This window comes from Nesoenas mayeri, assembly GCF_963082525.1.
Source record: "Nesoenas mayeri genome assembly, chromosome: 15".
Lineage (NCBI taxonomy): Eukaryota > Metazoa > Chordata > Aves > Columbiformes > Columbidae > Nesoenas > Nesoenas mayeri.
In genome coordinates this window covers 14,827,938-14,900,026 of record NC_137559.1, presented here as the reverse complement: position 1 = coordinate 14,900,026, position 72,089 = coordinate 14,827,938, and positions in this window count along the sequence as shown.

Genomic DNA, 72,089 nt, shown 5'->3' with positions numbered 1-72,089 from the left:
GGAACACTAATAAACTCAACATTATTGTTTTCTCCTGCAACAGCACAAGCAGAACACGGATTTATTTCTGAGGTGAGAGGAGATGGTGAGGGGTGGTGCTGGGGGCTCTGGGCTCCCCAAAAGGCCAGTGTTGAACAGGTGGGCAAGAAAAGCCTGTCTGGCAAAGCCCGAATTGCCCACAACGCTCCTTTTAACTGGTACAAACCTCCAGTTTCTGTGTTAAATAACACGGAGTATCGGTGCAGAACACAGAGATGTGCTTGTGCTACTATTGCTCTGCCTCATTTACTTATTTGGGGCATACTTGATCATAATTAAATTATACTGACGTGACACTCAAACAATTTCTGTATGGATTTGCCCATAGGGCTGCCAGCAAACTATTTCCTTCTATTCAAACAAACAAGACAATTCAAGATTTTTCACCAGAGAGACGCATTTTAACTCTCTTTTAATGGCAGAATAATGAATATTTTATAGTGTCGGTTTCTGTTTTAAATGAGATATTTTTATGGATGTTGGGATTGTCCTATAATGGTTTCAGTTCAAAGCTGGTGGGATTGTAATTAGGTGTTCTTCTAAATATTTGTTACATTTTCTGATTGTTCTGATAGGTACAATTTTCTCATAGTTTAATATCCTCGAAGCTGAATATGTCAATCATTAAAATGACTCAGTGGTAAAGAAAACACATCTGTCTGGTCAAAAACACACGGTAGCAATTTGTGATTTTATTTTAAATTGCTTATCAAATGTGTAATTGCATCTTTGAACATACTTTTAAAATAAACGTAACAATGGAATCAGCAAACTTACACTTTGAATAGCATGTTCAATTTTTGTTTGTCGTCCTCATGAAACTTAGATTTATGCCACAAAGACAAATAAGAGAATTTTATGAGATTAAGGTACAGAAAAGATTTTGTATAAAACAAGAGCAGAGCAAACCATCTGGAGAGAAACATACGCTCTCTCCAAATCTCTTTAATTTGGGAAGTGATTGAGCTCTAGACACTGATCTTTTCTCTTAAGAATACCATGTTCTAATGGATTTGCAGGCAGTACACACAGACATATGTTTGTCAGGAATTCAGCAGAAAGTACATCGCTGGGTGCTGATGCACTGAGACAAGTGGCCAAATCCCCAGTTCTACTGAAAATCCACATATACCACCCAGCATAACAGAGCATTTCTACTTCTAGCCCGAAGGTTTCTGACAGCACTATCTGTTCAGAGAGGTGCCTGCGGACAGCCCATAATCAGACTCTTCGGGGAAAAATACATTATTTAGAGACACAGAAAAAGGTAGCGAGAGTTTCTTGAAGGAGGGTTTGATGATAGTGAAAGCCAAGAGCAAACGTGTGTGGCACATGAGTCCTCAGAAAGCTGCTTCTTGGCCCTAATATTCAGCATGCCCAGGTTCACTAGTCTTGGTACCTTTATCCCAGGGAATAACTCAGGGCCATGCTTTTCATCTTATTTGGGCACCAAATAACACAGGCCAGCAGCGAGACTTTGGAAATGCCTGGCCATGTACCTCAGGGGAGCTCCAGAGCTGATCCACATGTGAGTGTTCAGCTGAAACTCTCTTTACACCAGCAGCTTTAACTGATTCAGTGGTCCAAACTGCAAACACCCAACATACAATATCTACATTACCTGTTAGCTTAAGACCATCGCGGGGGGGATATATAGAGAGATGGAGATACATGATGGAGAGGAGGAGATAGATGGAGAGGAGGAGACGGAGAGGAGGAGACGGAGAGGAGGAGACGGAGAGGAGGAGACGGAGAGGAGGAGACGGAGAGGAGGAGATGGAGATGAAGGACTGTGGCTTAAGGTCTTAATTTTAGAAGAGCTCTTCGTTACTTTATCTGTGTGTCTCCAGGACAGTAATTGTCGAATTCCACATAATACTAATCCTTCTTCGGTAACTGCTGTAACTCAGAGCCCACAGAGCTCGTGTGTCCTCACCCGGGCTCTCCCCAGCACTACGACGGCACGAGTGTTGTTCCTGCTCACAACAGAACCAGGGCTGATTCTCTTCTGTGCCACGCTTTGCATCCTTCAGTTAAAACAATAATTTTTAATTGGAATGGGAGTGCACAACACACCTCCCAAAAAGCAGTTCTGCACTCCTGCAAGGAGCAGCAATGCCCAAGCTTTGACCAAACACACAGTAATTCCAGGCAGCCGGGCTGAAGACCGGTTAGGTCTCAGTACCAATATAACATGCAGAGATGATCCGAGAGCGAGCGCCAACACAAGTATTATCAGAGCTGTTTTCTTCCAGGACTACATTTCTCTGCTTCATACCAAAGCACCGATGCAGGGCTGCGAATCACACCCACGGCCATCGCTGTGCACCTGAAGGCAGCAGCAGAATCAATGGCCAAGTCCTTGGTTCATCCTCCCTCCCAAAAACTGACTGATTTTGACAGCAAAGCAAAGCTCGTGGTGACTCTCATTGCACGGGCAACACAGGAACAGAGCAGCCGTGTTAAACCCATCCCTGGAAATCACTACTCTGGGGGTTACGAGAAGATAATTAAAATAAAACAAGTTACTAAAAGATCCCATCAAGTTTGACCCTGAATAATTAGGTTTCTAATGCATAGGAAGGCCACTACTAACAAGCTACCCTGAAAGCCGAAATTCAGATGTTTTTCTTGCAGGCAGAATTGAAAGGGAACACTTTGCTTTTCCAGTCTTTAATTTCCAATACAGTATCCACAATGAGCTGCTAATAATCATACACTATATCATCAGGGCTTTGCACCTATTTACATATAAATAGTTCTGACCTGAGCTGGCTACCAACAACGGTTAATTTAATTTCTTGTCCTTTGGCAAGTGAATAGTCATTGGTTTTCTAGCACTTTTAACCTTGGCAAACCCTTGGGAAATAAAAATTAGATTGAAAGAAAATTACTAGTGGTGGAGAACAGTAAGAAAGTGACAGTAGTATATATAAACCTCAGGCAGCAGTGGAATAAAGTGTCATATTATTGTATGCTGTCTTCAGAAGTTCAATATTACTTTCTTGATTTACACTCCTGTAATTTTTTCCCAGTAATTCTTTTTGCTTTGGGGACTTTTGCACCTAACTTCATGTTTTTCAGCTGGGAAGAGGGACTAACTTATTTAGCATTAAAAAAAATAATCTACCAGAATTCATAAGAATAAGGCAGCGATGTGCAACCAACAGCTACCCAGGGTGGCAGTTATTGACCACTAATGACTGAATATTAGAGTAAGATTATCGGATCATCGCTCCCACAGCACCTGCATGACAGCACGTTTAAAGGACGGCATTTGGGTCCCTGGAGCCCAGTGAGGAAATATTAGAAGAAAATATGAGAAGAAACTTCTTCCCAATGAGGGTGACAGAGCCTGGACCGGGCTGCCCAGGGAGGTTGTGGAGTCTCCCCGTTGGTCATTTCTGAACCCCTCAATCTCTGTACTTTTAAAAAATGTTTGACATGTAACATCCCGTTATAATCTGCTCAGTAAAGTTCCGGCTAATTCCCAAATTACTTTTTCCGGATTGCTAACTGTGTGTCGTGTGGTACTTGTACCCAAAGAACGTGCTGACAGAAGCGCTCATCCCCATCCCAGGGACAACACTTGTCTTTCCATTGCTAGCTATAAAGATTAGAAAAACACATTTTGGCACAGTGTCTGGATCTCCAGAATATCTGAACTGCACAAACACAGCAGCAGGCTCAGGAGACGGGAAGCCCTGAAACGTTGAGAAAATGTAATAACATTTTTATGCCGGTACATTTTAACTAAAGTATTTTTATGCCAGAAGTGTGTTACCAGCAACGCTTTTTTTCATCCCACAGGAGATTTTTGTTTAAAAAAAGAAAATCAATAACCATTGTGCAAGAAAATAAAGTCCATTTTCAGCTTGGAAACTATTTCCTTTTCTGCACTTCTCTAAAACCGTATTTTGCTTCTCAATCACCTTCACAGAGTCATTTCCAAAAATACTCAGGTACTTGTTCACACGAACCAGTATCATGCGCCTTAACACAGTCCTTACTGGTTTGTCTCAGGTACCATCAGCTGAGTCACTGTGGGAAATGTAAATGCTGATTCATTTCACATCAGTCACGATTTAGCCTGAAATTTATAAGATTTTAGCAAGTTACTATTTTCTGCATTAGGTACTTTGGGTATTTGCTTCAGTAATACAGCATCGCTTCATCACTTCACTTCAAAGTGATTAAAACCCTCTACGTAGTAAGAATAAATGAATTTTACTAATGGGAGCTACGTCAGAGAGATCTCGGTCCAAGAGATAATTAGGAGAGGTGGGTATTTCACCGTGACTCCCATGACACCCAAACACATCTGAACAGCACATCTGTCCAGGCTCTGTCAGAACCCAAGGACCTTCTGCCATTCAACTGATTTTTGACTTAAAAACTTAATCTCCACAGTTTTTCAGAAAATAACCTATTTCAACAGAAGGAAAATGTTCTTTTGGAAAATCAAATCACATTATTACACCTGAAACTACAGGGTAGCGACCTGTTGTTGAAGTGAACCAATATGCTTAATTCAACATCGGCAAGTGCAAGAAGCATAAACCTATATGAACAACATGCAATATGCTACTGCGGACAACTGCATTTGCATACTGAGCTAACTTAAAAGACTAATTTCCTTTTTAAAAAATTGCTCAAATGGTAAATAGTGTTATTTCCAAATCTATTTTTAAAAGTGTGCTCTGTTAGGAAAAACAAACAAACACCCAAAACCCAACACATTGTTTTTCAGCCTTTTCAAACAATTTGGGCTGAACATAAGCATTCAAATTGACATTTCTCCCAGAACAGAAATCATAAATTCCGGTAAACTCTGGCAGATTTAGACGGGTCCATTTTTGAAAAGGAACTCTAGAGTCTGATCCTACTGAAAGTAGCTGAGAGAACATCCTGGAGTCCTGGGTCCCTTTTGAAAACGGAGAAAAACTCCTATCCAACGCACATGTTTTCTCTTTACTGTTACGGTGACCAATGTGTTCACTCATGCTATTTACTAGAACAAGCCGTTACATATAGTTTGACAACAGGGAAAGTGAACATATATTAATTTTCCATTTCTAAACCAACATAACAAGTTGGTTTTGATCACACCAGTTCATTAGAAGACAGCAGTCCTGTAACCAGTTTGGCCTTGATACAAAAGGTACGAACCACAGCTGCTTCCACATGGAAGAATTACTATAAATTAGTACACGAACAGAAAGAATGAAAGAGCAAACAGAGAGGATTACGAGTCTGTGGCTGTATTCTGATATACATTGGGTTATTAGGATTTGCATTCATTAGGAAAGTTAGACTGGCATTTGTATGTGATACCTTGTGCAGCTCATGAACACCCTGCAGTCAATAGGAGGGTGACTGAGCTGCCGTGCGCTGTGAGCAGCAGCAGGTTCTGCCCTGTGCCATGGCTGTCAGTCTGTCCGGCCAGCGCGTGATGCTCCGCCGAGCCCTGCGCAACCCACGGTCACTGTGCTTTGGACAGAGCAGCCCCTCTGATCACGGCAAGCTTCCACATTCAGGGTTAAACCCGAGTTTCAGCCAAAATCCAGTGTGAAGTACAATTCATACTGAGGTGTATGGATTGTCCAGCAGTAACAACAGGCAGGGCTGTACGCTGGAGATGGGATCTGCAGCCTGTTACAATTAGTTAAGTCAGTGACTCAATACATCAGAATCTATAAGAGTAAATAAGTGCCCTGCTCTTTATCCATTAATTCTTTTCCTAAATATTTGGATAGACCATGAAAGCTACTTAAATGGCCCCTGAAGTCTTTAGCTATAGGTATCTTTAAGCATGACTTGCCCACAACTTGACAGAACTGTTAGCATTGTCTTACGAACCCAGATATGTTAGTCTTCAAACTGAGCTCTGGTAATGATGATTTATAGCCTAGAAAACGTGGTCCCCCCACTGCAAGCTGCACGGGCAGCAGATGAGAGCTAGAAACTGGAACCACTGCTCGAACGGCTTGGCCGGGCACCCGGCACAGCGCTGAACTGGACTAACTGGGACGGTGTTGGGACCACTAGCATGTCAATAGTACAACACTGGGGGAAAGATAGTGAGGGGAAAGTGGAGAGCTGGGGCCGAGTTCTGGGGAAGGCTCAGCGCAGAGGATTAGAGTGCTAAATGCATTTGCATGACAGGTGAATAATGAGCTCTTATTGGCGAGATGCTCCTCATTAAACTTCAATATTTAAAAGGATTTGTGAAGCCTTATTACTACAGAATGCATTAATAAAGTCTACATGGGGCTGCACTCCACCAGCCCACCTCCTGGTGCTGATGTTTTCCTACTTCTCTTTCACAATAAGTAAAAAACCAAAGTAATACAACCCTGTATTTGCTTTCCAGAGTTGCAGGAGTAATTAACTCAGGGAGCGAGAGGCAAGAAGGAAGAGACCTCAGGCTTAAGCAATTTGATTGCAGAGAGAAGCAAAACTATTATCAGCATTAATACAGAGAGATCAGAAGCCTCAATATGAAGGTATTAAAAATGCACACAATATTGATCGACAGGTTTACCATAATTATGTAGTAGAAGCTGATTCATCCGACCGTGCTTTCAGATTTCTGGGCGATGTATCTCCCAACTCATGAAATATAGTCTGATGCTATGAATACTGACTGACAGCTTCATTTCAGTAATTTGCCACAGCAGACTGACATTTTATTAGAACTCAGTAGAAGGCACATTGAAATTAACGGGGGAGGCTCTCTTGCTTTCAGCAGGCTTTGGATAAACTAATAGGTTTTATCTCTTAGAAGATGGTGGGAGATCCTCTTAAAACCACAGTAGCTTTGAAATTTTCAGAAAATTAAAATGAGTGGGAGTTGTCCATCCCAGTCTCCTTTGCGTGTTCAAACACTCCTCCTCTTTATAATTACACAAAACACTCGTCAGGATGGAAAGCCATGAGAGAAGCATGCAAGATTCTTCATCTCTGCTCTGATCCATCTCCCTTCACATTAGTTTGCTCTCTCTTGTCCCATTCACTTTCCTTTTCTAATCTCCTCTCCCAACCACCCATTTTCTCCAGTCTCTCCTCCCCTCTTCGTCTCCCTACTACTGTTTCCACCAGTGGATCGAGGAGTTATTGCCCTGCCAACACGATATCATGTATCTCTAACTATCACTCCCAGTTCCTAGTCTCTCCTTCCCAGTCCGTTCAGTTCCTCCAACACATAGGCCTAGAGTGCCTCAAAAATGCTGTTACAGGGAAGGGACTCGGGGTCCCATAGTCCTGGGCAGTAACTTCAGCCATCCAAGCCCCTGTTTCAGAGCAAGGCAGCCAGAGAGCTCCAAGATATGTCAACTGAACTTCTCAAGAATGCCAAACAATACATTTCTCTCTCCAAATCCATTCCTGTGCCTTAACACCCATGACAAAATTTAAAATAAAATCAGCCTGTGTGGCTCAGTTTTGCAGTTCAGCCATCAGGAGAGAACTTGACAAGAGGAAGCACAGAGCAACATAAAGCATGGGCTGTATTCAAACCCAAATATCCACGTTAGTTTTCCATTCCCATTTGGTTCACATCCCTGTCTACAGATATTGCAATTTATTATGCTTTTTCTTTATAAAGCCATCAGCCAGACTCACCTTCTGTTCCCTCTGATAAGGCAGATGTGTGGTCCTGAGGGCAACAGCTTCTGCTCACGTTCACCAGCTCGCTGTGGCTCATGGCGATGCTGAAGTGCCACAGCTCCTTCCATTTCAAGCCATTTCAGGGCAGAACTTGGTTGCTGAACCAGATCCAAGGGGCACTGAAATCAAAAGAAATACTTTGATTAACCCCAGTAAGATCTGAATCAGTCCAGTAAACACAAGCTTCTGTAGAAGCTAATGTAGCATTGAGTCCCTTATCCAAAAGGCGACTGAAAGCACATTTGTTAGTAATCCTCCCTCCTCCTTAATCTCACCCCAAAGAGTTGCCAGTTTCACTTCACTCTCCCCTTGTAAAGTTAAAACTTCCAGAGGTTTTAAAGACACTGTTTGTCAAAGGATCACTGGAGAGACCAGTGGAAGTTAACAGAGCATTAATTAGACCAGGAGAGGATGAAATTCTATTAAAAATTGCCCACCTGTGAGGGTTAATTTAGCGGCTACTAGTTATTTTTCTCTGCTGGGATGGTAGATGGAAAACAAGCTGAGAAAATAAAAGATAGAAGAAAATAAGAGGGGGAAAACAGTATGACGCTTCTCAGGAGAAAATGTTAATTACACTTTTAAGCCCTTAGTCACCTAAGCTTCTATTTACAATAGAAATAGAAACAGTGCAAATTATCTCTCCCTTTTTTTAAAAACGGTGATTACAGTTCTATTAGCTACTATGCCTGTTCATTAACCAGGCACACTTCATCTAAAGAAACGACTGACCTCTTCTAAGATGCACCAAATTTCCATTCCTAAGCACGGAAACATCTTTGTCTTTAAAAAGGTCATTTGCTCTCTGAGTTTCTAGTCTGAATGTTCCGTGTGAGAAACCACAGGTTGCAAAGCTCCTGATTTCACAACTACATGTAGCTGAAATATTTAAATTCTTTGCTTTGAAATAATTACATTGTTAAATAACAGGCAAAGATAACTGCAAAATTACAGAATCACAGAATGGACGGGGTTGGAAAAGACCTCAGAGCTCACCCAGTCCAACCCTTGGTCCAACTCCAGTCCATTCACTAGATCATGGCACTAAGTGCCATGTCCAATCTCAGTTTGAAAACCTCCAGGGCCGGTGAGTCCAGCACCTCCCTGGGCAGCCATTCCAATGCCTGATCACTCTCTCTGCACAGAATTGCTTTCTAATCGCCAGCCTCAATTTCCCCTGGCAGAGTTGAAGCCCATGGCCCCTTGTCCTATTGCTGATGCCTGGGAGAAGAGCCCAATCCCCACCTGGCTAGAACTGCCCTTCAGGTAGTTCTAGAGAGTGCTGAGCTCAGCTCTGAGCCTCCTCTTCTCCAGACTAAACAAGCCCAGCTCCCTCAGCCTCTCCCCATAGGGCTTGTGCTCAAGTCCCTTCCCCAGTCTTGTTGCTCTTCTCTGGATTATTATGCAAGCCATCAAAAAATATCATTATACAAGCCATTAAAAAAATATATATCCTAGCACACTTCTATTCAAAAGGAAGTTTCAGATATTAAATTATGTATTTACTTAGTTTTTAAATAGGCAAGGAAAGTCAAAAGTATTTTATTGTAGGGTTATGTTCAAATTTGTGTGGGTTTGCAGGCAATTCTAACAAAAATGCTGAAACTAAAAACCCAGTAAAGACTGGAGGGCAGCGCATGGTTCTGTCAGCTCTCAGTCCAGCGTCTGGGTGTGCTGTGCATGGCCAAGTTTAGGATGAAATGATGCGGTAAAACAGGAGCTGTGGGCAGCACTGGTGAGCACATGAGGGGCTGTGACGCTGCAGCACCCAGAGCTGTGAAACCCTGAACCCCGTGACACCGCAGGTCCAACTTACTCCATGTCTTGCTCTCGTTTTGCAGTGCTCGATGCAAACTCATTGGGGGATTTTTCTTGCAATAGTCATAGACAAGGCAAGATGAAATTCCTCTCTAGCCATGAATGCATTCTAATTGCTTCACTGAAACTCCTCGCTGGAGGAAATGACTCCTGGCTTTGCACACTATCAAGTCTCTCGAGAACATTGACTCGTAAGCGGAACTTCTAGCTGAAATGAATGGCAAAACCCTGGTGTGAACCCTGGTTTTTAATATTCAATTTGCTTTTCATCCATTCTCCTCATGCTCCTTTCTCCCCATGCTTCACCTATTAAGCATCCCATCATTGCATCAGCCCTTTTGAAGTGCAAAAAGCAATTCATGCATATAAAATTAATAAATGCTGAAGTACGTCTGCATAAGAGCAGCTCATCACAGGACCGAAGAGCCCTGTGCTGAGGGCACAAGGAGAGCACTCCCACCATCCACCAAAACATCTGCCTTCACAGGACAGCAGGTTCACTTCATTATTATTGTGGGTTTAATTAACATCCCGAGACACAAACGCAGCTTTGTTTATGGCAACACTGCCACTGAACCTCCCCGAGGGAACTAAGGGAGGTCTCAGCATCATCTCTTTATCTGCCTCAATCAGCTGGTCTGGGCAGAGCTGCTGGACCTCGAAAAGCTAACACACATTTGATGACTCTGTACGATAGGCTGGGAAATGGATATTTCCGTGGCAATGAACAGAAGTCATTGCGTGTGTGCACTGAGCGAAAGCAAAGCCCCTTCGGCTGTAGGTTGCTGCAAGGATTTTGTGTGAAATATTAAACCAAAACCTTCAAGCCTGGAGTCCCCCCTGGGTCACCGCGGCCTCCAGCTGTCCTGCCAGCCCAGGCCTCTCCTTGGGGGGTAATGAGATACGGGCAAAATGGCATGGACCTGCCAATGGCTTCGCACTGCTCACATGGAAATGACCGAATTGCCCTGGGATGCCTGCTCTGATTAGGAACAGCACTTGCTTAATCGAGGTACTTCATTTGGCAGCAAGACCAACAGGATGTACGGAGTGGAAAAGGAAACCACCTCAGAATATGCTCTTGCAAAGAAGATTAGTGAATCTTAAAAGGATCACAGACGACACCCCCACATCCTTTCTGAATGCCTGCACAGTCTGATTCCAAGCTGGGTGCTGTTTCAGCTGAGAGCCATGACCTGGAGGTGCAGCAGACACCACTGAGAACAGGGGCCCATTTCTCAGGGACAGAAATTAACAGTTTGTGCCATCAACATCATTTGACATAAGTTGTGAAGCTACTTTCTGAGTCAAACTCTACATATTTAAAGGTTAGCAGAAAAATCTCTTCTTTGGCAAGATTATTGCACCTCTGCCTATGGTGGGATTTCTTGTATTGTGTTCTGAGGTGCCCGGTGCGGGGCCTCCCTGGGACAGGATGAGATGAGCAGAGTCCAGCTCCTGTTCTGAGTTTGGAGGCTGGTGCAAGCAAAGCCAGATACGGCAAGAAAGCTGCATCTGCTGAGAAGAGACAATTACTTTAAAATACCATGAAAAATAACTGAGAGGGTTTTGACAGTCTTTTTTTTTTTTTCAACTGTAATTATCTTCAAAGTAATTACCTCTGGAGGAATATAGCTCTGCTCTTCCACTGCATTAAACCAACTTTGTTTTTCCTTTTCAGAAGCAGCCCAAGTTAAGACTAGATCTTGATTGTAAAGAGCATATTGTGAAAGTGAGGGAAAAATGTGTAATTACTAAAAAGCTGCTTAAATTTTTGCTAAAAGCCAGGAAAAAAAAAGGAAAGACTGAGGATCAGCTATAGCTATGGTTTCTTTTTAACAGAAGAGTTTCTTTGGATAAAATTAGTGGCCCTGAAATAGAAAGGAACAATTTCTCCCCAAAGTGCTGTGGGGCATTGGAACAGGCTGCCCAGGGCAGTGCTGGAGTCACCATCCCTGGAGGGCTGGACAGACGGACATGAGGTTCTCAGGACATGGGGCAGTGCCAGGGGAAGCTGTGGTTGGACTCAATGATCTTGAGGGTCTTTTCAAACCAAAATGATTCTGTGATTCTAAATCACGGAAGGGTTTGGGTCCACTGGGCTTTGCTTTTAAAATCTTCTACCTATGCATATGTGCTCATTGGTCACCATTTGGTTCATCCAGCCTGAATGTGACTGCAGACTGTGACACCTCAAGTGCGGAACCACCTTTCAGCAACAGGTCCCTATCACCTGAACTACAGCGCTACCCCAAAGAGGGCCAGAACAGCAAGTCAGTAGTGTCCATATTTAGCATAGAACACTATCAGCTTGACAGGCATTATTTCAATGACTGGCAGCTCCATCAAGGAATTAAGGCCACCTATGAGTGGGGCAATGCGAGGGATGCTGAAAAACAACGGTCCATCCAGACGGAATGGGTTTCTTTGCAGAAATCCGTTTCTATCAAGAACTCAGGCACTCTAGGATTTTTCTGAACCACAGAAAATCAAAGTTTTTCACCAACTCCGATTCACAAAAAACACTAAGGCTAGCCATACAATGAGAAAATGTCCTGCTTTGTGTGCAGATGAAAGACGACCTGTATCTCCCGTCTAGACCATGAAAGCTCCAGATCGCACCACGTCTAATCTCTGCAGTTTAGCTGCACACAGGACCTCGGCCCTTCCACACCAAGCCCGGCTGCTTGCTTTCTGTTCCAGTCTCTGTGGAAATCAGGTACTGACCCCGGGAGGTTGCTGTTTGTCCCTAACCTGCTCATGGGTGCTGCTGTCAGGACGGTGACTCTGTGTGCTGAGCCGCTGCTGTTCCAGCCCCGCTGTCTCCCCTCATCTCACCGCTCTGCCGGCCCCTTGCTTCTCAGCCACAGGTGGTTTCCAGGCTGTTAATGGTGGAATTTGGTAATAAAGTACATGTTATTTGATTCTGAACAGGCAATTAGACTTCCTCATTTAGTTTTTAGGGCTTTAACTGCCTGACTTGACATTAATGTGAATTAACCAGCATCCCACCCTGCTAAACCACTACCATTAATGCCAGCGCAATGTGCACAATTATGATATATTATATCACCGGCAGCTCATTTCCATATAATTCACTTTTTTTTTCCCCAAATTGGTCTGATGGTAGGATCACACATTCCCTAATTAACACCTTCTTTCTGTGGTTACTAATGAGTCTGTTGATACCACTTCTTCAGGCTGCCTCTATTATAACAAAGTCTTGCAGGTATATCCAGCTCCAACTGTCCGCTTTAATTAAGAGACAGATGTCACCGCCTCTCATTTAACAGACACATAGTCCTCTGGATGGTACATGAGGAAGGGTTTGCTTTGTCTTTCGATTCTTGCTTCACTGTGCAGGGCAGGACTCGGGGAAACCGTTTGGATAAGGGATGGGCAAGGGGACTGACACCTGAAACTGCGGCATCTCAGAGAAGATTTTTAAAGAAAAATGGGGCTAAGGCAGAACACTGGATTGATGGAAGGAACAAGGTAAAAATGATTTACGGAGAAGATTTAAGAAAATCACAGAAGAAAACAACTCTCCCATTTAACAAGACTTGCCAGGTTCACCTGTGGCAGCTTCGCCACAACTTGGGAACAGTCAGTTGTGTTCATTGTGGATTTTGAGGACAACTGATCTGATCCAAAACCTAACAGGGAAGGGATCTCCTCCAGCTTTGCCAGGCTTTCACTAACTCTGATCATGGAACTGAGGACTTTCTACAGAGGACAGTCCATGCTGGTCGTAAAACGGCATTGGAGAAGGCAGAACACAGAATGGACACGCACTGTCTGCTACAGAGACCTTTTCAGTAACGCACCACAGTGTCTTTGCTCTCAAAAGGAATGTTCAGTCTTTCAGGAGACTAAAAATACTAAGCAGTATTTGACCATATCATTTTAACACTGAAAAAAGCTACTCAGGACAACAGCATTCATACAAAGCACCTGTTGTACTAATCTTAAAGGTCTTGTATCTTTTGATTGTGTTTGTTAACAAAAGGGGAACACGTATACAAGAACAGAATTTCCACTTCAGAAGAGGAGATTCATTGATCTATGCTAGCATACTTCTTTCGGTACTAGACAACACTGTTATAGGCATAAAGTTTTCTTATTTCATAAATGTAAAATAAGATCTTCACATTCCAAAGTCTATTTGAAATATTAAAGCTGAAAAATAGAAAACAATTTAAATAACAAATGCTCGTTTCATATTTGGTTTGCTTTTTCAAATGGAAAAAAACTCAGCCTTTGAACACAATGGTTTAAAACTGTGACTGATTCTGAGCCCAGTTCTAAGTTACCAGAAGGGATTAACAGAAGGTTTAAACCCAGACGTGTTGCTACTTGGAAATTCCGTCACTAAGCCTACACGACCATTTGCTGCTCAGGTTTGGGCTGCTCTCCTGTATTTCCTTTGCGGCTCTTCCAATCCTTTCCAGCATCTCTCCTGCCACAGTGTCTTGCTCAGACTCACAGGGACTCCCAGTTGCACTTCTCATGGTCACACATCTCCTGTTACCAGACATGCTTCTGCAAAGCAGAGCCATCGGTAAGAGTGCACAGATACTCTGATGGAAATAACCATTTGATGTAACGTGCAAGGGAAAATAAACCCATGCTGATCATGTGTCCAGTTCATCAGAGATGCAAATGATACCTATGAATCTTCTTATGATTTGATTTCAAACAGCTTGGAACCGAAACCATGAAAAAGACTTTCAAATAAGGGGCCCAGGGGAAGGTTAAGTCAACACGTTTACAAATCTGGCTCCCTGTGGTTTTCCTCTCCACAGTGTAACAGGCCTGAGGCTTCATCTCTTCAGCTGTGCATGATAAAATCCTTCAAGCTGGAGAATAAAGGTGTAGAAGGGAAGACAGGATAATACTGGGAAAATCATTAACGACAGGAAGTATCAAGAACATGAGAAACTGCTTACTCAAGCAAAGCAAATCAGAAGAGTGGGGAATCCATGCTCTAGAAAACCCTGAAGAAAGTGGGACACTCTATAAACAGCACTATTACTCATTCCTGTTGCAAACCACAAAGCTTTGTCTTTTGCAATATCTTTTCTAACCGCAGTGCAGGAATGCAACCCAGAGGTCCTGTAGAAAGGGACAGACAATGTGCCTTTCAGAGTCTGCCCCATCTCCAGGTTTAACATAGCACTGTTGCACTGCTCACGTCAAAAGCTAATGTCTTCAGCAAGAGAAATATTGGCAAGGGCAAAAATAAATTTGCATTGTTGCTGCTTTGAAATAATAGATCATTTTTTGGGTGAAAGGCTTTCACGCTAGGATGTAAGACACTGACACATTTTTCTTGAAGTGGACACATTAATATCTTGTTTGTTCAGTTTTGTTCAAACACTGTGAAGTATTTCTCCATTCCAGGCTCTCGGTATGACCCTGTCAGGAGAACACAGCCCAAGGTGCTGTTTCTGCACAGACACCTCTGACTGCCCCGCGATGATCCACAGGGACCCAGCACAGCAAAACACACACTGCCCTGCCCTGTGTCCCGTGAGTGTGTTTGGCACCCACAGAATCCCAGAGTGTCAGAGGTTGAAGGGACCTGGAAAGCTCATCCAGTGCAATCCCCTCATGGAGCAGGAACACCCAGATGAGGTTACACAGGAAGGTGTCCAGGCGGGTTGGAATGTCTGCACAGAAGGAGACTCCACAACCCCCTGGGCAGCCTGGGCCAGGCTCTGACACCCTCACCCCCAACAAGTTTCTTCTCATCTTTCAGTGGAACCTCCTATGTTCCAGTTTGCACCCATTGCCCCTTGTCCTGTCACTGGTTGTCACTAGCAGAGCCTGGCTCCATCCTCCTGACACTCCCCCTTTCCATATTGATCCCATGAATGAGTCCCCCCTCAGTGTCCTCTTGTCCAGCTCCAGAGCCCCAGCTCCCTCAGCCTTTCCTCACACGGGAGATGCTCCACTCCCTGCAGCATCTTGGTGGCTGCGCTGGACTCTCTGCAGCAGTTCCCTGTCCTGCTGGAGCTGAGGGGCCACAGCTGGACACAAGATTCCAGACACGATTTCAGTGATTTGTTTTTGTTTACTTGATTATTTATCTAAGTGAATTGGGGCTATTCATCCACAGCAGTCTGAAAAGTCACGCTTTACAGACATTTGGCCAGATGAGCTCTTTCCCAAGGAAATGCATGAGGAGCAGCTGAACACACAGCAGCACCCCCTGTTGTGCACCGACAGCCCATCCACCCAGCACAGCCAACTCCGCTCCTGGCTGACAACAGCATCTCCACAGTGCCGTCACATCTTCATTGGCAACGGCTGCACAACCTACGCCACACTATGGTACAATCACATCTTCGAATAAAGATGTTTTTGTTTGCAAAAGTATTCAAGAGTAAAATTGCTCTTCTAGTGATAGTGTAGTAACTGGCAAATATATTTATTCTCCAGTGAAGGGAGTTATTAAATCAAGAAGTCTCAATCCTCTCCACCCTGCCCTGGCAACAGAAATATTTTATATTAATAAGTATGCGAGATGGCTGCAAGTCGCATGAAAAACAGAGAACACATGAAAGATCGCGGGCAGCTTTTAAAGAAAAATCTACAACAGAAGATTGTTTGTGGATGTTCTAGATAGAAATCGGGGCTACAAGGAGGCATTCAGAAAGGTGCTGGCTTAAGGATGGCTAAACACCTAATTTCTGCCCAACCTGTGTCCCGTTAAGAGTATTAACTGCCTGCAAACAGGCCAAAGAATTCAGGACACACAGCAGGCAGGAGTGCAGGAGCATCCAGCCTCTATTGTCACTATATCTCTGCTGTCATACACTTAAAAACACCATAGCAAGGTTATAATTTTCTGTTACATTTCAGAGATCATTACATCAGTTTCTATGAGCCCTGCTAATTACACAGGCTTTCCCATCAAGGAAATAACTAGTTCCTTCGGGAGTCGGAAAAGAAAATCAATCAGGCCATTAGAAAAAAAAAATAATAGACTTTTCTCTCTGTATAATCTGAAACGACAGCAGCCAACTGTGTTTATTGATATGATATTTCCTCCTCAAGAATTATGACTAATGAGCTCAAGTGATCCAAGCCTACGTGGCAGAAAGAGACTCCAGAGAACAGAACCTTTCCTCTGACAATACAACAAATTTCAGGTAAACTGAGACATTTCCTCTTGGATGTCAGAGGGGGGAAAAGGGAGAGTTCAAGATTTAGTCCAAGCTTGAAAGAGATTCTGTAGACTCAGTTCTGCCTCTTCACAGGGCAGTTCACATGGGGAGAGCCGCTGCCCAGCCCAGGGCGCCCGGCCCAGCCTGGCATGTGTGTGACATCAACACACTCATCATTTTCCTACTTGATTTGGAAACTTGGGGCACACCAGGGGCTGCCGTCCGTGTCAGCATCCCCACTCCCATCGGCATCCCCACCAGATCCATGTTTTTGCGGTCAGACTATACCAAATGGCAGAGATTTATAATTACATTGTTTTGTTCTCCAAAGGAGGAGTCATCCTGATTTCCCCATTGGCTTTATTTCCTCTCTTCCCTTGCCCCTGCCAGAAAAAATATACATAAACAAGAAACTCAAAAAGCCATCCTGCACGTGATGACAGCCCGTACCACCTCAGCAGAGCAGGCGGCCCTTTGGCTACACACCTGGTGGAAGTGACTCCTGGCAAAGAGAAGAAAAAGCTTCACTTTCATAAAGAATCCAATGTTAAGGGGCAGATCATCACACCTGCACTGAAGACAGGGACTATAAACTGGAGAAGAAAAGATTTTGTGGCCTGAGGTCCTGTAGGTAGGATAAATCCTTCAAATTACACCAGATCCTGGTTAAACTTGTTATTTGCTGTTCAAAGTGTTCCGGCATTTTTCATACTTTGCTAAATTTATCACGCTAAATCCCTTCCCTAAGATCAAAGTATTTTGGGAAGCTGAAAGACTTAGAGGTGCTATGATCCATGGGGCTGCTCTGACGAAAACAGGCTTCAGAAATACGCCCTCCGAATTGTTCTGTAACTCAGCATGACCCGCTATCTCAATGGCATCAGCAGCACAAGACTGATCACCGGGAGCCACTGATTTAGGGGATCCACCCCTTACCTCGTGTGCATTTCTAAGTGTTGCTCAGAGGTCGCTCAGAACAATTCATTTTTAAAATACAGTCTTTTTTTTAATAGAGATTCTTTCATAGCACATCTCTCCTCCATGACCAGAGAGCAAAAACCACATTTCTCCATATATATATTTACCTTCATGGCAATACTTCGCATTTTAAATAATAAGGCTTGCTTTCCAGTGGAGGTCCAGTTCAAAAATCAATTAAATCAATTGGAAATGATGGAGGAGTTAATGCATTTTTTATTTTCCCCGGTTGTTGTGGAAACATTCAAAGGAATGCAATATCAGCTGAGGGGAGAGAACTGCAATCACCAATAGAAAAATCAGCCTGTCAAAGATACTTCTGCATCGATCCCCTCCCTAGGAGCCAGACACTCTGTTCCATACCAAACCCAAACCACTAATTCAGTTCGGCATTCCCTAGTTGTGTTATCGCTTTCCACCGGGGCGCATCGCTGGCATTTTTAAGAGATTTTAATTGTTTAGATTTTGCAGGACTTTCTACATTTCTGTGTGTATTTCAAACAGCGGAGACAGATTATACAGAACAAAGGGTTTGACTTTGTTACAAAAAGGGGCAAATTTCACGGTGGCTCATCCATTTCTCTAGTTTATTTGCTACAGACCTACTAAATATTTGTTTCCAAAGGATTCTGCAGATGTGTCTTGACACGTCTCGCTCTCTGAGGACCTGAACAGCCCAGAGTCATTCTGACCAGAACTCCTGAACTGCACCAGTACGCTGGTCCAACAGCACTGCTGCCTATGTTGCACAGTTCAACTCTTCATCAAAATGCAATAAATATTTCATATAAAAAGCTAAAAATCCACAAGCAATGATGACCAAAAAAACAACCATCCACCAATTTCCCGTAAGGATGAATGAGAACCAGCTTCGCAGAGCAGCACCTCTATAAATACTGAAGACAAACTCCTGGGTGAGAGTCTAATGACTAAGACACCAGGACTAAATTCTCCCTGGCCAAGCTGTGTTTAACGTACCATAAAGGACTAGGAAACAGAGGCAGCTCTCCATGACCTTCGTTTTAGAGCTGATCAGCTCAGACCCTCCATGTTGTTCTCAGCTGCTTTAGACCAAGAAGAGCCTGTGTGGGGCAAATCAGTTCAGAAGCTCATGACAAATGGGCCAGGGAAAGTCTGCCCCCTCACACAGGCAAATTCAGTCCCGTGTTCCACCACAGATCTCTCGAGACTAGGGGTGCAGAAAAGTCAAGATGTTGGTTTGTATAAAACTAAATCTCATTCGGTCATATTTGCCATTCCTAAGGTCTCTGATGTTACTAAATTTAGTTGGTCAGCAGAAAATTATTTTTCATAAATAAGGTTTATCCACTCAACTATTTACCTCCTAAGACACCAATCACCTTTGTCAATAACCCCCCAGCTGATAACCCACGCACAGGATCAAACTCGTGTTAGGGTTAAACTCAGGAGACACGTGCACCCACACATGAACAAGAAATGCTGGCTTCGGCTATGTTCTGATCCTCCTCTTGCTAAAAACAACAGCATTGACACCAAGATGTTGCAGACAACGCTGCAGCACAGAACAGCAGAAGGGACATGAAGTGTCCCAAAATGTCCTTCTGCCCCGACACAGCATCAAGCCCAGCTACGCAACCGCTGATCCGCTATAAAAGACACTCACTGACTGAAACTGTAGATATATCGGGGCGTATTTTCAGCTGATGCAAAGAAGTTGTTTGCCAACAGCTGGCATAAGCCAAACTGATAGTTCTTGTAGACTCCAGGCCTGCTCATTTGGAAACTTGTACAGGTGGAGTCACGGTTGACGGCGACCGCCTGTGTCGGAGCAGTGGGAACCGGGACGGACCACTCAGGTTCACTGCATGGATCCAAGCACTGCTGGAGCTTACCATGTATCTAATACCCACAGCACAGCATTCTTTACTCTTCTGTTGAAATCTAGTGAAAACCCCCGTTGTCTCAGGGGCTGGAAGGAAAGAAGCCTAACTGCTGGCTTTTTCTCTTATTTTTTTTTAATGGGATCCTTTTCTGACAGGAGTACTGGCAAATGATATTCCCCATGCCTGTGACTCAATCAGGTGCATATACAGAAATGCCTTTGTGTCAAGCTGGGCTAATTATGCCACTATTCCCTAGCTCTGGATTAGAGCAAAAATTCAATTATAACTCAGCCCTTCTTCATGATACTTTAAGCTTAATTTCTGAACGAGTGCATTACCCCAATAAGTGCTGGGTTTGATGAGATACAGGTGGGAATTAGCAAGTGCCTGACCTTCTGACAAACCTGCTCCTCCATTTCTACAATGCCATCTCCAGAAATAATGCCCGCGGAGCAGTTTCTCAAAGCCAGAAGGACAACAGTTCAGCATTTGATGAACACAAGTAGTGCAGCACTGTGTGCTGGAGATACAGCATCCAAGCCCTTGGGTTTGAACCCATTTTGCCCTCACCGATACTTGTTAAATTCTACGAGGGAGGTGAAATTTTTGTTGTTTCTATCAAACTAAAGACGTTTCTAATGAACCATTTCAGTGCAATAAGCCATGACTGCGCAGCCTGCATGGAGAAGACACCCAAATGAGAAGTGGTACCTGCATCCTGTAGCGATGAACCTGTCACAGCCGCACACGGGGCACACACACACTCCTGGTGTTTGGTAACAAACAACACTCACCTGTGCCAGCATCCTTCTCCCAGCTCTGGAAGCACTGTCAAAGGAATTCTGATCCCAGCGTTGGGTTTTGGGAAGCACTAAGGACCAGCATTTCCAAGCTGATTTCTGTCCAACAGCCCTCATCTATAGAAACACCAATTACACACCGGCCTGCTGAATCATCGGCAGCTGCAGGTTATTGGCATTTCGGAAAAATTAATTACAGAGGAGATAATGAATTTGTTGCGATAATCTGGACATGCAAAAGTAAGGGATTGCTTTGGAAAAACCATGGCCCACCTCTCACCCGAGGGCAGCCCGTCCACGCAGCCATGGGCTCGGGACGCAGCCGTGGGCTCGGCAGTGCCGCGTCTCCGGTGCATCACTGCAACGACACTGATGAAGCATCAGCATCATCTCCGCACCATCCGTACCCCTGTCCACCCCGGAGTACACCAGAGGGACCTGTGAGGTAGGAAATACACACGGGCTCCTTCTCTGTGGGATGAAAAATCAAACCAACCACATCCTGGCTTTTTCTTTTAAACGGCTTCTTTGAAGCATGAGAAAACACAGGAAGAATAGGGACAAATTCTTAAACTTGCTGAAAAGCAAGACAACAACAGAATTTATATAGAGAGGTATGATTTTCTAGTAAAAAGCAAAAAATATCAGATCCAAACATCCAATAACTACGTGTCTTCCTCTTCCTGATATTTAAAATACAGATATTATTTCCTGATGAGTCTACTCCAAGAATAATTGTTCCTACATAAGCATTGCTTCTGTGAAATAAGATTGCCAATCAGATCACCGATGAAAATCAAAGCAAACGCTTATTAATAAAGTTGCTGAACGTGGCATTTTGAGCCAAATATCATGGAAATCCTGAATTCCTTCTCAAATACACACACTCGCATGTGTCGGAGTAGCCTTTCAATGAAAGTGTCTGCTTTACAAAGAGGGAGAATAAATTATTCCAGAGATGCATGTTAACGGAGAGTAAAAGAGTTAGAGCTATGTGTTACGTAGTTCAAGAAATCCTCCCAGTTTTGTTCTTGCTGAGTGATATCTGGTTACAAGGCAGCACTTTGATAATTCCGAATAACAAACGCGCAGAGCAGGAAGCGATCAATGAACTACAACTACGCTCAGCCACTGAGAACCTTCTCCCCGCAGTCACTCATTAAAGTGTGGTAGATATCCAACAGATTCCTTGGGAATGTCACGTTAAAACACCCCAAACTCGCAGCACAGTAACAAAATACATTTTAATAGATGTGCAAAGGGTAGAAATGAAAGATGCTTCCCTTCTCACCAGCTGCTGCTTTATCCAGTTTAAAAACTCCTGCAACGGTCACCCAGCAAGGGACAATTGTATAAACCATCTGCGTATGGCTGAAATTCTGAACGTCAATATATAGAACCCAAATCACCTCCTCTAACTGACATGCAATATTCTGTATAAAGATACTTCCTCGTTTAGAAACATTGAAAAATGAGTAAAAAGGAATGGGTTGCCTTCCTTTCAATTTGTACTTCTCTACTATTCACAGTTCCTTTGCATAATGCTGTTCTGATGTAATCCTTTATAGGTCTCATATTGCCTGACACTAGTATAAAAATTGAAATGGATTACAGATCACATGCTAATCTGATGTAAATTAGAGTAGATATTGAAATAAGGGCTATGGACTGAAAGTAATGCTGAATACTAGAGAATAAGGCGCTCTCTCTTTTTCTGCTTAACAAAAAGCACGTTGGAAATTTCCTTTAAAAAAGAGATGAGAATATTTGTTGACAAAATATGCTTTTCATTGCCTAGTGAAAAGCATCGATTCCTTTCATCAAAATATACCCACTGAGACCAATCCCCACACAGCAAGAAAACAAATGCTACATGAAACTACATCTTAAACATTTGGTATATTCACAAAATTGAAACCAGACCAGCTAAGAATGTAAAGCCGAAAACAAAGAAGGCATATAACAAAAGTCATCAGATATGATTCTTTCAGAGTCCTTGAGAAGGCTTCCTAGAAATTCATTTCTAAAACAAAAGTGTGTGTATATACCAGTGACTCATGCTTCTATAAACATCTTCCTGCTTTTCCTGTTGAACTTTCCAGCAACCTGTTGCATTAACCCACCTTATACAGACAGGAACCTTATAGCAAAATAAAGCACAACAACCTGCCCCAAATTGTAGGGTCTTGGGGACACAGCTCGGAGCCAAATCTGCTCCTCGGTCCCCATCCAGTGCCATCGGAGGACACCGTCCAGCCCAACTCTCCAACATTTAATGGCTCCTGCTACTTTCAGCCAGGCTGAGTGCATAGTTCTGGGGGAGAGATTATTAATCTCTCATTGAATAAAGAAACCACCAGTGCATAAAGCTGACATTGTGTCCTGGTTAACACCAAACCCCTGACCGCTCTGCTACTGAGATACAATGCATTTGCTACCAATGAAAGCAAAACTATGACACCTAAAGTTGACCAGTTTGTTTAATTTGGGGTGGATCCGCAGGTTGCCTTGTCTCACCAGCACAGCACAGACCACGCTGTCTCAGCCATGGGGCCCACGACACTGCTCTGAATGGGCTTCCAAACCCACCAGCTCAGTTCAAGCTTCTCAGACAGCCCCAGGAATACCAGATTGTCTGTAACTGATACAGGCAAAATCCATTTTCTGCATAACAAACACACTACTCCCAGTCCTAATCCCAGCTCTAATTACTGTGCCTGGATTTAAAACACCACAGCATTGAGTCCTCCATGGCAGCTGGCACTGACCTTCACCTTTGCAGCGTACAGGAGCCAAGTTCTGCAACACCCAGCTTTCCTGACCCCAACCTGAATCCTCATTTTCTTTGAATTAGCATTCTGTGCGGTGTCGGAATCGATAAATGAGGGTATAGACCTACACACTGTTTTGGGTGGAGCTTCATTTTCAATTGAGTAACATTGTAATGTTCAGGAATTCAACTAGTTTTACAGCTCCTGCTTTTCTGGAAACTAACCCTAACCCTAGCCTTATCCTGAATTGACTTCGCACAACGAATAATAACCTCCAAATACATGGCAATCCTCAACCTAAACAGAGTTTTGTCCTCCTCTTCATATGGGACGCTATGCAATCTGCAACAGTTTGTGTGGCCCTGCTATTTTATTTTTCCCTCTTAATGCAGGTCCCTACGCCAATCCTGAACCACTTGTGAGCATTTGGATTTATACAGGAAGAGTCCGAGTATGGCCACACCCCATCTAAAACCAAAATGTGTGTAAACCACTTTCAGTTTTCACAGTTGACTGACATTTCATCAAGTTTCAGGTCACTTCATCCACTCGCAAAGAAAGCCGTATATCCACACTTCAACAGGAGACAGGCTGAGGTTTATACAGAACTCGGCAATAACTTACGGATTCACTGAATTCAGCTTTTCACCCCCTTGTTTCGTGCTATGTTGTTTTCCAGCCTTTACTGAGTGTAGCAAACCTCATCTAATAAAGAATATATCTGTTTATTTGTTAGTCATTTGAGTGGGGAAAATTTCTGTTGCCAAGTAAAACTTGATTTCTAAGTATCAAATTCTGCATGGAGGCCTGGGGGCTGCAAGCCTTGGATGCTAGGCATCAATCTTCTGTTCTTCTGAAATCCTACGGGATGGCCCAGCTGTATCAAAGAGCCACAAGACAGGTGAAATAGGCTTTTGGAATAAACACATTATGAATGAAAGCGTCCCCTTGCAATGACCCAGGTCAGCCAGCATCCCTTGCAGCTCTGATCCTTTCCCACGAGTGCAGGAGCGGCAGGTGCTGCAGGACCGGGGACACTGAAAACTCACCGGGAGTCACCGCATCCGAAGGGGCTCCTGCCTGTGCCACACACTCAGCCTCTCCAGGTTGTTACTCACTGCTATGCTGCTGTAGCAAGAGTACAATCTGGAGTAACAGCCTACCCTACACCTGTGCTCTGTGTTTGGGGAACAGGTAATAGGGTTTATAGGTTTTTATGAAGTCTCGTTTATAATGGCAGCCAGCTGCTTTATCAGCCACTATATCCTCTTGTTCCCCACTCCATACACCAATAAATTTTACTCTTGACCCAATGTGGTCAGCGCTATGAGATGCATTCCCTTGTGTCAGATCTCCCCCGAGTGCTCTTTTCACAAAACCAGCATAGTGTGTGACGGTCTAAAAGAAGAGAGACCCAAGCCTCAGCGACAATCCAGTGTTTGTGTTTTCACATGATCATATCTGGGTTACTGTAACTCATTTTTCAGAAACGCGGCCTCTCAACGCTGTTATTGATAAACAGTGATTTAAGCATCACCCCCGTGCAGCCCGTCCCCTTGGTACCAGGCCCTGCCCACTCACAGCTCCAGCACAGCCCTCACAGCTCCACAAAGCCATGGGGTGGCCCTGGGTACTGAAATCAGAGCAGCCAACCCAGACTGCCAAGCTCATGTCAGCTGTGGATTAACTGAGCTTACAACATTTACCTTCAGTTTGCCTCTGCAAACCTTCCTTGCTTTTGGAATACAAGGCATTACTTCTCCCAAGCAGCTTCATGCAAACTGAGATAAGGGTGGTGGTGTTGCTTGTTTGTTTTTTCCCTCCTAGAGAAGAATGTTAGGAAAAGCTCCAGCTATTAATTTGAAAGTGGCACTAGAAATTACAGCAAATGCCAACATCAATCCATATAAAAGCTCTGCGGTATGTTTATTCCAAACTCGTGCAGCCAGGCGATGCAGAGGTTTGTTTTTCACAGCCACTCTCTCGGCTCCTCCGTTATCTTCTGCCTGGTGTTAGCAGTACCTGTTTCTCCTGTTCTTATTTCAGCTGTTTCTCACATTTATTACTCTGCAGAGGACAGGCAGTCACCCCAAGTCTTAATAAGATGTCTGTTTGTCTAATTAATGAGTACCAAATATCTGTTTGTAAAAATAGACCTGAATGTGTGACAAATAAAACCTAACTGTATACAAATTTGAAAGTAAGCCACTATTATCCTAATAAGAAATGGGATCTCTAAAAGAGATTTTTTTTCTGTTACAAAACAAGCAAAGCTTTGAAAGCAATCTGTAATCCTCCCTGGTTTCTGTTGGGGAAGGATGCATTTATTTTGCCCAGTTTCATTCTTATGAGGCCAGAAGTTTCATTCCAATGCAAAGCTGATTGTTTCAAGCACAAGATATTCTGTAAAGGTAGTGGAAACAGAAATAGTTTTAAATGGCTTAGAGCAAGAAAGAAAAAAAAAAAGAGACAAAAGAGAGTGAAAAACAGAAGGCAAAATAGGGTGATCCTTAGGAATGGAGCCACAGATGCAGGCCAAGTAAAGAACGCTGAAATAAAGAGCTGCTGTGCTAACACCACACCAGTTGGCTGGTTAATGTATTAACCAAGTACCGAGTCTCCCTGTGCCTCCATAGAGGTACGAGGGTACAAAACCCAAACATTCCACCTGGCACTAACCAAAGGGAAACACTAAATACATGGATTTCTGTGGAGTTAAGACCTTGCATACACGTGTTATCTCCTGGTTGAATACTAACCTTTTGCTGAAATCCTTGACTATGTGTGGTAGGTCCAAAGAGTCAGGTTTCTGGCACTGGCGTTGCTACAGGCAACATCTCTATAGAAACCTCATGTATGGATTATTGGTCTGGTCAGGGAAAGGTTTCACTGATAGATCTGACACCAAAGGAACTCATCATTAAAGGAGCAAGTAAACCGCTGATTCACAGTAAAAGGTCTCTCAAGCTATCCAGCTTTCCAGCAACAAGATGCGTGCAGAGGGTGAGGCGGCACAGGCAGCTCTGCACAGGACATGGAAAACCTCCCACCCTCCTCCTGTGCTGCGGGACCAGCTGGGACTGAAACGGGCGCACAGGAAGGTGACAACGGGAACGTCCCACCTCAAGGACTCTGCTGTATCCCTTCCCTGCTGGGGATGTTCACAGAGCATTTCTGTGCAGTTTTAAACACCGGTTTTTAACCCTAAGAGCAGTGATTTTAAACCTCCAGGAGAAGAGCCAAGACTCCTCCAGATGCACTTTATGTGCCTCCAGTGCATGTTGGTTGTTCCCTGAGCCTAAGCAGGCATCGTCTTCAACAGCCCTGAACACCCAAACTGCAGCTTCAGAAACTGAAGCTTCAAGGAAGTATATTTTCCAACTGCTGCCAAGAAGCCTGAACAAAGTACAGAAACCACCTGATAGTTTTCCTTAACTCCCACAATCGTTGTACCTGGACATGTCCACTCCCAAAGACATTTTGGTCAAACAATTTACGCCAAGGTAGACTTTGTTTGCTAGCATAAGAGGCACTGGCTCGATGCTGGGGATGGAAGAATTAAAGGATTTTTTGACCATCAATGAGAAAAGGCAAGGCTAACAACAACAGACACCAAAACCCCAAGAGTGTTGCCAAAAGGCAACAAAATAGAGCAGCAGCACGTGGAGGTTCCAGAGATGCTGCCTTGTGGGAGATCATGTCACAGCGAGGTACAGGTGACGGATCGCAAACCATCACGGGCAAGTTATCAACACCATTCACAGGTAAATCTGACCATTACGGAACAAAATCTTCAACCCCTCCACAACCAAACACATTTCTCCTCTGACAAGTGACTGGCTAAGGAAGAGGGGCCGGCAGAAAGCCAGGCTGTGAGCACAACGTCGCTGCCAGCACACAGTGTCTGGAGCCTCTTCCCAAATTCATTCTGCCTTCACTTGCTGACCATTAACATCCCAGCCCTGCATAGGCCTGTTCATTGCAAGTCCTTCTATGTCCTGTATAAAGCTTTTTATTCAAAAAGCAATTGAAGTTTCATAAAAGCAGAAGATCCCATACATGAACTGCTTCCCATACATACAATGCCTTATTCTTTTAATTAAAGCGTGGCCCTTTGCATCAATAAAACGCAGTGAATTCTCTGCCTGTTGAATGAAAGGGCAACATATTAGACGCATTCTCCAATGTTAAAATACTTCTTTTTGTCAGAGAGCTCCCTGCCCACCCGCTGCTCCATTAAAACATGGGAAGCGCTGAGAACAGCGGAGCTGCCCACCGCAATGCTGGGACAGCACTGAGCACCCCATCACCCCCTGCTCCCAAAAGCAGGGAGACAAAGACCTGGGATCAAACTGGGGTGCTGGGGAGCTCCCCCAGACCCAAACACCCTCCAGAGCACTGAATGTGCCCAAGCGATTTGTCTGTTCGCTGAAGATATTGTGACAAACCAAAGGAGCTCCCAAACACACCTCTCCATACAAGCAACTCTTCTCCAAGGCTGCTGCCTGCAAACAGGTTTCAAATCTGGGAGCAGTTTTGAAAGCTGGTTTCCACGTTGACATCATGAAAAGAAAAAATAAATTAAGCTTGAAATGCAAGAACAGCTTTATCATATAAAATCACAGTTTACTTTTCATGCTGTCAGTGATATTTGCCAGTATTTAGTGGTATGGGTGGATCCCTTTATTAGAATTCTTCATATGTGTAGAGAAAGAGGGCAGTATCTGCTGTCAGTACTGATTAACTGCAGCTAAAACCACATTTGCTTAAAGACCTCAGTTCTCTTTCCTTTTAATTGTGCTCTGACCTAAAGCAAACATTGCTTGGCGCTTGGAAAGGCATTTGTGTATGGTGTAGCTAACAGAGCTCCAAGTAGGCCATGTTTCTTCATTATGCCGTATTTATTTCTGCCATTGAAATTCATTTCCCAGAACGCGTCACCTCAGTTGCATAAGCTTTATCTGAATTTCTATGATGTTTGGGGCAGCTGTTGAAGCTTCGGGACCCAGATGTAACAGCTTCAGAAATTCAGTTCCGTCCCTGCCAGTTCTGAGCCCTCAAGGATGCTGAGAAAAGGTTACAAATAAAACCCACATGCAAACTAAAAGTTCACCTGTGATGAGAGATCAACATGCATTGCTCTTCAAGTGAATTCCAGATTTCATTACACTGTTCTTCACCTCTCAACCACAGGCATCACTTTTCAGTTCATTCCTTGCAATGCTTTAAAAACATCAACAGAATATTGTAAATGATCCTTAAAATTATGACCATGCTAACTAAGCAATCTTTTTAGCCATTTCTTCAAAAGTCACTAGGTGATCTCAAAAACCAATGAAAACCAGTCATATTTCTTTATTATTCAGTATAAGTTAAAATATCAATATTGTCCCAAATTTCCTTGAAAAGAAAACCCAAAACCAAACACTCACAGCTTCCGACCCTCTATCCAGCAATCCTAATAATCAAAACACGTTCAACTCTATTTTATCTAAGTTCTCAGAGCATTCATCACCAATAAAACTGTAGTTCTTCGCTGTACCATACATGTGAAATATGAGCCAAATGTAAGAAGGGCTGGAAGCATGAGTGCTGTCATCCAGCTGCACCCGTACCAGCATGGACATTATTTCAGCAATACACTGAGGAACTCAATTGAGGAACTCAATGAGCTGGCAAGTATTTGGAAAAACACTTTAGAAAGGTGACTTTCAAAATACTCAGGTGAATCTTTTCAGATCCCAATAGCATTTTCCCTCTAATTGCGCTGAGACCCATTTCTCTGCCCCAAAGGCCTGCGGTTGTGTAATAACCTGAAGGCAGCAGATGCTGCTCTGTCTTCCCGGGTTATTTTTTCCCCTTTCACATTAAAAATAGGATGTGAATTTTTCTTACACCTTCTCGTACTATTTCATCCAAATACCAGTTACCGCTCGGAACGCAGCCTCCTGGGGCAGGCTCATTAGTGTGCCAGCAAAGCCCGCGAGTTCACAGGAACGCAGCGCAGCACGCGTTGCTTTTCTCTGCAGATGCTTCAAAAACAAGCAACAAGAGCCCAACTCCTGACCTCAGCACGCATCCCAAATGAGCTAAAGAAATCCTTCTCGAGACCAAAAGCTCCTGTAGAGCTTCTGTTCTAGCAGATCAGCAATTTCCTCACGTTTTGGGCTTCTTTGCAGAGCCCAAGGGGGCTCAGGACCAGGCGGCTGCTCTGGGGCTCGTCCTGCTCAGCACCCACCGCGGTGGCTCCTGTGTCACCCCCGCTGGCACACGGCTCCCCAGCACAAGAGTGGGTTTGCACTGAAACTGTGGAACACTCTGCCACCAAAACAGTGGTATTATTTATCTCCTAAAAAAAATCACAACGTGAATGGCTCCAGCTGTCCGATGATTCAGCGCAGCTGGCACAGGAAGCTGGATAAAGATACGAGCTGGCTTGAAGACTATCAGAAAAACATATGCAAAGTAAAGATATCATGGTAAAAGGGGATTAGATAGCGTCCTTATTAATGACAATATAACTAAGTCAAGGAATCACTAACAAGGCAGAAGCACCATTTCAAAAGATCAGATATACAGTTGATCCTTGAGAATTACAAATAACCAGAGAGTTTTTTTATGCCTGAACTAGAAAAATGAGATATAATTGCATGTTACCTGGATTTGTGGAGACACAGAAGTGCTATAAGCAATTATGACCATGATAACTATTGTTTCCATGAGTGAGGTGAGGCTGAGGTTACATCCCTCATTCTAGTCAAGCTGTATTTGACTCCAGAAATAACCCACCAACATTTCTCTGAATGTCCATCTAAACACGCAATTAAATTGGAGACGGAGATAAAGAGGTTTAAGAGAAAAGAAAAACAAACAGGCAAACCAACAGTCTAAGCTTCTAACAGGCAAACAGGCCAGAGAGTAAACCAGAGCTGCACGGGCAGAACGGCTGTCTCTTCCTCACTGGTCTCAGCACAGGTGAAATTGCCCGGCGTGGACTCGGGATTTCAGGCTGCTCAGGTTTCCTTTTAACGACTGCTACATTCTTACCCAGACAAATCAGATAGTTCTTTCCGCATTCTTCAATGGAGAGGAAAAAACAAACAAAAACCGCAAACAAACAAATGCACCACAAACCGGGATGCTAGACCTGTCAGGAGAAAACAAGCACAACCCTTTTACTGCTCTGCATTTATTTATGAGCAAAGAACTCCTGAGGAACTGCTTTATTTGCTGAGTTACACCTGCAAAAACACACAGGTTTCAAGATGCCTGAGATGAAAGGAGGGACTCGGTGTTGGTGGCTTTTGGCTCAGGTTTTGAGGATGTCACATCAGCGGGAAAGCAGCAGACAGAGAAAACAAACAAACCAACCACACGCGGATCCCAGAACTCAGAAGCAATGCATTTTCTGCAAGACACTGCATTCAAAGAAGTGATCTGGACCTCTTCAAAACTTCAGTTTCTGAGCGGCTAAAAGCACAGCCCAGGCCAGTGCAGGTAGCACCGCTGTACAGGACACGTGCTTGCAATGTTCAATTGGCAGGGTCACTGCAGCCTAACACACATTGCCATTTCACAGCCGGCTACTAACAACCTCTATCTGGACTATTAGTAACATACAACTACATAAAAATTCTCCCCTTTGGCAGCAGTGAGGTTTCCTGAAACAAGGAGTCTGCATAACAGCATGGGGCGCACATTACAACGTCCAGCCTGCACATACTGGACTTCTGACCCAGGACACAAGGGAGAAATACCCGGTAAGAGCAGAGGCAGGGTTGTCTTGTTGCTGACACGGCAGCTCCAGCTGCAGAAGGGCACATTCAGGTGCCAGAGCGCACACGTGAGCTTGGGCAGGGCCTGCACCTTGGGATCCTGCTTCTGGTAACTGCAATTCCCGGGCGCATGGGCAGCTAGCAGCGTATTTGGAACTTACTCCAATGGGCAGGAGTAGCTTTCTAATGTGATTTACTGCAGCACTGAAAACAACGATGGTGCCTTCAAGGAGAGGCCTCACAGGTGCAGCTTATATTCAAATACAAAAATAATCAGTGTGATTTACCTGCTGTGCTCACTAACCAGATAGATCTATGGCTTCTTATACATTATCTTTAATACGAAACATAAATGATTTTCATTCTTACTGGCTTCCTCCACAAGGTATTCTATTTATAAAGGATTTTTAGACTTATAATTTAATCATATGAACAGCTTTTGCCAATTGATGTTCAAGTCTCATGATGATATACTTCTAGATTGGAGCTTTAAACAGCTCCAAGAAATGTTTATCCTGCCAATGCAGAGTTTTAGCAATGCGCAATTTATTTTTATCTGACTGTGTAACGAGGGCAGGTGAAGGAGATGCTAACCATTTTCACATTAATTATAAATACTGCATTACAAACACAGGCTGCATCTTCAGCTTTTCGGGGCCCTTCGATCTCCCTATGCACTGCAACCCAGAAATTTTAGTTTGCTTTACGTTGCTTCAAGCCAACCTTATGAAACTAATCTTTCCTGCTTTCGTTTCTTATATAAACTCCAATCACTCAAGCAAAATTCTTTTCTTTCTCTTCTTCATCACTTAACATATTCTGATAAAGCCTGCTGGGCTCAGGTTCTATAAGCAGAACGTATTACCTAACCTTACAAGGCCAATTTACTCAGTCTTTTTCCTATTGGAAAGAAAAATCACATTTGAAACACCCATTTCAGGATGCTTAAATATGGGTATATTACACAACAATAATAAAATACATCTTAACGGTCTTATGCTGAACAAATACTCTGAAAGCATTTATTCACTTGTGTTACAAGGCTAGCATTTAGTATTTCTGATCACAGTGGCTTCTTCCAAACAGCCAAGACTGCAATGCGATCAGCATGGCTATGGAGAATTCCTGTTAGCGACTGGTGGCACTTGCAAGATGTCGTTTTTTAAAGAATGCAAATTGGAGTTTCTTTCTGCAATAATTTCTTTCAATGACACGCATTAAATAACTGCAAAGAGATAGCCTAAACTGTAGCAATTTTATTTAAAAGAAAAAAAAAAAACATATAAACAAACAGAATAAAGAGTGTGAGCACTAATGTATGGAAACTACACAACCTGTGTTGTGAAAATATGGTCAGTGGTCTTAATGATGATTTGATCACCCTGAAGAAAAGGTAGAACGGACTTAAAATGCGTGGCACAGTCCTCTGCAAACGCATTTGTACGGTTCCAAGCGAAGGCAAGACAAAGGCCGATATTTTTTCATGCACTGGGAAAACACCCACCCTGTGTCTGCAGGGTCAGCTTGGACAGGTGAAGCTCACCAGGACATCCTGCACCAGGTATCTGTCAGATACCTTGTGTGGCTGGGGCTCCTCCAGGATCTGAACTGCGATTTTATCTTGTTAGTCTCAGGATTTATTGCATAAAAACCTAAGGTGCATTTTATTTCATATCTAAAGTTACTTCAGTATTATTAAGATTGCAATTAAAAGTGTAGAGCTGGTTGTTTCTCTGCTGAAAACTGTTTCCTTGTTACCTGGTTCTAGTTCAGCTCACAGGTGGGAACATGACGCAGACTCAGGGCAAGAGATGCGGAGCAGGGCTGGGAATACAATTATCTGTGTGAATATATCCCGGTGCTGGTGAGCCTAAGGACAGCAAGAGGGGACAGACAGACAGACAGACGGCATCAGGGCCCACGGTGCCCAGCAGAGCAGGTGCTAACAAAATTAGAACGGAGATTTGGACAAAACCTCATTAAGAGAAAACAAATTACTATCCAACTTAATTGTAGGCCCTCTTCTTGTACTTGAGCATCTGAGGAAGTATTTGCAGTCTAAAACTGGCTACGGTACAACTCTAATTACTCATCTCTCCCAAGCAATGCAGAATACTCGTAGATTCAAAATAAATAAATAGAACACCACGCTTTTATGGAAAACAATTGGAGGCCACTGCCAATAAAAAGACAGAAATCCTTTGTATATGCAATACTGGGTATTTTTTGGGGATGGGATTAAAAAACTACCGCAAGCCAAAGGAACCACTGAAAATAAACACAGGGAAGAGGCAGAAAGAATCTTTTTATAATATAAATCCTATAAAGACAGGACAGCTACATATTTAGCATGCCGAGTAAATCTAATCAGCTTACGCATCGTAAAACTACGTATGCTTGAACTCTATTAGGATATTTTGGTGAATTCCTGACATCTGCAGCTCAACAAGAGCACAGCACCAGCACTTCTGGGCTTGGAAAGCTCCAACCACCTCCCTTCCCTGTTTCCACAGGAGCAATGTGACCCTCCATCCTGCACAGGTACAACATCCCTGCGGGGGCCAGAGAGAAACAGGAGGTGTGGGCAGGTCCCTCTGCCCCGAAGGCAGGGAGCCCATGGCACCCTGGTCACGCAGCGTGCCAACCGCCCATCTGCGGTTAACAGCCCCAGAACGGGCTGCGACAGGTGACTGTGTTCCACCAGGAGCCTGTGACTTCAGAATCACAGAACCCCAGAATGTCAGGGGTTGGAAGGGACCGGGAAAGCTCATCCAGTGCAATCCCCCCATGGAGCAGGAACACCCAGATGAGGTTACACAGGAAGGTGTCCAGGCGGGTTGGAATGTCTGCACAGAAGGAGACTCCACAACCCCCCTGGGCAGCCTGGGCCAGGCTCTGACACCCTCACCCCCAACAAGTTTCTTCTCATCTTTCAGTGGAACCTCGTGTGTTCCAGTTTGCACCCATTGCCCCTTGTCCTGTCACTGGTTGTCACCAGAAGAGCCTGGCTCCATCCTCCTGACACTGCCCCTTTCCATATTGATCCCCAGGAATGAGTCCCCCCTCAGTGTCCTCTTGTCCAGCTCCAGAGCCCCAGCTCCCTCAGCCTTTCCTCACACGGGAGATGCTCCACTCCCTGCAGCATCTTGGTGGCTGCGCTGGACTCTCTCCAGCAGTTCCCTGTCCTGCTGGAACTGAGGGGCCACAGCTGGACACAAGATTCCAGGTGTGGTCTCCCCAGGGCAGAGCAGAGGGGCAGGAGAACCTCTCTGACCTACTGACCACCCCCTTCTAACCCACCCCAGGTGCCATTGGCCTTCCTGGCCATTTCCCTGACTTCAACAAAACCAACCTGAACTCCCCCGTCTGCAGCAGCTGCTGCTGCACAGAACAGTTTGGGAGCTCCCGGCTCATCGCATTTTAGATGCAGACACAAAGTTTCTAGCGTCTTCAAAAGTTTCCTGATGATCTTCCCCTCCCATCGCTTTCCCTTCTGCCTCCCCCCATCCCCTCACACTTCAGAGACTGGCAAGAGAGGAATGAAAAATGAGCAAGAATCAGCAAAAACGCTTAGGTCCGTATAATCCCCAAAGTTGTTTATGTCTGTATCAGCTCTGAAGTTTCCATTCACATTACTTAGGAAGACAGGTCTGGCTGTAGCATAGTAGGTCAGGGCACATTGGAAAATAAATAAATCCTAGGCTTAGTGCTGATACAAGAGGCAAAATTTGATAGTTGTGTTATTACTTTTCTAGTTCTCCTAAAGTTTAGCTTGGGCATGTGGTTCTTATGCTTTTCACCCTTACATATAGTTCAAGCGTTGGCTTTGTAATTATGTTCCACATCTTTTGATAGACCATTACATAGTTAACAAATTACTGTGGCAGAAGACATAAATATGTGTTCCTGGTTTGTTTCAAAACCTCGAGCAAAATTACTATTTTCATTGTTTCTCAAATTCCCCAACTATAATATGGAGACAGCGCTCACCTGCTCCCCATGTTATGTGACACAGAGCTTCATGTATTAACTTACATAAGGCGGTGTCTGGTTTCTTCAATATCTACTAGCAGAGAACCTCAAAATATTCCTTTTTTGTTTCTCTTTTTCTGATGTCCCCTTTGGTTCACGAACAGGCTCGTATCACTCATGGATCAATAGTGGTATTGGTGTATAACCGTGCTAGATGCCACAACAATATTGTTCAGTATAAAATCCATTAACATCTTTGCTGAATTCCCATCTTCAATTCCAACTTTCTCAACAGAGTGAGTGAGTGCCCAGTGGTTTTAGCTGCCAGCTGAGGGGGTTTGGGGCTGAACTATGACAATCTTCTACGTGATCTGCTCCGCCTCTCCAAAGGAGCTGCATCAAGCCATGGACCCTTAAAGATCTTGATCCAGAAAGCCATTAATACATATTAAATTTAAATGTATGCTTTAGCCCATACATTTATAGAGCCCTAAAATTACGTGCAGCCCTTTGAAGGCAAACGTGAGGCAGACATGGCCCCAGTGAAAATGAGTCTGACACCCCTGCCTTAGCGCTTTGCCAGATGAAAGCTAAATTTCTGTGATGCTGGGAAAAAAATGCCAGGTTTATAAAGGGCTGTCCTTGCTGAACCATCCCTGGTTCTACTTAAAACAGGGTAAAGCAAGAACCTCACAAAGCTCACGTGCACCATAACAGGAGTAAGGGCAGGAGAGGCTGGAATCGGGCTGAGTGCCGTGACCCAACATCCAGCACAAGTCCATATTTTCTTCCCCACCCCACCAAAAAGGCTCCTGCTCACCAGACCCAGCCACGCTGAACACATCTGAGCAGGGGGAGCCTGCGGTGAGTCTCTGCAGCCCACAGAGGAAGAAAACCTTCATGTTTTCAATGTACATTGACCTGCGGGCTATCGCTATTGCTCTCATTATTTATTAATTTATAAGCAGTTAATTAGTGCTGCTTTTCATGCTAAGGATTAATGCAAAGTGCTGTTAATCCTAAGAGCTGGTTTAGTTTTCCACACTGAAAGCACTGACAAAAGCCATCCAAGTCTCACACGAACAGCGCACTAAGGAAACAACGGGAAACCCTTTTATCTCCTTATGCCCCGTGTTGGCAATCACGTCAGCGATTGCCACAAGCTGTGAAGACCCCGACTATTCTCTCTTTTCCTTTTACTCACCTACTCAGCTGTCTGGATACCCGTTGTCTCGGGTCCAGCTCAGCATCCTGCGTTATCAGGTTCCTGAAACTACTGCTGTCGTTCATGCTGGGGGCCTTTTCCTTGCATTCCCTTCATGTTCTTGTCACCCACCTGTCCAAACATGCTGGCTGACACACAGCTCAGCCAGCTGATACTCCATGCAGCCCTGTGCCCGTTACCTTCTAGCAGAAACATTCAACTCAGAATCACAGAATGGACTGGGTTGGAAAAGACCTCAGAGCTCATCCAGTCCAACCCTTGGTCCAACTCCAGTCCATTCACTAGATCATGGCACTAAGTGCCATGGCCAATCTCAGTTTAAAAACCTCCAGGGCCGGTGAGTCCAGCACCTCCCTGGGCAGCCATTCCAATGCCTGACCACTCTCTGCACAGAATTGCTTTCTAATCTCCAGCCTCAATTTCCTCTGGCAGAGTTGAAGCCCATGGCCCCTTGTCCTTTTGCTGCTGCCTGGGAGAAGAGCCCAATCCCCACCTGGCTAGAACTGCCCTTCAGGTAGTTACTCTGCTGCTTTCAGTGCCCCCTGGACCAGAAAACATGCCAGTTTCAAGCCTCTATTTTCCAAACACTGCACAAGAGTCCACCTGGGGGTTCTGCATTTAAAAAGAGCCCTGCAGCACACAGCCAACAAAGCCCGTCACCTGCATCGCTCACTGACTTTGGGGTCAAACCCTGCCATCCTCTAAATTAAACACTTTGCTGAAACAAAGGGGAAAATGTGTGTAAATCTTTTGGCAACTCTGTTGACTGAAGCTGGTCAAAAAAAAAAGAAATTTTTGGTGAGCTTTCCCCTTCTTTTGGACCAAAAAAACCCCATATTCCAGTGGCCAGCTTCAGCCACTCTAAGCTTATTCTCTTCAACAGCGGTAGAAAACACAACACATCACCCCCATCCACGTCAGCTGCTTCATGGGCTGTGGCACTGGGGACGTGCTGAGAACCAGAGGCACATTCACACCCGCCACTGCCGCGCACTGGAAAGGTTTGGCATTTAGGCAATTTCTCTTGACATTAATACAACTACTTTTCTAAATCACACCCTCTGTAATTTAGTGTCCAAACTTTATCATCAGCTGATTGCTTTCACCCAGTTCTTGATGAAACTCTAAATGGTTCATGGCACAGTAATTTTTCCTTGTTAATATTCTATTCTCTTCTAAAAACCAGACGATGTTTTAAAAAGAAATTGCTAGACCAATTTATAAATTCATGAGTTAAAGCAAATCTTGTTCTGTGGCATATGGGGAATAAAAGCAGCTTGCTGAAATCAAAGCCTTAGTTTCATGAGATTCCTCACTGTGCAGTTTCCGTCTGACGTTTGTAATTAATGTTTGTTTTTCAGCTCTAACTACGCTAGCTGGAGTGTCAGAGTCCTGTACAGCACCCATACAGTCTCCTCCAGGATTTCGGATAGTTCCCCTCCCGTTAAAGTGCAGCTTGCTGCCGTAGCATCCCAGATGCTGATCGAGACAGCTGCCTTTTTTGAGCCAATCTGTCCATGTTTCCACGCCAGATGTGAGCGCTGGCAAAAAACCTAATGAGCCATTCAGTAAGTGGGCACCAAGTGGGATCCAGCGCTCCGGCTGCTGCTCGGTGTGGGAAATAGGGCAGCCGGGCGAGTGGCAGGAAAGGAGAAGAAACACATGAAACTAGTGAGGAAAGGTGGAAGCCAACCTCTTCCCCCACCTCCGCTTCCCATGTGAATCGCCTTTAACTAGATCCAACTATAAATCTGCAATAAAATAGGATTTAAGAACAATTACATGGCAAGATTGAGACATAAAAATGATTGATGTTCTGTGTGAATCAGCTGGTTCCTGCAAACACCTTGGAAGGTTTTCCTGGCGCTCTGTGCTCGAGTGGCAAATAAGACTCCCGTTGCTGCGGAGGTTGTGGTCACGTAGCCTCTGGCAAGCAAAAGGAAAAAAGGTTGATACAAGTAAGCTACAGCATGCAAAGCTGGCTTCAAAAGCTCATCTGCAAACTGGGATTGCCAATAGCAACAGAGGCTTGTGTCTGCAATGTCTGTAGTTACGCTTTATCGATTGAATCCGGGGCCTCACCAGCAGCAGTTCACACAAAGAGGGGCCTTTCGATGGCAAACAGATCTCCAAAAGAAGGCAAAATAACCAAAGCAAATGAAAATAAAATAAATAAAAACTGGGCACAAGTTCAAGGGAACTCTAAAGCTATCTGACAACTAAACGCTCTGCCTGATTCATGCACATCCCTCAGTTCTAGTGTTGTAAAGCCTATCTTTCCATTTCCTTGGAAAGAGGAAACACAGAGCAAATAATTATTTAATCATACCTTAGATGGTTCCGTAGTAAAAAGATGTTTTAGGTAAGAGACACATTTCCTGTAAGTCACCATGGAAACCCCAGTGTCACTGCCAGCCATTAGTGATCAGTATTTACTGCGTTCTGACATCAATGATATGCAGATGTGATAACGTCCACGTCAAAACTAAGACTGAAAGTCAATGGACTCTGATATTATTATTTCATCAGTAAATCATTATGACAATGATACTAGGGAAAGAAAACAAACAAACCAACCCACAACACAGCACAGGTTTGCACTCGAGTAAGCAAGCTGTATTTTCTGAAATTACTGTTTTGGTGAAAAAATAAATACAAGCAGTAAAGGGGATCCGACCTAAAGCTGGTGTAACATCCAGTTTCACTAACAAAGCCTTTGTTTCCCTTACTTGGCAGAGCTGTGTATAATTTCAGTTCCATTCTCCTTTTAAGACGGAGACTGATACATAACCAAAGTGAGCAAACAACAAACATATTCAGAGGCATTTCAGCCACTTAAAAACATCATTTTGCCCCAGCTGTTTACTTTCAGCAAATATTTATGAGCACTGTGTTTTGTTCAGACAACTGCTTGCTGAAAGCAAAGCCCAGGACTTTTACTGAGACTCATTTAAATGGCAAACTAAATTTGTTTTGAGAAATTCAGGCAGCAGTAGTTTACAAAATATACACTGCAAACAGGGCTGCAAAACAAAGGCATCAGTGCATGCCCAGAGGCATGAGGAGCATAAGGCCATGGGGAACTGAAAGCGATCACGTGCCATAGAATCATGGAATCATTTTGGTGGAAAGAGACCCTCAGGATCATCGAGTCCAAACACAACCCACCCCTGGTGCTGCCCCATGTCCTGAGAACCTCATCTCCATCTGTCCAGCCCTCCAGGGATGGTGACTCCAGCACTGCCCTGGGCAGCCTGTTCCAATGCCCCACAGCCCTTTGGGGAAGAAATTGTTCCCACATCCAACCTCAACCTCCCCTGGCGCAACTTGAGGCCGTTTCCTCTCATTCTATGTGACTGTCATTGCTTTTCTGAGACAGAGCAATTAATTCCACAGGTCTAATTTACTAGAGCCTGCTCAATAATTTGGGGAAACATGAACAAAACCCTGGAGATGCTTTTTTCCCCTTCCCCAGACGAGGGGTTTACCAGGGCACAGAGGGATGGGCACACCGGCCATCGGCTGCTCCCCGGCGCTGCTCAGCAGCACCAAGATGTGCTGGGTCCTGTCTGCCCATCTGCAGGAGGTTCACTGCTTCAGGAACCTGCCTGCTGTGCTCATAGCTAAATATCACCCCGTATATTCACAATAACACATACTGCAGAGAGCAGATGGGGTTAAATACCCGGTCAGCTATTTGCCACAGCTGCAATCAACACCCAGCTTCGCATACCTCAATCGCCGTACCCAAAACCTTCTGCTCCCAGATATTTGTAAATTAGACACTGAGATGTAGCTGTCCATTTGCTATCAAGCAGTACTGTGCGAGGAGGCCGCAGCAGGTCTGAGCAGCTCCTCGCACCAACAGACAGGCCCAGCCTCTCCATTGCCTGGCAAAAGTGGTGGCGGAGAAACAGAATTTGCTGTGTGTCAGTTTGCCGCTGGCATTTTCATTTTTAATACCAGACGCAGTGTACAACGCAGCCACGGGTCAGCTCTCCCCTGCTCCGGGCTGCAGCTGCTCCGAGATGCAGAGCTGGCTTGGCCCGGGGAAAGGACCTAGAGGCTGAACTAATACGTGCTTTGGGTTTGTGACTCCGAATTCCTGCACAGCATACTGAAAAGCAAGGGCCGGGAACAACCGCTCCCTGTCATCTCAGCAAAGCAGAGCTGTGCGGGGAGAAGCTGTGCCAAGGCCGGCTCCCCACACGGCTCTGCGAGCAGTGTCACTGTCCCTGCACACAGCCCTGCGCTGCCACCTGCTCAGGTGCAGACGTGATGCCCACACTCTTTATTTTTATATTTTACCATGGAGCAACAGCGAAGGGGCTGTTCAATATCATCATTAACAAATCATCGATCCACTTATCTGCCCTTCTATTTCATTTCAAATTTACAATCTCGTTACTGCCTCTATGACAGGAATAGATTTTCAGATGATTTCAGAAGTAGTTAGGATGCCATTATGACTCAATGCACGTGATCGAATGTCTTTCTGAATGATTCTGTTGGATTAATGAAGCCATTTGATGAATTAAGCTCGATATTCCAGCAAAGAGCAGATGATGGTGTTTCAAAACGGAAAAGATTTCTTTCACACGTTCTGGTGTTTCAATTATGAGAGGACTTGAAAGCTCAAACACGAAGCTTCTCTGATCATGTGGGATTTGTGCCTTAGGGCCACCTTCCCCAGCTAAGGCAAAGATAGAAGGCAACACAGCCTTCATGCACACATAAAGCAGAGAAACTGCATGGAGAAAAGCCAATAAACTTAGTAAATTATTCTATAAAACAGAAGAAAAGATGCAGTTTTACATCTCCCTGGCGATCGCTCCCAGGAGCATCTCCCAAAACGCAGTGGCTCTGGGCACGAGCTGCATCAGCGGGACCGGGTTTGAACTCTGGGTTCTGTGGGGCTGGAGCCAGAGAAGGAGGTTGGGGGTATGAAACACATTTTTACCATTTCTTCTCAGCTATTTCCACAGACATATGCTAACAAACTGCACCGAAACACGAAAGGACCAGATCACAATCTTAACACACAGTTTAACATTTAATATCTCCAAGAACAGCCAAATTAAGTGCATTCCATAATCCTTGGCTTACTTTCTCCCACTATTCTTCCAAGCTCTAGATATTATAAGTGCTGGCCACTGGGATCCCTGGAGGTACAGCAGGAGGGACACTTTGGACAGGTTTTCTTCCTTATTAAATTAAAGCTCCCGAGTTGCACTGCCCAAACGTGTGACTCTGCTATTTGCGCTACCTTGACAAAGCATTTTGCTGCCATGTGAAATATATTTCTAAAAGACAATTTGTGATTATAATCACCCTCCTGACGCCCTGAAAGCCCCAGTGACAACAGCTCGGGCAAGCTCAGGCTACCTACGTGGCTTTTAGTAACTCCTAAACCATCAAGTTTGGGAACACAAGGTGAGACTGACTTGCAGATCAACTCTCTCCGCATTTTGCTCCCCATGTAAGCGGAGAACGCTCTCTCAAACGAACACACACCAAACACAAAACTTGCTGAGGCAATTTAAGTCTGCTGGTTTTACTGGTGAGAAAGCACACAAATCGTGAGTAAACATTGTGCAAGTTGGTAACAAATATCTGAGATAAAACGCACAAGATCCTGAAGCTTGTCTTGTGCTGCTTTGCCCAGATGAGTGTGAAAAATAAGTCTCTGAGTACCAAGGAACGGGGGGAGAAAACGTGCCAGACTTCTGCCTGCTTTGCACAGCACTGTCCCCACACCAGAATTTAACCCCCAACCACAGTACCACAGAGCAACTCACAGCCCTGCTGCTCGGATGAGGGGGCTCCTGGGCTTCTGCTGTTTCAAATGGTTGAAAAGGGAGAATTCTTGACTTGGTGAGGATTTCTGAGGGTGACGGAAACTTGGTAGGACTGATCGATACTGCATTGCTCTGCCGTATTTCTTCAAAACCTCTCTCTAGGTGAAAAATACTGCTATTGGTATCAAAACTGGAAAACTTCTGAAGATCAGATCCACAATCCGTGTTCTTTAATATCCACTTAGATACTATTTCTATGCAATATTTAATACCCCTGGATAAAACAAAGGACTTGCGAAAACAAATCGTTCATCCAGCATAGGTAATGGGTTTATAATATGTCATTTCTTGTCCAAACAATGACGGATTCAAGCCCAAACCAGAACCTCAGCAGGTCCCCTGGAGGGGGACGTCGTGGGCAGAAGCGAGAGATCCATAGTGCCCTTTCCCCCTCCCCAAATCACTGCAGCCTCTACAGACGGTGCAGTGGTTCAAGTCCTACAACTCACAATTAACACAAATAACCAACACCCAAATTTTAAGCAGTGTCCGTACTCCTTAACTCCGAAAATCTGCAGGTCACATCCAACACAGGCTGCAAACCTCCACACTGCAGCTGCTTTTTAAAGTCTAGAGAACGTACATTTGCATGTTCCAGAGAACCAACACAAATGGGATGATTTGTGATTAATTTTGCCCCGATTCATTCACAAGCTCAGCCATACATCATGTGCTGAACTTGATTTAAGCCAAATCTATTCAAGCAAGCTCGGAAACTGAACACCGCATCCCCACGATGAACAGATTCTTCAGTTTTCTTAAATTATTTTGGAAATTCTACCCAGCATGTAGCTAAGAAACAGAGTCACTAATTAGCAGTAAACAACATTATTTGGCTAGCTCCAGCATTAATCACCATAGGAAAGTGAAAAGCAAGGACTTGATTCTGATCATCAAATCAACTCCTTGATTTTCCCTCAGACAAAATTCTTACTAGATACAGGAGATCAAATGTTACTATTTTTAACTAGATAAAACTCTTGGTAGCTTTTCAAAGGTTTTGAATATTTTTTTTCAGATGAATTTATGTCAGAAAAGATTAAAAGAATATATCCCTTAATACAAACCAGCAATCGAGCACTTACATATGTGTCATCAGGATAAGGAGCAAATGCTGACCCCCTCACCATTCACTTTGCTTTGCTAATGTCCACAGCATGGATGTAGAGAGTACGGATTTACTTTGCCTTCAACTATTTTCTTATGCACTGTTACCTAAAGGAGAATATCTATTTTTGCCTTTGGAAGAGATGGACCAGCAAGTGTTCTTGCCTATTGGTACTCAAGCTTTGCAATGGCTTGGACAAACACACGCGTTGTTCACAACACCGACACGCATCACTGTACAGTGATGACGACTTCTAACAGAAAATGACACGCTAACTAAAATTGCAGTAAACCTCAAAGCTCTGTGTTATGTAGATGATAATTTTGTGAATCCTATAGTGAAGATACGAGATAATAGCGTTAGCAGAGAAAATTCTGAAAGGTGAGGCACTTGGCCCTCCAGAACCATTTGAACAACTCACATCCGCACTGCAGGGACTGAAGTCACCACCAACTAAAGTGCTATTGGATTCACCACACTTGCACAAACTCTTTTGCAGAGAAGAGGAGCAGCAGCAGGTTGTTTCAGGTGCATTACTGCCCTTGGTTTTCATAGCATTTCACTTGTGGTGTCACATACAGAGGGTTCCATTTCAAAGCCATATTTTGAAGACCTTATTGCTCTCCACATCTTGGGGTTCAGTGCTGCTTCCCCGGTGACCGCGGCGCAGGGTCCACGGGCAGTCCAGGGCAGGGACAGCTCTGCTGAGCCCAGCACAGCACATCTGGTGAACACACCATTGGCTGATGTACCTAACAGCAACAGGACTCACCCAAACAACACCCCAACGCAGAAATACAGCAATAAACCATCACGGCCAGTGGCAGAGGTGTAGAGCTGAGAACAGAAGTGACAGCTCGCAATGTTTTCTGCAATGGGAAGGGGGAATTCCCCACATCTCCCAATTTGTATCTTTATTTGCCCAAGTAAACGTATTGTAAACAACTTGTGAAGTTCGCAGAATCCCAGAGTGTCAGGGGTTGGAAGGGCCCTGGAAAGCTCATGCAGTGCAATCCCCCCATGGAGCAGGAACACCCAGATGAGGTTACACAGGAAGGGGTCCAGGCTTGCCCTGGTGTTGAAAAAAAGAATCCCCAAACTGAAGTGATGCTTCAAGGCTGACATTGGGGGGACAGAATGACAAGATCAGACAGGTATTAGAGTTTAAACTGCTTTTTGAAACTTGGGGCATACAAAGCAAATGGAATGAGTCATTGACCTGGGTGCTACATCTTAATAGAAAACGGTTTTTGAAGAGTTTGTACAGAAGTTTCTTGCACAAAGTAATTCAGTTAGCCCTTAACAATCTACCAGCGTGAGGACTGTCATGTCCCATGGCCAGGGCAGACAGACCCAGGTGAACTTGCCGCTGAATTCTCCCTTCATGTAACACAGTCCAGAGACTGGCATGGAAAACCTTCATCAATCAAATCACTGGGAGTGTGTGGTGACTTTTTTTTCAAAACAGACCATAAACATGTTTGGAAATTCAATAAATTGATTATGCTCTCTAACTTCTTTTCCTCCCTGTTTTAGCATTTGAAGCACTGTTTTCTTTTGTGTCTGGCTACGTTAGACTAATCAATAAGAAATTATGCTTTTGCCTTTTTATATTCCAAGAAAGGCAAACGCAACATATTTCTCACTCATTCATATCGATTGCAAAGCACAACATAGAAAACTAATGGAAGTTCCTTACAGTGCTCTTAATGCTGCCATCTAGTACTGAGGAGCTGCCCTGCCGGTGCTCACTTCATTTACAGAGCGCATTATTTTTAAGTGTCTACATCTGGAGTTGTATCAAGCTTTTTTTTTTTTTGTTATTGGTAAAATTAATTATCACGAGATTAATTTCCATTGCAGAGACGTGCTGGGTTAGGACTGGGCACGGGAGTTGCTCTGGTCACCCCAAGGGCTGAGCCGACCGGCTGTGACCGCTGCTCACATTAAGTGCCTGTTACTGGCTATGGGTTTGTGATCAAGATAATACATGCTGAAGTTCAATCCTCGTGATATTTTGGGGTAAAAGACTCCAAAGCAAGGCCGGGGCAGAGCGATGGGGGTGTTCTCCCTCCCGGCTGCTCCTCCAGTCCGGGGATCTCAATAGGAACACAAGCTGAGAGAAGAGAAAATAATTCCCTGCATTCATTCACAGCAAAAATACTCTGCCTCTGGCACCACCTTCTGAGCATCCAAAGCTCTTTTCTTTGTTTTTTAAACCAGTCTTTTTGTAATGAGAAAGTTCTTCTAAGTTTTTCACAAGTCAGTGGCACATTTTTAAAGCAAACCAGTATTGCTTAACCAGCTATATAAACTCAAGGCACTTTTTGGATCTCCACAGGTTTCTCAACTGTCCTGTTTCCACAAAACAATATATATATTTTCCTTCTTTCCATTTAAACAGTGCTGAGCTGTTTGTCTTTTCCCTACAGCTCTCTGCCTTCTGCAGATGTAAAGAGCCTTTTGCCCTGTCACTGACGAGCCAAACTCCCGTCCCAGCTGCAGGCAGGTCACCCTGCTCTGAAGGGAGAGCCCAGCATCTGCTCAAAATAGGAATATTTGCTGGAAAGAAGAAAATAAAAAGCCCTGCAGAGTGATACTGTCAAATATTTTCCATCTCTTCCCTTTTCTAGACTCTATTTCACAATATCACAGTATGTTTGGGATTGGAAGGGACCTCAAAAGATCATCTAGTCCAATCCCCCACTGGAGCAGGAACGCCCAGGTGAGGTAGCACAGGAACATGTCCAGGTGGGTTTTGAATGTCTCCAGAGAAGGAGACTCCACAACCCCCCTGGGCAGCCTGTTCCAGGCTCTGCCACCCTCACTGAGAAGAAGTTTCTTCTCAAATGTAAGTGGAACCTCTTGTGTTCCAGCTTGATCCCATTACCCCTTATCCTATCATTGTTTGCCACCGAGAAGAGCCTGGCTCCATCCTCGTGGCACTCACCCTTTATATATTTATAAATGTTAATAAGGTCACCCCTCAGTCTCCTCTTCTCCAAACTAAAGAGACCCAGCTCCCTCAGCCTTTCTTCATAAGGGAGGTGCTCCACTCTCTTAATCATCTTTGTTGCCCTACGCTGGACTCTCTCCAGCAGTTCCCTGTCCTGCTGGAACTGAGGGGCCCAGAACCGGACACCATATTCCAGGTGTGGTCTCCCCAGGGCGGAGTAGAGGGGAAGGAGAACCTCTCTCGATCTACTAACCATCCCCTTCTAATCCACCCCAGGATGCCATTGGCCTTCCTGGCCACAAGGGCCCAGTGCTGGCTCATGGTCATCCTGTTGTCCACCAGGACCCCCAGATCCCTTTCCCCTACACTGCTCTCTAATATGTAATTTCCCAACCTATACTGGAACCTGGGGTTGTTCCTGCCCAGATGCAGGACTCTACACTTTCCCTTGTTAAATTTCATTAGGTTATTCCCCACCCAACTCTCCTTCTAATCTGCTTTCTAGGGGAGGCACTTGCAAATTGAGAAAATGTTGTGTCATTATGCAACACAGATACCAGCAGATGAGAGCAGCCGCTAGATAAATGGGGACATTGCTGGTCGGAGTGGTGCCGGGTACACCCCTGGAAAAGGGACCGTCATGGAGCGTGGAGGATGGCGTTGAGTGAAATGAGCACCAAAAGCACATATTTTGGATGGCTTCCCCAGCAATTAGTTCATTGTTGAGACCCCATCCCCTCGGGAGGATGCAACAGGTTGGAGAGTTGAGTGGCTTCATCCATATTAGCGTCAGAGAGCAGAATTTATCTCAGAGAAATGGAGAAAGCAACCAAAGCAACGGTTGTTGGTTTCTTTTTTCCACCAACATCACTTCAGTCTTTTTTATAATAATAAATGCCTCAAAAATAAGCAGGAAAAAACAGCAACAACAAATTTGCATCCCAGCAAAAAAAATGATGTTTCTATTTGACTAATTCATCACAGAACGTTGAAATGGTGACAAGAGTGACAGAGTATTTACACAGCTTAACTTGCAAAAGCAGTGGGCCAGATTTCCAGTAGAGCTGAGGATACTGGATGCCTCTGGAAACCCTTGTGTCCCTTAATTAGTGCTAATTTGGAGCTCAGCTCTTAGAGATGCACATCTAGTTATGGGCCAGCAGCAAAGTCCAACAGTGATTTCTTTTCCACGCTTATTCCTACAGAATGAACAGATTCAAGAACAAAAAAAAAAATAAATCAGAGATTAGGAGTTTTCCACCTAATAATAAATGCACTAAGTAGCAAATTTATCACCTTGACACCCCTGTTTCCTCCTAGCAGTGAAAATGTCTCCTAAGATACAACACAGAGAAACTCACCTAATAAACACCAGGAAGGTTTAAATCAAGACAATGAAAACAACACGAAAACCAGTATAACTTTCCATTGCCTGTATCAAAACAAGATGTGAACAGCATGGAAGGAGTTTGAAATATGGTGAGAGTAACATGTTAAAAACAATTAATGCAATCGGGTTATATTCTGTAGAAATCCGCAGTAACCAAGAAAGACTTCTACACTTTCTGTTTCCCTGTTTATTACAGCTCGGTGTTAGGAGTCCTATGCTCCCTCCTCCCAGGGTTCAAAGGGATCTCACCACATCGCTCAGGAGGGACATGGGGACACAGAACCTTCCTTAGCGACCCAAGTCGTTCCTAACCAGTATTTCAGTTCTTTATTTACAGCTGCGCTTGACTGAAATCTCCTGAAATCAGTGTGGAAACACCTGAACAGTTGCAATGACACGCAGTAACTGCAAACACTCAGACATTTCACAATAGCATCGCTTTGTTCCACTAAGCAAAACGAAGTTGCGGTGAGATGTTACAGACACCGTTCCTTACTGAGCATCCCCAAGCAGCGGTGAGCACAGGGCACCTTCCTTTGCGAGGAAGGGCTTTCGCACCGCTCTCTCCTCAGAAACTTCTGTCTGACATAGAAGATTTGTTTAAATATTAATACTGTACAAAGCAAAGGGAAAAATTCTTCACTCGTGGAAAGAGTCTCTAAGAGATGATGGACAGGAAAAGTGGAGTTCCTGTTCTGAATACTCCATGATAACATGCAGAACAGCATGCAGCAGCTAAAAATAACTACTTAACTAGACAGCACATACTTATTTTTTCTTCCCCTTGCTGAACAGCACAAGTCTGAGAAAGCTGTCCTGTTCCCCATGCTCTGAAGTGACCTGCCAGTTGACTGTCAGGTCAGAGCTGCCAGTACAACCCAGGCCAGCCATGTTTAGCACAGTGGGGTTTGTGCAGTGCCCCCCTGCTCTCTAATCGGGCTCCCAAAGCAGAGGCCTCAGCCCAGCACCAGCCTGGGAGCCCCTCGAGCTCCCCGTCACCGGCAGCAGAAGAAAGGGCTGGTGTGGTTGGTGTCCAGCAGCCGGACAGGACCTTCCCCTGGCACAGCGGCCACCAGGAGCAACAGTTGGTACCAAATCAGGGCAGATCAGACCAAACTCCGTCACCTTAATGTAAAACTTCTGGCACAGGGCTGGAACCAGACTTAGCTGTAAACAGCATTGTTAACCAACTGCTGTAACCGTATTCTGCAGTTCAAGTCTGTTTAATGTTAATTTACTTATATTTTCATAGAATCATAGAATCAGTTACGTTGGAAGAGACCCTCAAGATCATCGAGTCCAACCATTAACCCACCCCTGGCACTGCCCCATGTCCTGAGAACCTCATGTCCGTCTGTCCAGCCCTCCAGAGATGGTAACTCCAGCACTGCCCTGGGCAGCCTGTTCCAATGCCCCACAGCACTTTGGGGAAGAAATTGTTCCCACATCCAACCTCAACCTCCCCTGGCGCAACTTGAGGCTGTTTCCTCTGCTTCTGGCGCTTGTTCCTGGGGAGCAGAGCCCGACCCCCCTGGCTCCAAGCTCCTTTCAGGCAGTTCAGAGATCAGAAGGTCTCCCCTCAGCTCCTGTTCTCCAGCTGAAGCCCCCAGGTCCCTCAGCCGCTCCATCACATTTGTGCTCCAGCCCCTCACCAGCTCCGTTCCCTTCTCTCCACTCGCTCCAGCACCTCAAGGACTTTCTTGGCTTGAGGGGCCCAAAACTAACCCCAGGATTGGCGGTTTGGCCTCCCCAGGTCCCAGCACAGGGACAGTCACTGCCCTGGGCCTGCCGGCCACACCAGTGCTGGTACCAGCCAGGATGCTGGTGGCCTCTTGGCCACCTGGGCACACGCTGGCTCATGTTCAGCTGCTGTCACCAACACCTCCAGATCCTTTTCTGCCTTTTAATGCTTTTCCTGGCAAGACTTCTCTTAAGCAGTAGTTTAAATTATTAGACTAAAATATTGTCATAAACACAGCTGAAGTCCATGTGAACGTAATTATCATTAAGCCTGTAACTACAATTATTGTTATAACAACTAATTGTATTTCATGACAAGCAGTAAAAGATTACTAACACTAAGGCCGTTTGCAGTGATTCAAACATGGTACAATTTTTAGTTTAGCAAGTATTTTGCATTTAGCAGAAAGCTTTTCTGTTTTTAACACTGTATTGCTAAGGAACGTGCAATATTATTAGCATTAACATTTACTACAAACATTATCATTTTACAATTACTTCTGTTGCCTGAAAGTTTACCCGCTTTATCTGATCGCATTGGTTGAACCGAAGATATAATTTCTCTGTGTGAACATTACACTTTTAACATCCTCAGAGCGCTGCGGCTGCAAAGCCATTGCGACTGATTTAAAACACCACTAACGCAGGCGTGAGCAGAATTCAGCCCAGCCTGGATGTTGTTGTGAATGGTGCCGTAAAACCACACAGAAAATGACATTCCCTTCTTCAATCTCTTTTTATGATTAAAAATAGGCTTTAGTTTGGACCAGTGGATTTTGAAAGCCACTCTGGATTGACAGAATCATTTTAAATAAGGCCTTGTCAACAGCTTCATTTCTTTCCAACCATCTTGAGACAAACACGATGTCATCACTTGAAAAAAAATAGATGGGCAATCAGCACCTAAACCATCTATGACCTGAAAATCCCAAATCACCCCTTAAATTCCACTAGTTTCTTCCAATTCAGATTAAAAAGTATTTATGCAATATGAGAAGACAAGGAAGTTTTAGGAAAAAGTGTTCTGCCATCTTCTGGAACGGCTCTCATATAGAGATTAACTCAATGAATGACTCACAGGACGGTGAAGTCAAAGTGCCCATAAACTTTTACAAGAGTGGAATTAGATCAGAACTGTGCGTTATTGGAAATGTCACCCTGTCCACTTAATATTCTCTGGGGAGCCATGCTATAATGAAGGCAGAAGATAATTTAGCATCCATGGCAATGTATGTACAGCAAGTCTATTACATCCAAGGATTTCCTACCATATTACAAAGATATTTCAGTATTGTTCCCTTCAGTAATGGGGAGATTACTGACAGACACAGGAAAAGGCGGAGGTCACGGAGTTAGTCCGTAGCAAGGTGAGAGTGGAGCTCACACCACGTCCCCAGGTCGCTGTGCTGATCCTCCTGTTAACACGGCACCATTGCTGTAAATGGGACCATCACCTTTACCGAGGCACAGAGATGAATGAACCTTTAAAACAATCAGAGTTGTTTAAATGGCTGTACATCACGCAAGAACAGAGTCCTTCTCATCAGTTTTACGGAGGTAGAATCCGATTCTTATGGAGATAAATGCATTTAATTCCAAGCTGGGAAGTGGGACAGCGAAGTTGAGTCCTTTTACATGCAAATACAGAAAAAACTTATCAGCTAGCATTACCAAAGCTGTTGTTGCATATGCAAGAGCCATGATGATATTTTCAATTCTGTGTTACTCATCTCTGCCACCTTAATTCTAGGTTGTTAGAAACTCCATGAGGTGGGAGGAAAGAGAAAGCTGCAAACGAGTACATTTTGCAAAATATCACCCCCAGAAATAGAGACTGTTTTTCAAAATCAGTCTGCCGATGAAATATGTCTTACAAGATCATAATCAATCACTGCAAGTACTTCATCTGGAAATCCTAGTGAATAGAACCGTATTGCAAAAACTTCCTACAAACAACAACGTCTGCAATAAACCAGATCACGAAGATTTGTGAGGATGCAAACCAAGTCACAATATGTTTCCTGAATTCTTTCCATCCATCTTCTGATGACATCTCACTCCAAACAGGGGAGCCAGGAGTTGCACTCTACTACCTCTACTATCGGCCTGAAAATTGTGTGCAATGCAGTAAGCAAACCCGTCACACCAGGAGGATTTTTGCCCTTTCCTGTACAAAATCTGAAAGGAAAAAATAAATCCAAAATCTGCTAGGAATATATCACTTTTGTACTCCGCAATATAACACTGTACGTTTTGAGTCCGGTATGATTCCTAAAAATCAATTGGCAGCTTCATATTGAATAAGCTGCATAATGAGATCTGCAATACACGATCTATCCTGATCAGGGTTACCATTCCTTGAACTGAACCAGGGAGCTGTGCTGGATCGAGCGTTCAATTGCTGCAGTTGTCCTGGCAGAAAACGGGGTGTATGTGCTGGGGAGAAGCGCTTGGTGCAGGATAAACCCAGCTCATAGCTAAGAACTGAATGGAAATGTTTCTCCAAAACATCACTTCCAAGGGAAAGCAGAGGAAAGCAGCTGTAAGAGCATTTGCTGAGGTGCTCGTCGTCCAGACGACTGTAACGTTACCTTGTGTGGTAACTGCTGTGCTGAACTCCCTTTCTTGAGCGGCTTCACGAAACACCGTGGTGTAACAGCACACAGGAGGAGGACTAGTGGGGACGAATGCTGGTTTTATGTTATACGTCAGGTACAAGACCTTTGTGTTGGCTAAATCTATATTACACTCTTTCAGTCATGCATTATTAACTCAAATAATTTTTTAATTGGAGTCGGTTTCCAGGAATAAATGAACCAAAACCGTCTCTTTTATTGCTTGTTAGAGCTCTTAGCAGACAAGAACTAAGACTTTTCTCTGCTGACAAGGTAGAACATCATTTCAGGATGAAGTGGAAGACTGAATAACCACCATTACTATTGCCACTTTACAGTAATCTCTTTGTTTTCCTATAATCTTATTTATTGATGTCATTTTACCTTAGCATGGAATATTCCATTTGTTTTGTCAAAGCTAGAGTAAGCATGTTTTTCTTAACTCACAGGATCCCAGCCTGGTTGGGTTGAAGGGAGCTCTGCAGATCCCCACAGGGTCACCAGAGCAGATCACACAGGGCGGGTTTGAATGTCTCAGAGAAGGAGACTCCACAACCTCCCTGGGCAGCCTGGGCCAGGTGTTTTTTTTTTAAATACTGCCAATTAATAAAACGCGAGCACTTTTTCTGTCAAATTAAGAGTAATAATGAAGTCACTGGACTATATGTCTTTGTCAGATGAACATATATGTCCAGAATTACTCTGTTGGACTCGCTGGGGGATGCCTGATCCTCTAAATTAGCAAAATTCCAACACATGCTGAAATCATATTAGTCAGAGCTTCATAAAGTGCTTGACAGCTAAATCTTTGGCTACTGAGAGAATCTCATCAATAACAAAGACTGGACTAGATCAAATCAAAAGGATTTTTGTTGGCATTTTTATATTTATTGTCTTTCATCAGTTTCACTTCCTTCTTCATGAAGTTTAAGAGGAGACTTGAAGAGCGTGAATCAGCACTTTGGGATGTCAAGAATAACCGCTGTAAATGCCGGGAAGCGTCAGTACATTGTCATTCACGCACAGTCAGATGTGACAGTCTGATCAAAACGTTCTGAACCCGTCGCTCTACATTTCAGGTACTGGCTGGACTGAAAGACCAGAGATACCATTCATTGCATTCGCAGTGTGTAGGTACCACACTTGCAGCACGGGGCAAAAGAGATGCATGTTTATGCTAAGCAACTGAGAATTAAATGCATCCGTCCTTGGACAAAGCAATTGTTGCTGTAATAATCCACAGTCTATGGCAGATGGAAAAAGTAAGTGCTCATAAGTACTTATGACATCGGATTTTAAATTCAAGGGACTAGTCTTGAAACACCACTTGTGAAGAGCAAATCAGAAACAGCTGTTCAGAAGGAGGATTAAATAACCAATTGCTATCAGTAAATGGAAGTGTACCGTTTTGGTTTTGTATGGTTTACACATTGCTCCGTCTTCAGCTTGATTAAACCCTTCAGGAAAGTGTGGAAGGACTCACCCTGCAGTTAAGAGGAGCGGTGTGACCACAACCGCTTGTACTGAGCTACAATTCATTAGCTACCAGTTGACTGTCGTTTAACAAGCAGCCTGGCAGGCTCAGAGTTAATAAACTAGAATACTCTAACTGTTCCTGCTAGAAGACTCTGAAGCAGAACTCCCCATTGCCTCTCCGGGACACTTCCACAGGGAGCGTATCGTTTTAAGTACAAAAACATCCTTGGTGCCAAGACCAGAGCCCGCCCTGCGGAGTTCCCCAGCACCGTGCTTACCGCATTACAGCCACGGTAGGATGTTCGCTTCTGCATCTTGTCTGATCATTTCACCTGAAAGGACTCAGGTGACTCAGCCAAGGGACACCCAGAAAGCTCTGGAATTCACCTGCGTGAAATCCTGACCCTCCTAACCACTCAACTCCCGTTCAATTGTAGCTGGGGGACAAAGAAACTTCACACCCCATCATGACTTAACAGTGTTAACAGCCTCTCAATGTAGACCTTCCATTAAAATATAGGCAAAGTGCCTGACTTCACTAGAGGATTCAGAGGTGTGAATGCTAAATGAAGGGCAAAGGCATCTGTGTAGAAGATAGAAATGTAGACAACCAAGTCCTGGAATAACGCAGGACCCAAGACATCCATCTCTCTGGGCATTTTGCTCTGGTTGTCTCGACCTGTTTGCCGAAGGATCCCAAAAACCATTCCACTTTTTCCATATATTGCCTAAGCAGCAGCTCATGGCACCGACCTGCACCCAGTGGCCAGGCTTATGTCCCTCTGCGCACACTATTTTTGTTTTAGGATCCACTGATACTTTCCTCTTTTGCCTTCTGGCCACAATCATACCTACTCATCACCTAATCCAAAATCAGACTGAGCTTGGTGGTCCCTCTTTGCATGTTTTGTGAAATATTTACTTCAAATGCTGAAAAGACTGAAGTATCAGTTTCCAAATAAGCGGTAAGCCTAAAAAGCTGCCCAAAGATCAATGGCTTTTTCTCCCAGGACTTTTTCTTCTTTTATTCTGAGGATAGGTAGGAGAGAAGCAAAAGCTGCACACTCTATACGCTTCCTCTCAAGCAAGAAACACCATTGATTTGTGGTAGGAAGCAGGGAGATAAAATAAGGAAGTCACAGTCTGATACAAAAAGATGTTTAAAACCCAACAGAATAAGCACAAATATAGCAATATTGCCAAAAATGGAAAAACGCCTACCTTTACCAGTGGTGTTCCTTGGGCACATACCTGAACAGCAGGTACAACAATGCCTTTCATCTCAGGCCAGCAGCTCTGCTGGTGGCAAAACGTGATTGCCTGTGAAGTTTAATTGATTTTTCTAAAGGTCTGAAAGTCTGTTGTTCCTTTAAATTATTGATGGGTGCACTTGGATTACTGTGAGTGCACTGCTGTCCTCCATACAGGCTGGGCTGAAAAATGAGGCTGATTATCTCTGCATCTAAATGACTCTGCCTGATTAGGTCACTGTGGTCCCTGCTGGCACCTTGCAGAGCTTTGGGTGGTCTCCCCCATCCACTAATGACATTCTGGCTTCATGAGTTCTCCCCCTGTTAAAGAGAGCAGGTCTGACTGCAGCCTGCCCCAAAGGATGATGCAAAGCACTCAGTACCTGTCCTGCTCCACGGATTGTCCTGTCTCCTCCCAGTGGAGATGCTTATATTAGGTGTAAAACATGTAATACGTGTTCATAGGAGCAACCAAGTGGGAGCTTAAAGAGATGGCCAGACAAGGGGAAGCTTGGCAGGCAAGGCTGTGCAACATAAATAAATTAGAGGAAAAGAGAATATTAAATCACAATAGGCTTTGCCTGGGAGACAGAGGAAGGCTATGAAACCCAGAAGGTTACGGAGAGAGCTCATTTGAGTCCTTATTAGAGTCAGCTGAGAAAAACTCTAAGTAAAATCAAATTAATTAGGCAGGGGGGGAACATGATTCTTAATTGTTGTGTGGAGTTTTAACAACTCTCCGGTCCCTCCTGACAAACAAAGCAATATGTTTCCTCACATGAGAGCTGACCAGCTCCAAGTCTTGGTCTGCTGGAGACTCATTTAAATCTGATTCAGCTTTGAACTTTCTATCTCCTGGGTTGGGCAGACACCAAGACTAACGCCTGCAAAGATTACACCACCCAGAGGACTTAACTGCATCTCCTTCGCCAGGGACCTCTGTGGGTACCGCTGTGACAGGAGCAATCTGTTCTTTCACAAGCTATCCATTTTATTTTATATTTTACTGTTTTTCAGATTTACCTCCAAACATATTAAAAGTAGGATCTACCTTCAATCACCCGGAGCTGCTCAATGTCACCCTCTCACCGGGATGGGCAGCAAGGGAGGAATTTGGGGAGGATGCTGAGGGAACCATTTCTCCTTGTCCTCATGCCATCCCCCATTTTCAGACAGCTCGAACAGACTTGGACAGAGTCTCCCTAATGAGGCGATTCCTCCATTCTGGAGATGGAGGGTTGATGGTGCAAAGAAGATTTCTGCAGTTGTCTGTGTGGGCTCTACTCCCACTCCCCTGTGCTGCCACAAGCTCTGCTTTAAGTTTATAAAGAGATAAGGACCTCAGAACTAAATATGAAACAACACTGGAGAAGAACTTCCACCCTTTGAGATGGGTGTGAGGGAGGCCTGGTCTGCAGCTACAGTCTTAACCTGCTACCCAGTCTTCCATTTCCCATCAAGAGCGTAAGATCCTGTCGCAATTTTCTTTCCACATGTTGACATTTTGAATGTGTTGATTACAACGGTCTGCTATGTTTGGGGGAAAATAATTTAATTGATTTTATTATCGTAGAAAAATAGAATAAACAACAGCACTTTTTGTTTGGGGGGATAAAAACCAGAATTATTGGTTGCATGCAGCTGAATTAAGCACTTAAAGTTCAGTCTCTACAGAATGCTGACAGTGTAAGCTTAGATCAATACAGAAACAATTTACACTTTAGGAGCACTGGCTCTGGCTATTAACTAGTAATTATACCAAGTTTGCTGTTAAATTGCTTTAACTGTTTCCAAGGTGTAACTGAATTATGGCAAAACTTGTTAACACTGTCAGAGTGGGAAGTCACATCCCTCTCTGGAGCATTTCACACCTTCTACAGTTGCAGCTTTGACCCATCACAACTGTTCTTTCCATTTAATCTTCTAGTCCATTGACCTACTGGTCTATTGCAAACTCTCATTCAGACTCTGGGTCTTCTACATACTGAAGGTCATTGCAGGGTGAGGGGGAAGAGGCTGATCCAGACCCAGCCACCCTCAGGCCTCCACGGGCCCTGAAAAGGCACAGGACCTCGTTAGTAAATACAGTTCCCAAACGATAACATGAAGATACAAACACCACAGGTTTATCTTAAAAGCAACGTTTAAATCACATCCACTTGGTGAGTTCTCTTTGTATCCTGCCTGTCCCCCATACCAGCTGCTGTGGCTGGTGAAACCAACCCCCTCTGCCATGGAAGAACCAGTTCGTGCCTCACACAGAGCCCGTGCGGTGATGGAGAATGGAAAAAAAGTGATGCTAAAGAAAGACAACAACAGAGCAACGTGTGAGGAGATCTGTTGTGAATCGAGTCGGAGCAGGAAGACGTGGAAGAGAACTATTAATAACTGCCTGTGACAGAACATGCTCCCCGTGTCTGGCTTTAACAGAAATACACTATCACACTCATCTCTTTGCTATATTCAGGGTACCAGAAAGTAACTGATGAGTTTGTTTTAATAATGTACAAATCAATGTGTACCAAAGACTCACCTAAATGTACTACAGCATTTTCACACTATCATCTCCTCTAATTAACGCCTCATGCTGTGAACTTCACCTCCCTCTGCTTTCCACAATACTCCACCCCAATAAGCAGCCAAACGTTTTATCAATAGAACACACACATTCAAAAGTAGAGAAGTGTCTGATTTTTATACCTGCTGATCATCTGCATCGCTATATGTTTGACTTGCTCATATAAAAAAGCAAAGGTTGATGAGAAGAAACAACCTCAGCACTTAATAGACATCAGGCCCCTCACCCACATTGTCCTTCAGTCAACGTGTTAACATCGCCCACCACTGCACACAGCTTTTTGACAGCTTATAAAGACCAGCTTCAAACAGAAAGAGGTAGGCTAGAACAAACCGACTGGGTGAGTATGGCTGAATCAGGCACTACAACATTTCATCTGCAGAGTTATTTTTTAAGCTATGTAAAAAGCCTTGGTCATTTGTTTCCTGAAAAGGCAAAAGAGCTTCTGCCCAGCTGCTGTTTTTAACCAGCCTGGTTTGTTGCCAAACATAATATTTGGAGAGGGTGTTGAAAAGCAGACATGGCAAGGTGAGCTCTCACAGCACAGCATAACTCTGCTAGTATTGAGCTGATAATTTTTAAGAGCGAGCGTATAGCCCAGGACAGATTTACACGCACACATCTAGAGGCTGAACTATCCACTGGGGACACTGTGCTGTACACTGCCGCCAGTCCCCCTTCTAGTTGAGAAGTCACTTAAACATCACTGTGTGACACTAGGTCCTTGCACTTAGAGCACTCCCACAAGCTTACTCTTAAATATCACGACAAACATTTTTCTTCTCAGACTTTTGTGTTGCAGAGAGCCTAACACCCTCTGCAGTCACTGGTACCGCTGCACAGCGGCATCTTCTAGACTTCCTCGGGGATGCCACTCACCTCCTGAAATAAAGGGGAGCGCAGATTTTGTCACCAATCCCCACTGGAGCCCTTTTATCCAAAGAGAGAGAACAGATTTAACACCTATTCCGATCTGCTGCAGGGACGGGCAGTGGGCACTGTGCTTATCCTACAAACTGCAGTACTAGGCAGCTTTATATATTATTTTTATGTCAAAGCACATAACCCTTAGGTAGGCAGTTAATCTGCTGCCCACAAATATGTACCAAGAATCTAATAGTCACAAGCAGCATTAAAAAAAATACCAGTCACTAATGCAATTTATTTTTTTAAGATCTTTCATTGATAATTTTTCCTATTGTGGCTAAAATTTGATGACTAGGGAATGTGAAGTCACAGCCTTTGAATATGATTCGGAAACTACTTCTGCAAACTGAGATAAATGTGTTTAACTTACAAATAGTTTACATGGTGTAAAATTTATGATGTGTTTAACAAATCAGTCCCAAGATTGCACAGACATAATGATGGAAATGGAAGGTTACTAGGGAAGGTGGTGCCTTTTCATTTTTTAAAAACTAAAGCCACCAAGACACATTAAAAAAAGCATATACATTCTGGTAAATAAACTCTTCTTGATGTCTTCAGTATGCCTATAACTTCCAAACCTCAGTGTGTAACCTAACCATTGGCTCATTTGAAAATGTTAATTCTGGAGACCAGTTCGGCAAAGCTGGAGTTCAGAAGAGTACTGACTTTCCCTGATGGATCGAAGCAGGAAAACAGAAGTTCTCTCAAGTCCACTAAGAAAAGGATCTCAAAGCAATCCCACAGGGCAGAGCTGATAACTTCCAAAGGAATGCTGACTTGTCGCTGTATCTCAAAGAAAGAAACAATGCTTTTCCCATCTTGTTTTAATGCGGGTACTGTAAAGTCACCTTGATTGTTCACATCAAACCCCATCTAGTCCAATAGAACCAGAACTAGTTGAGCTCTCCAATCCAGGCCATGGGCCAAGAGAGCAGAGGAGTCATAAGTCAGAATGGTGACTGGTACAGTTACATAGGGAAATTTGCTGTGTTTGGAGACTAAGAGGCTCTGATAGAACAAAATTCGCTGTCTGCAGACAGGCTACAAATTAGCCTGTTGATAACAACTATTTAAGATAGGGAGGTTTTATCCAACTATTTCCACAGATAAATATCATTGTAGCCAGAAGCAGACAGACCCACCTGCCAGCATCCATAGACATTTGTTTGCTGAGTGCCACATTCAAGTGTAATGGATGTGATTAAGAGCCCTTACATAAATCAAGAACAATTTCTACCAGTCAGTCTCTAAGCCAGAGGAAGGCAAAACAAGTCACTGATACCCAGTTTAAAAACCAAAGCCACATCTGGTGCCATGAAATGTTCCTGCCCGTTTAGCCATGTCCTCAGGATGGACCCATCATCACACAGACGGGCCCCAGCAGATAGAAAAAGGCTCCTTCGTATTTCATTGTAAAATGGCAGCAGAGTTGAGGGCACGGGTTTCATGTGAGCAGCTGTACTCTTTGCCAGTTCAGGTCTGACTGGCATCCATGCATTCGCGCAGATTTCCTCAGGGTAACAGAAATCATTCACATGAGCTGGAGGACAAATGTAAAGGACAGAGCCAGGCAAGCAAACATAATTGCAGAGTTCAAAAATCAGAGGTTGCTGGTCCCCAGCCCTCAAGTGGTTCAAGAGATGAGAAAAACCCCGGCGATCAGGGACAGACTCTGCGCGGCAGAAGCTGTTTTGGTGCCCGCAGGACGCGTCTGCGGCCCCAGCGCCACAGGGCCCCGAGACTGGGCTGTGAGCATCTCAGAACCACAATGCTGCACATCAGCTCAAACCGCAACTGTGGAACGCATCATGTTACCGTAATGTCTGGATCTGAAAAGGTTACAAACTGGATCTGATTCTACATCTGTTTTAATCCAAATCCACGCCTGAGGCTGTCTTCTGGCAATATTCATGGGCCTTTTCCCCCGCAGATGCACCCAGCAGGACGGATGAACTACATGCAGCACAGCTCCAGCCTGACAGGCCGATCCTCCTCGCTCACACCAGGGCAGGCTGCAGTGAATCATTTCATGAGAAACCAGAGAAATTCATTGGCATAAAGTCAGCTCGAGAGAAGAAGGGAGCCAGGCGACGCAGCCGGCAGGAGCACGCACCGGCATGCAGATCAGGCTGCTCGGCACACGCTGCTGTGTGGAAAGCTCAAGCACAGCCACGGGCATTTATCTGTAAGCATTTGGGGATGGAGCAAACTCAGTGCTGCCAGACACTGTACGCAGCGCTCGGCCACCATGAGAGGCCCCAGCACCCCGGTGTGTGTAGCACTGGCTGGCAGGGGCTCATCTGCCACCTCCTGCCCCGGGTGTCGGGCACGCAGCTCTCCCCACAAAATGCAGGTGTTAATTCACCCCCAAAAAAGCCAACAGGGCAGCAAGGGATTCCTAAAGACAAAGTGTCGCAAAACTCTGCAGGCGGCTTCCCACCCTTGGAGCAATTCCTGTCCTTTGCCCCTCATCTGTCATTGCCTAAGAGAGAATTTGGGAAGGCAGAATAGAACAGTTCTCCCTGGTGTTACTTACAGTAAACCTGTTTCTGGTTAAAAAAACAACCAAACAAAAAAACCCCAAAACCTACAGGTATTCTGTGTCTGCTGGGGCAAGATCAGAGTTCATGACACAACATTAACACTATGCAGGTGAAGGCTCTGGTGCCATAACAACAGGCAACAACTGAAAGAACAGGTACAGAAACACCTCCACACTCATTTTAGTGATTGCCCTAGAAACAGTATATATATATATTTGTTTGTTTTTCACAGAGTCCATTAACTGCCACTCGCCCATTGGCTTCTTTGCAACTGTTCTTGAGGACAGCAGCTTAGTGACAAAGGAGATGGTTCACTTGTACTAACCAGGTCATGCAAAACGGGCCACCCAGATGAGCTTCATCCCCGTCTTTAAGCGCTGCAATATTGCATTTTACTGTCCCAAACCACTCGTGAAGATGGGGACAGGTGGGTCAAGCAGAGGTGGCCTTGGCCTTGCTGTGCGGAAGGTCTGCACGAGGAGCTTTTGCCAACCAGATTCGGAATCTCAAGACACAAACCTCAGAAATAATTGCAAGTAACAACTTGCTGGTGTGTCTCAAAGTGAAACCTGCAACTCTGATTACATTCATTCCTCTATCACCCCTGGTTTTTACCCCCCTGGGTATCCCCCTCCTGGCCCTTGTGGAACATTTTGACCGACAATACTGAAATGGGAGAAATAAGAACATTCCATCACTTAGAGCTTTTACAGTCATTAAGTCTGAGGAACATTTTAGAATACTGCTATAACCTCCTGATAATAGTAATGCACACTTTGCAAGCAGAAATGTTTCAGGCATTCAAGAAAAAGAAAAGCAAATACACTGTCAAAAACATCCATTTCTTGAGCTGATATTTTTTCTTAGAAACGTGACCAGAAAGTCCAAAATTAAGATTGCTAAGTCGATAAGAATCCCAGATCCTATCTACTAAATACTATAAATTGGACACTTACTTGGGCTTCAAAGATAAAATTGAGGGTACAGACAAGGCAGATTAGCTTTGCAAACTAAAATCCTTCCTTTACATAAAATAAATTATGTGATGAAAGATTAGGTTGTTTACCAAGCAGTAAGCACTTGCCTTCAGGATTTTCCACCTGCCGAGCACACGCTCCCAGGGCCCATCCCCACTCTTCTTGTTATAGAACGCAGATGTGCAGCCACACGCACAGTGACGCTGGTTTTCAGCACCCAGCCCCCTTGGCTCCCTCTGTCTCTGGAGACTGTGACATCCCCTTGCTGCTGCTTTTAACCCACGCAGTACTTGACTGCTGAAAAATAAAAAATCAATGACTGAAAATCAATAGCAGTTCATAAATACCTGCTAGGGACAGGGGAAGATGTAGTGTTGCCAGCTTCCAGTGTTTTATCTCAGCTTCCCAAAGGCCTGGCGATCTCTGCACTGTCCCAAACCCAAGAACCAAGTGAGCAACTCACACCTTTTTAATAAACAAAAGAAAATTTCACATAGCAAGATGCAAACAGAGCTTAGCCTCAAATACTATCGGGAAAACAAGTGCTTTTAAGGATTGGGGCAGGTGAAGAACTTCATTCATTAATTCCAACTTTGTTGGAACTGACAGTGACTAAATGACTTTTTCTGGCTGTGAACCTTGTCACAAAGAGCAGATCAGAGGTGCATTTTGCTTGTTTTGCTCTACAAACTTCTCTTTTGGCTGGAGAAGCTGTATCCATCCAGCTCGGTGCTGTTCTCCTTCCACTTCTTATTATCCTTTTTCCTACTCTTTCTTCATATTTTCTGTCTTACCAGAACAGACAGAGGCAATCCTGTGTCTGCATGTAGTGTCACATAACTCTGCACATCAGGGAAAAAACATCTCTAGGCAGAGATGTTCCATAAGGGCCCAGCGTGAATAAATCTCCACGATGGGCAGATATTTTTAGGTGATATTTAGGACCTTGTCTACATGCTGCAGATTTACAGAATCAGCAAGGCAAGCTCAGGAGGAGGAAGATTATGCCTGGATCTCCCAGAGGGAATAAACTTGTGGAGATGGAATAATTCATTCCCATCCCTTTTCCGCTCCCTGTCGTTAGCAACTTGACAAAACTGCAAATCCCAGGGAGCTGCTGCCAAGTTGCTGGTTCTTGGGAGCGATTTTGCGGTGGCTGCGGTTCGAGCAGCCCTCGTCCTTCCCGGGTGCCAGCCGGCCCAGCTGCTCACGGGGAACGGAGCACAGAACAGAGCCAAGCAGGGCACTGCAGACGAGAGCAGATCCGTTCCACAGACCAGCTCCCCGCACCCCGTCCATGGAGCCCTTCTCTTCCCAGAGCCCAAGGAGGCTGGAGCACGATGCTCGACGCCAGCCTGTGGTTCCTACGTGAGTTCTGCTCCAGCTCGCTAGAGCATGCGAGAGCCACAGGCGCCAACAGCTTCTCCATGCTCCAGCAGCTCCACTCACTTGCTCCAGCCCCCAGCTAACCTTCCCAAAATTGCTTTCACTCAGAGCCGCTCAACGGTGTCAAATCCCTCAGAAACGTGATGGGGGCCCATCTGCAACAGCATTGCTCTAGGGAAGCGTGACTCCTTCAAAGGGCTCTGCAAAGCACAGGCAGTGGCAATGCTGAGAGCTTGTGTGCTTGAGTGGCACTGAAGACCCCTCTGCGCCGGGACACGAGCAGGCATGAGCAGTGAGAACAAACAGAGCACGCAGGGGATGCGCAGAGGTTAATTTGGATTAATTGTTTCAGAGGCCTCTCACAGATGGCACGTTGCGAGGTTCAGGAGCAGTGGAACACCTCCCAAGGCGAGGGCGGGAGGACACGGCCCCCCAGCAACGCCACAGGCTGCACCCAGCCATTGCACACCACAGCGCACTTGGCAGCTCCTGAGCTAAAACGTGACGCCACCAGAGTTCAATGCTGCATAAATGATTTCATGGAGCTATACACTCAAACAATTTGTTCCGTAACTCATGCCAATGTTGTAGCATTGGCAGATTCTTCCTCGCAGAGAAGAATCTATGGAATGCCTGCCTGGAACTGATATTATTCCAGGTAGGAATACATCCACCAGTCTTTTCCAATCCTTTCTTCAGTCTGTCCAATGCATGAGGTGCCTTCTGAAGCTCAAGATAAAATCTGATGCTAAAGAAGCGAAGCCAGAACTTTGCTTTTAACATTTAGAACTTCTGGATCTTTCTACCATAGTGAAAAAGCAAATATTCGCGTAACTACGTCACCTGGGTTTGTGTTTTGAGTCAGAACTCGCAGCCCACGACTCCAGATCCCCACATTTGTGCAAGTTCCAGCTGCCCGATGAAGGAAGGCAGTGTGCAGGCACCCTGAAATATTAGTAACACCCCCAGACCTGCTTCTCCACCCTCCACCGTGAAGGACACACATTCCCATGGCTTTTATGGGCAGCACAAGATACTCAGGAACAACTCAACTCTTACCATTTGGAAGTTTTGCACTAATGGAGTGCAAATGAGCAGCTCCCAGACACAAAGATACGTGGGAATTAAAGAGAATTGGATGGCTGGGTGTCAGCCATGCCGAGGAGAGCAGCACTTGAGGCCAAGCTCCCACCAGCTCTGCCAGGGCCATGGTGTCACTGCCAGCCCAGCACCTTCCATGCATCTTCTCTCCAAATCAGGAGCTACTCAGGCATAAAAGCCTCCAAGATCCCCTCTTACAGTGAAAAATCACCATTTGAGTGCTTAGATTTGTTGGAAGTTGGGTGAGAGGAAAAAAGCCCATGCGAGAAACTTAGAGGTCACAGAAATGCAAGATCAGGAAAAAAAGGTGGTCAGAGATGGTGCCCTGACTATGCTAAGGTGATCATCTACAGATAAATTAAATACAAAACTTAGAAAGCCAAGCTTGCAACCAACGCAGCATGATGGACAGGCCAGTCAGTTCCTGCAGAGAACACATCAAAAAGCCAAAGGCTTATTTTGTTATTTAGCATAAAGGACATTTGGTTCTGGAGAATTAGATGCAGCTCATGTTAGTGCGGTAGGATAAACTGTATGTCTAATATGCTTAGAAACCTTCTCAAAATTAAAAAAAAAATCATGTGCCACATGTACATGTTTCTCCCTTGCTTTTCCTATGTGTTAATGGATAGGGATTGACTTTGTGAAATTGCTGCAGCAAGCTGAGAATGATGTACGAAGCGAGAAAATCTGCCCACTGCACAGAGAACATGGATGTGCTACGTTACTTGCTGTGCGTTGCACAGATACACAATATTCATCTCAGTCAGAGCAGCTGCTGGTAAAACCTTCAGAGCCCAGAGCCTCGTGCACACCTGATGCGAACTCCCCGTCAAGCCCATGGCTCAGCCATCAGTGTCCCCTGGCAGCAAAACACAGGGGGCACAAACATCTGCAGGTGAGCAGGAGGTGACAGAAGGCAGCAGAGAGGGAGCATGAAAAAACAAAAGCAAGGGTGTAAGTATCTCTGTAAAGATCGAGTCTCGTCATTACTGAGCCGCACAACGTGTGTGTGAAGATGCACAGGAGGGATTCAGCTCCAGCAGTGCCGAGGCAGCACAGCTGTCTGCACGGGTTTGGTCTGAGCAGCAGCGTTGCCGAGGCAGGCAGGGTGTGTACGTGGCAGGGTGAGCCAGCCACGCCACCCAAAGGCGCATGTTTTAATTTTGCAGTGACTTTAACACATCTGTTTCTTGATTATGCTTCTGCTTTTCCTTCCTAAGCCACTGAAGTTGCTACTTGCTGCTCATAGGCACTGACCATATATTTGGCAAGACAGAATAGGAAAGGCATGTGGAGAGTAACGCTGCATCCCACACTTCGTCAGTAGTTGATCCATCTTCCCAATGCTACCTGTGTAGGCACCTGAAAAAACCACAACCACCTTTGTGGGAATGACTTCTTCCAAACAAGTGCTACTGCAGTGGGTCTCCATCTATACTGGGATTTTTAAAGTGCATCTGCGCAAGAGCTCAAAGAAGATATTACCTCTTTTCAAGAACGATGCAGCTGCATCACTCTGTCCTATCTCTTGGCTTCATTGCATCCCTTTAGCACATCAGCCCTTCTTTAGCTGCTCCAGGCATCACTGAACCCCTGGCCCAAGACTGGCCATTGGAAACCAGCCACTACAGCCTCTCCTTGCAGCTCCCGCTTGTCTGCATATCACAGCTATGGCCTCTGCTTCCTCCTGCAAGATGGCTCTGATTAATTTAGGTCATTCGCCTTAATTATCTATCTGTTCACTGCTGCCATCACTGTCTCTGGGCAGCCTGGTTCCTGGAGGGCCACTCGCATCCCATGTTCTTTCTCAGAGCTGACCAGGCACTCCCCAGGGAAAACTCTTTATATTTTTAATTTCTTCCCTGAACAGTCAAAAAAATCAAACCTTTTTGAGGGGACTTGTCTGTTTCAGGGAGCAGACAAGCTCTTCCACATAAATGAGGCCATAATTCAGCAAAAGGGTTTTCTAAATGACATGGCACTGATTCCAAATGGGGGGCAAAAACAACAGGTCTGGGCCTGGCCCAAAACCAGAGCACAGCACTGACATTTACCTCGTGAAGCACTGCTAGAAGGGCTGTGTGGAAAGGAAGCGTTTCTCACCTCCCCACACTACTGGATTTCAGCCCTGGCCCAGCAGATCTCCGCCTAACTCCTGGCAGGAGCACCTGTGCCCAATCCCAGCCTGGTCACTACCTTGAACTACTTTTCCTGCCCATGCTCAGCTTCAGTCTGGACCTTCAAACCTCTCTGACCAAGTTTTCACTCAAACAAGCTATTGCAACTTTAACCAATCAGCTTTTCCCCACATGAACATAAAGCCCTCTACTCTGCAAAGCTTTCCAGCCAGCTTTGCCCTTACATGCACGCAGAAGGGAAATACTCATTTCTATAGGTAGTTACAAGGTAAATACGCATTTCTATAAGCAGTTACAAAGGAAATACCCATTTCTATAGGCAGTTAGCAATAGGAGCAGGGCTTCTTCCCAGAACTATCAGGGGAGAGCAGCACTGCCCCCAGTACTCACAAACACATCCTCCTGGAATGAGCAGATATTTGGTTCAGTCAGTCACAGCAAACCTAGAGCTACCCTGGCTGAGGCTTTTAGTCTTCAAAATGAAGCTTATTTTGCATTAGGAGTATATTCTGTGAAAATATGCATCCCCTGCATGCAAAAAGCAACTTTATATGGGAATGGAGATGTGAAAGAAAGGTATAGAATAATAACAGCCTAGAACAAGGTTCATCCTGACCTACAGCCAACCTTCCTCGCCTCAGTCACAGAAGCAAGAAGTCTCTTTGCAAATCCACACTTAAGTACCTCCTTTTTCAGAACCCTAAGAAAATATCAAGACATTTTAAAAAGCAAAACCACATCCTTCCTTTTTTATTCCTGCATAAGCAGGACATACCCTTTGTGTCTGTGAGTATGTGTAAAGGGATCTTCACATGCCCCTGGGTGCACGCTGACCACATCAGGGATTCTGCACTCGGTGCTGAGGCTCCCTGACCTGCATTTCAACAAAACAAGAGTTTCATCATTCCAGAAACTCAGCTTGTTATATAGCACTGCACTGTATCAATCTGTGAGCAGTTCAGCTCCTAGGACAGATGGAAAGCCAGTGGCGTTACACAAATGATGTGCTGCTTGCTGGTGATGCTAAAATCCTTGTGGAAAACAAAATAAGATAGGAAAAGTAGGAAAACAACAAAAAAAACCTCCATCTGATGAAATTTCTGAGTCTTTGCTCTAAATACCGCTAAAAAGAAAAGAGTAAAAGCTAAAAGTAAGGTCATTTTTTCCAGTGGTCATTTTGCCAATAAATTACACTTTGAATCCTCCTTCTAAAACCAGTTGATTCCACTCTTCACCTCCCGATAAGCTTCCCCATGTGAAAAATGCAGTTGTGATTCGTGCTAAGATGTTTAATGTTTACAGGTATAACCAAATGAGGCACGGACTCTGAACTTGGAAAAGGGAAAGGTGGTTAAGTTCTATGTAAAAAGTTATGAAACTTGTTTAGGAAGTTATATTGATAGAGGGAACTAACACTTTAAGGGTTAAGCAACTATATAATAAGGGTCTACTAACAAGCTAACATTTTAAACATTAATTAAACATTAATTTAAACATTTTAAACATTATTAATATCTAGTTTAGAGCTGTATGTAACTAATTGTGCTAAAAAAAAGCAGGACTTCATTAAATGCCGAGATAAGAAGTTCTACAGAACCAGCTGCAACCTTGAGGAGACAAGATAGCCAAGATTTACAGCAAAAAGGGGGCGCCAGTCTGGTTTCAGTCGGTTTGGTAGCTTGGGTTCCAGCCAGTTCCTCCTAATGAGCCAAAGGTAAAAAGTCCACTGTGACGAAGCTGAAGGAGCTTCATCCAAAGACCCCTAAAGACCCTTCCTCAAATTCACCAAGTGACACTGCGCAGGCGCAACAGGGGAGGGTCAAGGAGGGGAATATGTAAATGGTTATCTGAGAGTCATTTTAATAAAAAGCGGGAAAAGTCATGAATATGTATAGGCGTTTCTGGGGTCATTATGAATATGTAATACCATACTGTATTTAAGCACACTTCTTATTGTTAAAAGTGTGCATGTTGGGTGGAGTGGATCCCCCGCGCACCCAGCGCTGTTTTGCTTATGCTCTAATGAACACGTTTTTATGGAACACAAGGAAATGGATTAAATGTTGTTTATCCATAGAAAAAGCGTAAGTTATTTATTTCACCCAGTTGTCCAACGTTTCTCATAAAAACCTGGCAACACCTTCACAGAAGCACTATCGTGCAATCTGGAGCCTCTGGGCACGTCCCTCCTCCAGCAGCCTCCCCCACGCGCTGCCCGGACGGCACGGTGCCCGCTCCAGGGCTCCGCTCCAGGGCTCCGCTCCAAGCCCCCGGCAGCGCCGAGCGCACAGAGCGTGGAGCCGCGCCCGCCCAGCCCCGCCCCGCCGGCCCCGCGGGGAGCGGCCGCTCAGCGCTCCCAAAAAACACTCCGAGCTGCCAGTGCCAACTGCAAATGGAAACTCTGCTGCCTTCGTGGTCAGGACATGGAGGACACAGTCACTTAATATAAAAATAATATAAAAATAATAATATAAAAATAATAATATAAAAATAATAATATAAAAATAATAATATAAAAATAATTTAATTTAAAAAATTAATTTTAAAAATAATTTAATTTAAAAATAATTTTAAAAATAATTTAAAAATAATAATTTAAAAATAATAATTATATAAAAATAATGAAAATTCATATTTTTAAAACCCTCTGCTAAAGAAACCAGCTCTTCCAGGTGACCCACATCACCGAGCACCACAGGAGCCGTGTCCTCGTGGGGCAGGTGTGCTGAGCACAAAAGAACTCAATACCTTACTGTTGTTCAGTTTTTTAAAAGTAATACACCGGTGACAATTGTGTGTCTTTGAAATATTTGAGCCCAAGCCATTGCATTTGGAAGCAGGAAAGCATACAAAGCACATGCTTTGACCACTGTGTAAAATGGGGTAAGATTTATAGATGAAATTAAGTTACTTGTTGAATTAGCATTTCATTGTTCTTCAGCAGAAGAACAAGAAACGTCTCCTTCAGTTACTCAAAAGGAGGGAAATACAGATGAGAGACTGGGAAGAGAAGGAGAAACAAGGAGAAGTGACATAATCTGCTGTTCTCTGCCCTAGCTGGTAACCTTTTTATTCTCTACTAAGTTTACCAAATATTCTGTAATTCATTACTTTTTGAATCTTTATCTGTTCTTGCATGAACATTCAGTCCTTGGGGACCATTTGAATCTTCCCTGTTCCTCTCGGAACAGGTAATTAATAGTGTCGTCAGGGAGTTATGGTCCTGCTATAATACTTTACCAGCAGCCTGCAATGGCACTGAGCGTCTCCAGCTCGGAGCTAAATCTCTGTGGTGATGCGGGGCACACCTGAATTGGGACACGAGTTTCTCTAAGGCAGCAGAGGTTACACTTCAGTACCAAAATCCCTTAAAAGCTACTACTGAAAAGTGGTCAACTCAGAGAGTAGAGAGTCCTCCAGAGAAACAGGCTAAAAGAGGAGAAGAAACTAATATAACAGGGATGTTTGCTTTCAGATCCCTGGCTTATTCCACCCTCTAAAGCCATTTAAATATACATTCATTCATCTTTTTAAGGAAATGGACACGCCCAAAGTTTTCTGCACACTCTGTACACCATCCCTTGCCCCTACAGTCCCACCAAATGCTGTCAAGATACTGTGTGAAAATTAATCCCACATGCATTGGCTTTCAGGGAAGAAATCATTGTAAGCCTTTATTTTGAAGAGCTTACAGTATCATATAAAGGAATGCTTTAACATATTTAGGAGCAAAGGAGCACAAGTTAAAATCCATTTAGTTCCTCTGCATTTCTGCACTGTTACATTCTCATGGCTCTGCGTGACTTTTGCATAGTGGTTGTCACAAACTTCTCCGGAGGAAGAACAACAGCCAAGTTATTTCCTCAGTTGAGGGCTTACCATTAGTTTTGTGGGTGAGTTCATTCTAGGATCTGAAGACAGACTTAAAAACCTCTGTTGTCTAAAGGCAAAACTGAAGATCGGGGTTTAAAATATGAATCTTGGCATTAGGCAATCACTTCTCCTTCAGTTTTCAAAACGTGACAAAAGTTGTCAATAACCCCATACCGAGGAGATAATGTCATCAAATACGATTAGCTCTTGCCTGAAGGGAAGAATAGAGTATAAAGTACAAAATGACAGAATTCTGCTATTTTTCCACTCTAGTGTTTCAGATGAACACATTGATCTCATCCTCTCACCCTCCTAATTATTGTGCAATTGCAGTGTGTGTCTTGAAGCCATGTCAGTCAAATACGTATTTTCAGGGCAAGCAACGCAATCCTCTGACATCTGACTAAAAAATACTTGGGGATCCATAAAGGACAAAAAGATACGCAAGCAAAACTTTAGATAGCACCGGCTCCTCATGCTGACTGAGCCTAAAACTAAAAATTCAAAGTCTAGATTAAACACACAGAACATACACATAGATAGGAGTAGTTAAAGAGGCCACAGTCACATCTTGGTTTTATATCGCAGTTCCTGCCATCCATTCACCAGCACCAGCAATAGCCATAGCCACCAATTCTCAACCAGAAGTCACCCATCCTTTAGAATCTCATCATTTGCCTTGCAGAGCTCAGAGAAAGAAGCGTAATTCAACAGGTTCCAGCAAACTGGTCACATCTGGAACCACTGTGTGCCAACTACTGTTTAATTAACACCATGTATCCTTGCCCCTGCTTGACTAACTTCCCACAGCCCGCAACCAGCTTTGACAGGTTTTCATAACAATGGAACGCAATAAATGAATTTCAGTCCTGAAGGACTCTAAGCTGCAATGTAGGAAGGCAATGAAAGATAAATGATGTCAAAACTAATTTTATGATTTATTATTCCCCCAACTTTGCTCGTCTTGTGACGCAGGAGAACTCATTTTTCTAGTTGGCAGATTGCTATGTCAACCCTGTTAATAGGTACTATTACCACCACATAAATATGTTTGTGGAAACAAGTGTGGCTTCACTCCGGTGCTGACCTCAGCACTTCAGTTTTATTACAAGATCCTTCAGTAACGAAAATTGATGCACTTATCCAGAGGTTCTGCTTATCTTCCACTAGTATTTTATTCGTTTTTCTTCCCCAAAAGTTCATCCTTAAGCAAGTGCAGATTCACGGTTTAAATTATTGTCTTGATAAATCATCTGTCGCTTTGTAAATTACTACAAAGAACATAATTTATTTCCGCAGATAAAGGATCAATGTTAACCATCACTGGGGGGCACTGTACTGATCTGGATTCAACGTGGGCTGTGTAAACCTAAATGGACTTCACACTTGCTATTTGAAAGATTTCCTCAGCAAACATTCAGGCTAAAAATAATATTAATTTAATAACTCCATTTAATACTAATAAAGTTGGTTTAGGTGTTGGGAGTCAACACCTCACTTTGGGATGAGACTTCCCAAACCTCAACTGCTTTGTTGGAAAGGGCGGACTTGCAGTGTCTGGTGGGAACAGGTTTATGCCAATGGTTCTCAATACCCATGTTCTGTCTGCTCTGTCTAGACTGTTCCAGTCCAGGATAAACCACAGTTCAGCACCACCTGATTTTAAACCTTCATCTCCCAGCGTTGGTACAGATCTGCACACAGTCAGCTCAGGCCCTGGTTGTGAGCAGAGCTTGGTACTAATCCTGGCAGAGCTTAGAGCAGCCTTAGGACTGATTAAATCTCAACAAGCAAGTACTGACTCCACAGGGCTACCTGAAAGATGAGGACAAATAGAGCGTGGTACAGGCGGTCCAGATTTCTTGCCAGCCCTCACACCAACAGCAGATGCACACGCTCTCAAATCCTGTCGCCGAGTGTTCTCATAACGTGATGTTTTCTCATCTGGCTGTATCAGAACAAATTTTATTTGGAGGAGTGCAGGCAGATCTTAAGGTAACAAAAACCTGACTGCTTTCCAGACTTGCAGCGCAAGCGTGGCAATAAAGTGATTCTGAAGTACTCTGACACTTGAAGCATCTACA